Source organism: Cetorhinus maximus, unplaced genomic scaffold (assembly GCF_964194155.1).
Source record: "Cetorhinus maximus unplaced genomic scaffold, sCetMax3.hap1.1 HAP1_SCAFFOLD_442, whole genome shotgun sequence".
Taxonomy (NCBI): Eukaryota; Metazoa; Chordata; class Chondrichthyes; order Lamniformes; family Cetorhinidae; genus Cetorhinus; species Cetorhinus maximus.
Window position 1 is genome coordinate 250,229 of NW_027596386.1, and position 72,089 is coordinate 322,317.

Below are 72,089 nucleotides of genomic sequence, written 5' to 3' on the forward strand. Positions count from 1 at the left end.
TCATTACTCTGTGTTTATATTGTACTGTATCCGTTCATTACTCTGTGTTTATATTGTACTGTGTCAGTTCATTACTCTGTGTTTATATTGTACTGTGTCAGTTCATTTCTCTATGTTTATATTGTAGTGTGTCAGTTCATTACTCTGTGTTTATATTGTGCTGTGTCAGTTCATTACTCTGTGTTTATATTGTACTGTGTCAGTTCATTACCCTGTGTTTATATTGTCGTGTGTCAGTTCATTACTCTTTGTTTATATTGTACTGTGTCAGTTCATTACTCTGTGTTTATATTGTACTGTCCCAGTTCCTTACCCTGTGTTTATATTGTACTGTGTCAGTTCATTACTCTGTGTTTATATTGTACTGTGTCAGTTCATTACTCTGTGTTTATATTGTACTGTGTCAGTTCATTACCCTGTGTTTATATTGTAGTATTTCAGTTCAATTACTCTGTGTTTATATTGTAGTGTGTCAGTTCATTACTCTGTGATTATATTGTACTGTGTCAGTTCATTACCCTGTGTTTATATTGTAGTATGTCAATTCATTACTCTGTGTTTATATTGTACTGTGTCAGTTCATTACTCTATGTTTATATTGTACCGTGTCGGTTCATTACTCTGTGTTTATATTGTACCGTGTCAGTTCATTACTCTGTGTTTATATTGTACTGTTTGAGTTCATTTCTCTATGTTTATATTGTACTGTGTCAGTTCATTACTCTGTGTTTATATTGTACTGTGTCAGGACATTACTCTGTGTTTAATTGGTAGTGTGTCATTTCATTACTCTGTGTTTATATTGTAGTGTGTCAGTTCATTACTCTGTGTTTATATTGTGCTGTGTCAGTTGATTACTCTGTGTTTATATTGTAGTGTGTCAGTTCATTACTCTGTGTTTATATTGTACCGTGTCAGTTCATTGCACTGTGTTTATATTGTAGTGTGTCAGTTCATTACTCTGTGTTTATATTGTACTGTGTCAGTTCATTACTCTGTGTTTACATTGTAGTGTGTCAGTTCATTACTCTGTGTTTATATAGTAGTGTGTCAGTTCATTACTCTGTGTTTATATTGTACTGTGTCCGTTCATTACTGTGTGTTTATATTGTACTGTGTCAGTTCGTTACTCTGTGTTTATATTGTACTGTGTCAGTTCATTACTCTGTTTTTATTTTGTACTGTGTCAGTTCATTACTCTGTATTTATATTGTAGTGTGTCAGTTCATTACTCTGTGTTTATATTGTACTGTGTCAGTTCATTACTCTGTGTTTATATTGTACTGTGTCAGTACATTACTCTATGTGTATATTGTAGTGTGTCAGTTCATTACTCTGTGTTTATATTGTACTGTGTCCGTTCATTACTCTGTGTTTATATTGTACTGTGTCAGTTCATTACTCTGTGTTTAAATTGTAGTGTGTCAGTTCATTACTCTGTATTTATATTGTACTGTGTCAGTTCATTACTCTGTGTTTATATTGCACTGTCAGTTCATTACTCTGTGTTTATATTGTAGTGTGTCAGTTCATTACTCGGTGTTTATATTTACTGTGTGAGTTCATTACTCTGTGTTTATATTGTACTGTGTCAGTTCATTACTCGGTGTTTATATTGTACTGTATCCGTTCATTACTCTGTGTTTATATTGTACTGTGTCAGTTCATTACTCTGTGTTTATATTGTAGTGTGTCAGTTCATTATTCTGTGTTTATGTTGTACTGTGTCAGTTCATTACTCTGTTTTTACATTGTAGTGTGTCAGTTCATTACTCTGTGTTTATATTGTACCGTGTCAGTTCATTACTCTGTGTTTACATTGTACTGTGTCCGTTCATTACTCTATGTTTATATTGTACTGTGTCAGTTCATTACTATGTGTTTATATTGTACTGTGTCAGTTCATTACTCTGTGTTTATATTATACTGTGCCAGTTCATTACCCTGTGTTTATAATGTACTGTGTCAGTTCATTAATCTGTGTTTATATTGTACTGTGTCAGTTCATTACTCTGTGTTTATATTGTACTGTGTCAGTTCATTACCCTGTGTTTATATTGTAGTGTGTCAGTTCATTATTCTGTGTTTATATTGTAGTGTGTCAGTTCATTACTCTGTGTTTATATTGTTCTGTGTCGTTTCATTACCCTGTGTTTATATTTTAGTATGTCAGTTCATTACTCTGTGTTTATATTGTACTGTGTCAGTTCATTACTCTGTGTTTATATTGTACTGTGTCAGTTCATTACCCTGTGTTTATATTGTAGTGTGTCAGTTCATTATTCTGTGTTTATATTGTAGTGTGTCAGTTCATTACTCTGTGTTTATATTGTTCTGTGTCGTTTCATTACCCTGTGTTTATATTTTAGTATGTCAGTTCATTACTCTGTGTTTATATTGTACTGTGCCCTTTCATTACTCTGTGTTTATATTGTACTGTGTCAGTTCATTGCTCTGTGTTTAAATTGTAGTGTGTCAGTTCATTACTCTGTGTTTATATTGTACTATGTCAGTTCATTACTCTGTGTTTATATTGCACTGTCAGTTCATTACTCTGTGTTTATATTGTAGTGTGTCAGTTCATTACTCTGTGTTTATATTTACTGTGTCAGTTCATTACTCTGTGTTTATATTGTACTGTGTCAGTTCATTACTCTGTGTTTATATTGTACTGTATCCGTTCATTACTCTGTGTTTATATTGTACTGTGTCAGTTCATTACTCTGTGTTTATATTGTACTGTGTCAGTTCATTTCTCTATGTTTATATTGTAGTGTGTCAGTTCATTACTCTGTGTTTATATTGTGCTGTGTCAGTTCATTACTCTGTGTTTATATTGTACTGTGTCAGTTCATTACCCTGTGTTTATATTGTCGTGTGTCAGTTCATTACTCTTTGTTTATATTGTACTGTGTCAGTTCATTACTCTGTGTTTATATTGTACTGTCCCAGTTCATTACCCTGTGTTTATATTGTACTGTGTCAGTTCATTACTCTGTGTTTATATTGTACTGTGTCAGTTCATTACTCTGTGTTTATATTGTACTGTGTCAGTTCATTACCCTGTGTTTATATTGTAGTATTTCAGTTCAATTACTCTGTGTTTATATTGTAGTGTGTCAGTTCATTACTCTGTGATTATATTGTACTGTGTCAGTTCATTACCCTGTGTTTATATTGTAGTATGTCAGTTCATTACTCTGTGTTTATATTGTACTTTGTCAGTTCATTACTCTATGTTTATATTGTACCGTGTCGGTTCATTACTCTGTGTTTATATTGTACCGTGTCAGTTCATTACTCTGTGTTTATATTGTACTGTTTGAGCTCATTACTCTATGTTTATATTGTACTGTGTCAGTTCATTACTCTGTGTTTATATTGTACTGTGTCAGGTCATTACTCTGTGTTTATTTGGTAGTGTGTCATTTCATTACTCTGTGTTTATATTGTAGTGTGTCAGTTCATTACTCTGTGTTTATATTGTGCTGTGTCAGTTGATTACTCTGTGTTTATATTGTAGTGTGTCAGTTCATTACTCTGTGTTTATATTGTACCGTGTCAGTTCATTGCACTGTGTTTATATTGTAGTGTGTCAGTTCATTACTCTGTGTTTATATTGTACTGTGTCAGTTCATTACTCTGTGTTTACATTGTAGTGTGTCAGTTCATTACTCTGTGTTTATATTGTACTGTTTCAGTTCATTACTCTGTGTTTATACTGCACTGTGTCAGTTCATTACTCTGCGTTTATATAGTAGTGTGTCAGTTCATTACTCTGTGTTTATATTGTACTGTGTCCGTTCATTACTGTGTGTTTATATTGTACTGTGTCAGTTCGTTACTCTGTGTTTATATTGTACTGTGTCAGTTCATTACTCTGTTTTTATTTTGTACTGTGTCAGTTCATTACTCTGTATTTATATTGTAGTGTGTCAGTTCATTACTCTGTGTTTATATTGTACTGTGTCAGTTCATTACTCTGTGTTTATATTGTACTGTGTCAGTACATTACTCTATGTGTATATTGTAGTGTGTCAGTTCATTACTCTGTGTTTATATTGTACTGTGTCCGTTCATTACTCTGTGTTTATATTGTACTGTGTCAGTTCATTACTCTGTGTTTAAATTGTAGTGTGTCAGTTCATTACTCTGTATTTATATTGTACTGTGTCAGTTCATTACTCTGTGTTTATATTGCACTGTCAGTTCATTACTCTGTGTTTATATTGTAGTGTGTCAGTTCATTACTCGGTGTTTATATTTACTTTGTGAGTTCATTACTCTGTGTTTATATTGTACTGTGTCAGTTCATTACTCGGTGTTTATATTGTACTGTATACGTTCATTACTCTGTGTTTATATTGTACTGTGTCAGTTCATTACTCTGTGTTTATATTGTAGTGTGTCAGTTCATTATTCTGTGTTTATGTTGTACTGTGTCAGTTCATTACTCTGTGTTTACATTGTAGTGTGTCAGTTCATTACTCTGTGTTTATATTGTACCGTGTCAGTTCATTACTCTGTGTTTACATTGTACTGTGTCCGTTCATTACTCTATGTTTATATTGTACTGTGTCAGTTCATTACTATGTGTTTATATTGTACTGTGTCAGTTCATTACTCTGTGTGTATATTATACTGTGCCAGTTCATTACCCTGTGTTTATAATGTACTGTGTCAGTTCATTAATCTGTGTTTATATTGTACTGTGTCAGTTCATTACTCTCTGTTTATATTGTAATGTGTCAGTTCATTACCCTGTGTTTATATTGTAGTGTGTCAGTTCATTATTCTGTGTTTATATTGTAGTGTGTCAGTTCATTACTCTGTGTTTATATTGTTCTGTGTCGTTTCATTACCCTGTGTTTATATTTTAGTATGTCAGTTCATTACTCTGTGTTTATATTGTACTGTGTCCGTTCATTACTCTGTGTTTATATTGTACTGTGTCAGTTCATTGCTCTGTGTTTAAATTGTAGTGTGTCAGTTCATTACTCTGTGTTTATATTGTACTATGTCAGTTCATTACTCTGTGTTTATATTGCACTGTCAATTCATTACTCTGTGTTTATATTGTAGTGTGTCAGTTCATTACTCTGTGTTTATACTTACTGTGTCAGTTCATTACTCTGTGTTTATATTGTACTGTGTCAGTTCATTACTCTGTGTTTATATTGTACTGTATCCGTTCATTACTCTGTGTTTATATTGTACTGTGTCAGTTCATTACTCTGTGTTTATATTGTACTGTGTCAGTTCATTTCTCTATGTTTATATTGTAGTGTGTCAGTTCATTACTCTGTGTTTATATTGTGCTGTGTTAGTTCATTACTCTGTGTTTATATTGTACTGTGTCAGTTCATTACCCTGTGTTTATATTGTCGTGTGTCAGTTCATTACTCTTTGTTTATATTGTACTGTGTCAGTTCATTACTCTGTGTTTATATTGTACTGTCCCAGTTCATTACCCTGTGTTTATATTGTACTGTGTCAGTTCATTACTCTGTGTTTATATTGTACTGTGTCAGTTCATTACTCTGTGTTTATATTGTACTGTGTCAGTTCATTACCCTGTGTTTATATTGTAGTATTTCAGTTCAATTACTCTGTGTTTATATTGTAGTGTGTCAGTTCATTACTCTGTGATTATATTGTACTGTGTCAGTTCATTACCCTGTGTTTATATTGTAGTATGTCAGTTCATTACTCTGTGTTTATATTGTACTGTGTCAGTTCAATACTCTTTGTTTATATTGTACCGTGTCGGTTCATTACTCTGTGTTTATATTGTACCGTGTCAGTTCATTACTCTGTGTTTATATTGTACTGTGTCCGTTCATTACTCTGTGTTTATATTGCAATGTGTCAGTTCATTACTCTGTGTTTATATTGTACTGTGTCAGGTCATTACTCTGTGTTTATTTGGTAGTGTGTCATTTCATTACTCTGTGATTATATTGTAGTGTGTCAGTTCATTACTCTGTGTTTATATTGTGCTGTGTCAGTTGATTACTCTGTGTTTATATTGTAGTGTGTCAGTTCATTACTCTGTGTTTATATTGTACCGTGTCAGTTCATTGCACTGTGTTTATATTGTAGTGTGTCAGTGCATTACTCTGTGTTTATATTGTACTGTGTCAGTTCATTACTCTGTGTTTACATTGTAGTGTGTCAGTTCATTACTCTGTGTTTATATTGTACTGTGTCAGTTCATTACTCTGTGTTTATATTGCACTGTGTCAGTTCATTACTCTGCGTTTATATAGTAGTGTGTCAGTTCATTACTCTGTGTTTATATTGTACTGTGTCCGTTCATTACTGTGTGTTTATATTGTACTGTGTCAGTTCGTTACTCTGTGTTTATATTGTACTGTGTCAGTTCATTACTCTGTTTTTATTTTGTACTGTGTCAGTTCATTACTCTGTATTTATATTGTAGTGTGTCAGTTCATTACTCTGTGTTTATATTGTACTGTGTCAGTTCATTACTCTGTGTTTATATTGTACTGTGTCAGTACATTACTCTATGTGTATATTGTAGTGTGTCAGTTCATTACTCTGTGTTTATATTGTACTGTGTCCGTTCATTACTCTGTGTTTATATTGTACTGTGTCAGTTCATTACTCTGTGTTTAAATTGTAGTGTGTCAGTTCATTACTCTGTATTTATATTGTACTGTGTCAGTTCATTACTCTGTGTTTATATTGCACTGTCAGTTCATTACTCTGTGTTTATATTGTAGTGTGTCAGTTCATTACTCTGTGTTTATATTTACTGTGTGAGTTCATTACTCTGTGTTTATATTGTACTGTGTCAGTTCATTACTCGGTGTTTATATTGTACTGTATCCGTTCATTACTCTGTGTTTATATTGTACTGTGTCAGTTCATTACTCTGTGTTTATATTGTAGTGTGTCAGTTCATTATTCTGTGTTTATGTTGTACTGTGTCAGTTCATTACTCTGTGTTTATATTGTACTGTGTCAGTTCATTACTCCTTGTTTATATTGTAGTGTGTCAGTTCATTACTCTGTGTTTATATTGTACTGTGTCAGTTCATTACTCTTTTTTAATATTGTACTGTGTCAGTTCTTTACCCTGTGTTTATATTGTCGTGTGTCAGTTCATTACTCTTTGTTTATATTGTAGTGTGTCAGTTCATTACTCTGTGTTTATATTGTACTGTGCCAGTTCATTACTCTGTGTTTATATTGTACTGTGCCAGTTCATTACCCTGTGTTTATATTGTACTGTTTGAGTTCATTACTCTATGTTTATATTGTACTGTGTCAGTTCATTACTCTGTGATTATATTGTACTTTGTCAGCTCATTACTCTGTGTTTATATTGTAGTGTTTCAGCTCGTTACTCTGTGTTTACATTGTACTGTGTCAGTTCATTACCCTGTGTTTATATTGTACTGTGTCAGTTCATTACTCAGTGTTTATATTGTACTGTGTCAGTTCATTACTCTGTGATTATATTGTACTTTGTCAGTTCATTACTCTGTGTTTATATTGTAGTGTGTCAGTTCATTACTCTGTGTTTATATTGTAGTGTGTCAGTTCATTACTCTGTGTTTATATTGTACTGTGTCCGTTCATTTCTCCGTGTTTATATTGTACTGTGTCAGTTCATTACTCTATGTTTATATTGTACTGTGTCAGTTCATTACTCTGTGTTTATTTTGTACTGTGTCAGTTCATTACTCTGTGTTTATATTGTAGTGTGTCAGTTCATTACTCTGTGTTTATATTGTACTGTGTCAGTTCATTACTCTGTGTTTATATTGCACTGTGTCAGTTCATTACTCTATGTTTATATTGTAGTGTGTCAGTTCATTACTCTGTGATTATATTGTAGTGTGTCAGTTCATTACTCTGTGTTTATATCGTACTGTGTAAGTTCATTACTCAGTGTTTAAATTGTATTGTGTCAGTTCATTACTCTGTGTTTATATTGTACTATGTCAGTTCATTACTCTGTGTTTATATTGCACTGTCAGTTCATTACTCTGTGTTTATATTGTAGTGTGTCAGTTCAATACTCTGTGTTTATATTTACTGTGTCAGTTCATTACTCTGTGTTTAAATTGTACTGTGTCAGTTCATTACTCTGTGTTTATATTGTATTATATCCGTTCATTACTCTGTGTTTATATTGTACTGTGTCAGTTCCGTACTCTGTGTTTATATTGTACTGTGTCAGTTCATTACTCTGTATTTATATTGTAGTGTGTCAGTTCATTACTCTGTGTTTATGTTGTACTGTGTCAGTTCATTACTCTGTGTTTATATTGTACTGTGTCAGTTCATTACTCTATGTTTATATTGTAGTGTGTCAGTTCATTACCCTGTGTTTATATTGTACTGTGTCCGTTCATTACCCATTGTTTATATTGTACTGTGTCAGTTCATTACCCTGTGTTTATATTGTCGTGTGTCTGTTCATTACTCATTTTTTATATTGTACTGTGTCAGTTCATTACTCTGTGTTTATATTGTACTGTGCCAGTTCATTACCCTGTTTTTATATTGTAATGTGTCAGTTCATTACTCTGTGTTTATTATGTACTGTGTCAGTTCATTACTCTGTGTTTATATTGTACTGTGTCAGTTCATTACCCTGTGTTTATATTGTAGTATGTCAGTTCATTACTCTGTGTTTATATTGTAGTGTGTCAGTTTATTACTCTGTGTTTATATTGTACTGTGTCAGTTCATTACCCTGTGTTTATATTGTACCGTGTCAGTTCATTACTCTGTGTTTATATTGTACTGTGTCAGTTCATTACTCTGTGTTTATATTGTACTGTGTCCGTTCATTACTCTGTGTTTATATTGCAATGTGTCAGTTCATTACTCTGTGTTTATATTGTACTGTGTCAGTTCATTACTCTGTGTTTATTTGGTAGTGTGTCATTTCATTACTCTGTGTTTACATTGTAGTGTGTCAGTTCATTACTCTGTGTTTATATTGTACTGTGTCAGTTCATTACTCTGTGTTTATTTGGTAGTGTGTCAGTTCATTACTCTGTGTTTATATTGTACTGTGTCCGTTCATTACTCTGTGTTTATATTGTGATGTGTCAGTTCATTACTCTGTGTTTCTATTGTACTGTGTCAGTTCATTACTCTGTGTTTATATTGTCGTGTGTCAGTTCATTACTCTGTGTTTATATTGTACTGTGTCAGTTCATTACTCTGGTTTTATATTGTACTGTGTCAGTTCATTACTCTATGTTTATATTGTAGTGTGTCAGTTAATTACTCTGTGTTTATATTGTACTGTGTCCGTTCATTACTCTGTGTTTATATTGTACTGTGTCAGTTCATTACTCTGTGTTTAAATTGTAGTGTGTCAGTTCATTACCCTGTGTTTATATTGTACTGTGTCAGTTCATTACTCTGTATTTATATTGTACTGTGTCAGTTCATTACTCTGTGTTTATATTGTAATGTGTCAGTTCATTTCCCTGTGTTTATGTTGTACTGTGTCATTTCATGTCTCTGTGTTTATATTGTACTATGTCAGTTCATTACTCTATGTTTATATTGTTGTGTGTCAGTTCATTACTCTGTGTTTATATTGTACTGTGTCAGTTCATTACTCTGTGTTTATATTGTACTGTGTCAGTTCATTACCCTGTGTTTATATTGTCGTGTGTCAGTTCATTACTCTTTGTTTATATTGTACTGTGTCAGTTCATTACTCTGTGTTTATATTGTACTGTGCCAGTTCATTACCCTTTGTTTATATTGTACTGTGTCAGTTCATTACTCTGTGTTTATATTGTACTGTGTCAGTTCATTACTCTGTGTTTATATTGTACTGTGTCAGTTCATTACCCTGTGTTTATAATGTAGTATGTCAGTTCATTACTCTGTGTTTATATTGTAGTGTGTCAGTTCATTACTCTGTGTTTATATTGTACTGTGTCAGTTCATTACCCTGTGTTTATATTGCAGTATGTCAGTTCATTACTCTGTGTTTATATTGTACTGTGTCAGTTCATTACTCTGTGTTTATATTGTACCGTGTCGGTTCATTACTCTGTGTTTATATTGTACCGTGTCAGTTCATTACTCTGTGTTTATATTGTACTCTGTCCGTTCATTACTCTGTGTTTATATTGCAATGTGTCAGTTCATTTCTCTGTGTTTATATTGTACTGTGTCAGTTCATTACTCTGTGTTTATTTGGTAGTGTGTCATTTCATTACTCTGTGTTTATATTGTACTGTTTGAGTTCATTACTCTATGTTTATATTGTACTGTGTCAGTTCATTACTCTGTGTTTATATTGTACTCTGTCAGTTCATTACTCTGTGTTTATATTGTAGTGTTTCAGCTCGTTACTCTGTGTTTACATTGTACTGTGTCAGTTCATTACCCTGTGTTTATATTGTACTGTGTCAGTTCATTACTCAGTGTTTATATTGTACTGTGTCAGTTCATTACTCTGTGATTATATTGTACTGTGTCAGTTCATTACTCTGTGTTTATATTGTAGTGTGTCAGTTCATTACTCTGTGTTTATATTGTAGTGTGTCAGTTCATTACTCTGTGTTTATATTGTACTGTGTCCGTTCATTTCTCTGTGTTTATATTGTACTGTGTCAGTTCATTACTCTGTGTTTATATTGTACTGTGTCAGTTCATTACTCTGTGTTTATTTTGTACTGTGTCAGTTCATTACTCTGTGTTTATATTGTAGTGTGTCAGTTCATTACTCTGTGTTTATATTGTACTGTGTCAGTTCATTACTCTGTGTTTATATTGCACTGTGTCAGTTCATTACTCTATGTTTATATTGTAGTGTGTCAGTTCATTACTCTGTGTTTATATTGTAGTGTGTCAGTTCATTACTCTGTGTTTATATCGTACTGTGTAAGTTCATTAATCAGTGTTTAAATTGTAGTGTGTCAGTTCATTACTCTGTGTTTATATTGTAGTGTGTCAGTTCAATACTCTGTGTTTATATTTACTGTGTCAGTTCATTACTCTGTGTTTAAATTGTACTGTGTCAGTTCATTACTCTGTGTTTATATTGTATTATATCCGTTCATTACTTTGTGTTTATATTGTACTGTGTCAGTTCCGTACTCTGTGTTTATATTGTACTGTGTCAGTTCATTACTCTGTATTTATATTGTAGTGTGTCAGTTCATTACTCTGTGTTTATGTTGTACTGTGTCAGTTCATTACTCTGTGTTTATATTGTACTGTGTCAGTTCATTACTCTATGTTTATATTGTAGTGTGTCAGTTCATTACCCTGTGTTTATATTGTACTGTGTCCGTTCATTACTCTCTGTTTATATTGTACTGTGTCAGTTCATTACCCTGTGTTTATATTGTCGTGTGTCAGTTCATTACTCATTTTTTATATTGTACTGTGTCAGTTCATTACTCTGTGTTTATATTGTACTGTGCCAGTTCATTACCCTGTTTTTATACTGTAATGTGTCAGTTCATTACTCTGTGTTTATATTGTACTGTGTCAGTTCATTACTCTGTGTTTAAATTGTACTGTGTCAGTTCATTACCCTGTGTTTATATTGTAGTATGTCAGTTCATTACTCTGTGTTTATATTGTAGTGTGTCAGTTTATTACTCTGTGTTTATATTGTACTGTGTCAGTTCATTACCCTGTGTTTATATTGTAGTATGTCAGTTCATTACTCTGGGTTTATATTGTACTGTGTCAGTTCATTACTCTGTGTTTATGTTGTACTGTGTCAGTTCATTACTCTGTGTTTATATTGTACTGTGTCAGTTCATTACTCTATGTTTATATTGTAGTGTGTCAGTTCATTACCCTGTGTTTATATTGTACTGTGTCCGTTCATTACCCACTGTTTATATTGTACTGTGTCAGTTCATTACCCTGTGTTTATATTGTCGTGTGTCAGTTCATTACTCATTTTTTATATTGTACTGTGTCAGTTCATTACTCTGTGTTTATATTGTACTGTGCCAGTTCATTACCCTGTTTTTATATTGTAATGTGTCAGTTCATTACTCTGTGTTTATTATGTACTGTGTCAGTTCATTACTCTGTGTTTATATTGTACTGTGTCAGTTCATTACCCTGTGTTTATATTGTAGTATGTCAGTTCATTACTCTGTGTTTATATTGTAGTGTGTCAGTTTATTACTCTGTGTTTATATTGTACTGTGTCAGTTCATTACCCTGTGTTTATATTGTACCGTGTCAGTTCATTACTCTGTGTTTATATTGTACTGTGTCAGTTCATTACTCTGTGTTTATATTGTACTGTGTCCGTTCATTACTCTGTGTTTATATTGCAATGTGTCAGTTCATTACTCTGTGTTTATATTGTACTGTGTCAGTTCATTACTCTGTGTTTATTTGGTAGTGTGTCATTTCATTACTCTGTGTTTACATTGTAGTGTGTCAGTTCATTACTCTGTGTTTATATTGTACTGTGTCAGTTCATTACTCTGTGTTTATTTGGTAGTGTGTCAGTTCATTACTCTGTGTTTATATTGTACTGTGTCCGTTCATTACTCTGTGTTTATATTGTGATGTGTCAGTTCATTACTCTGTGTTTCTATTGTACTGTGTCAGTTCATTACTCTGTGTTTATATTGTCGTGTGTCAGTTCATTACTCTGTGTTTATATTGTACTGTGTCAGTTCATTACTCTGGTTTTATATTGTACTGTGTCAGTTCATTACTCTATGTTTATATTGTAGTGTGTCAGTTAATTACTCTGTGTTTATATTGTACTGTGTCCGTTCATTACTCTGTGTTTATATTGTACTGTGTCAGTTCATTACTCTGTGTTTAAATTGTAGTGTGTCAGTTCATTACCCTGTGTTTATATTGTACTGTGTCAGTTCATTACTCTGTATTTATATTGTACTGTGTCAGTTCATTACTCTGTGTTTATATTGTAATGTGTCAGTTCATTTCCCTGTGTTTATGTTGTACTGTGTCATTTCATGTCTCTGTGTTTATATTGTACTGTGTCATTTCATTACTCTATGTTTATATTGTTGTGTGTCAGTTCATTACTCTGTGTTTATATTGTACTGTGTCAGTTCATTACTCTGTGTTTATATTGTACTGTGTCAGTTCATTACCCTGTGTTTATATTGTCGTGTGTCAGTTCATTACTCTTTGTTTATATTGTACTGTGTCAGTTCATTACTCTGTGTTTATATTGTACTTTGCCAGTTCATTACCCTTTGATTATATTGTACTGTGTCAGTTCATTACTCTGTGTTTATATTGTACTGTGTCAGTTCATTACTCTGTGTTTATATTGTACTGTGTCAGTTCATTACCCTGTGTTTATATTGTAGTATGTCAGTTCATTACTCTGTGTTTATATTGTAGTGTGTCAGTTCATTACTCTGTGTTTATATTGTACTGTGTCAGTTCATTACCCTGTGTTTATATTGCAGTATGTCAGTTCATTACTCTGTGTTTATATTGTACTGTGTCAGTTCATTACTCTGTGTTTATATTGTACCGTGTCGGTTCATTACTCTGTGTTTATATTGTACCGTGTCAGTTCATTACTCTGTGTTTAAATTGTACTCTGTCCGTTCATTACTCTGTGTTTATATTGCAATGTGTCAGTTCATTTCTCTGTGTTTATATTGTACTGTGTCAGTTCATTACTCTGTGTTTATTTGGTAGTGTGTCATTTCATTACTCTGTGTTTATATTGTACTGTTTGAGTTCATTACTCTATGTTTATATTGTACTGTGTCAGTTCATTACTCTGTGTTTATATTGTACTCTGTCAGTTCATTACTCTGTGTTTATATTGTAGTGTTTCAGCTCGTTACTCTGTGTTTACATTGTACTGTGTCAGTTCATTACCCTGTGTTTATATTGTACTGTGTCAGTTCATTACTCAGTGTTTATATTGTACTGTGTCAGTTCATTACTCTGTGATTATATTGTACTGTGTCAGTTCATTACTCTGTGTTTATATTGTAGTGTGTCAGTTCATTACTCTGTGTTTATATTGTAGTGTGTCAGTTCATTACTCTGTGTTTATATTGTACTGTGTCCGTTCATTTCTCTGTGTTTATATTGTACTGTGTCAGTTCATTACTCTGTGTTTATATTGTACTGTGTCAGTTCATTACTATGTGTTTATATTGTATTGTGTCAGTTCATTACTCTGTGTTTATATTGTAATGTGTCAGTTCAGTACTCTGTGTTTATATTGTAGTGTTTCAGTTCATGACTTTGTGTTTACATTGTACTGTGTCAGTTCATTACCCTGTGTTTATATTGTACTGTGTCAGTTCATTACTCTGTGTTTATATTGTACTGTGTCAGTTCCTTACTCTGTATTTATATTGTACTGTGTCAGTTCATTACTCTGTGTTTACATTGTACTGTGTCAGTTCATTACTCTGTGTTTATATTGTACTGTATCAGTTCATTACTCTGTGTTAATATTGTACTGTGTCAGTTCATTACTCTGTGTTTACATTATACTGTGTCAGTTCATTACCCTGTGTTTATATTGTAGTGTGTCAGTTCATTACTCTGTGTTTATATTGTACTGTGTCAGTTCATTGCCCTGTGTTTACATTGTAGTGTGTCAGTTCATTACTCCGTGTTTATATTGTACTGTGTCAGTTCAAAACTATGTGTTTATATTGTACTGTGTCAGTTCTTTACCCTGTGTTTACATTGTACTGTATCAGTTCATTACTCTGTGTTTATATTGTACTGTGTCAATTCATTACTCTGTGTTTATATTGTATTGTGTCCGTTCATACCTCTGTGTTTATATCGCACTGTGTCAGTTCATTACTCTGTGTTTATATTGTACTGTGTCAGTTCATTACTCTGTGTTTATTTGGTAGTGTGTCATTTCAATACTCTGTGTTTATATTGTAGTGTGTCAGTTCATTACTCTGTGTTTATATTGTACTGTGTCAGTTCATTACTCTGTGTTTATATTGTAGTGTGTCAGTTCATTACTCTGTGTTTATATTGTACCGTGTCAGTTCATTGCACTGTGTTTATATTGTAGTGTGTCAGTTCATTATTCTGTGTTTATATTGTACTGTGTCAGTTCATTACTCTGTGATTACATTGTAGTGTGTCAGTTCATTACTCTGTGTTTATATTGTAGTGTGTCAGTTCAATACTCTGTGTTTATATTGTACTATGTCAGTTCATTACTCTGTGTTTATATTGCACTGTCAGTTCATTACTCTGTGTTTATATTGTAGTGTGTCAGTTCAATACTCTGTGTTTATATTTACTGTGTCAGTTCATTACTCTGTGTTACAATTTTACTGTGTCAGTTCATTACTCTGTGTTTATATTGTATTGTATCCGTTCATTACTCTGTGTTTATATTGTACTGTGTCAGTTCATTACTCTGTGTTTATATTGTAGTGTGTCAGTTCATTACTCTGTGTTTATGTTGTACTGTGTCAGTTCATTACTCCGTGTTTATATTGTACTGTGTCAGTTCATTACTCTATGTTTATATTGTAGTGTGTCAGTTCATTACCCTGTGTTTATATTGTACTTTGTCCGTTCATTACTCTCTGTTTATATTGTACTGTGACAGTTCATTACCCTGTGTTTATATTGTCGTGTGTCAGTTCATTAATCATTTTTTATATTGTACTGTGTCAGATCATTACTCTGTGTTTATATTGTACTGTGCCAGTTCATTACCCTGTTTTTATATTGTAATGTGTCAGTTCATTACTCTGTGTTTATATTGTACCGTGTCAGTTCATTACTCTGTGTTTATATTGTACCGTGTCAGTTCATTACTCTGTGTTTATATTGTACTGTGTCAGTTCATTGCCCTGTGTTTACATTGTAGTGTGTCAGTTCATTACTCCGTGTTTATATTGTACTGTGTCAGTTCAAAACTATGTGTTTATATTGTACTGTGTCAGTTCTTTACCCTCTGTTTACATTGTACTGTATCAGTTCATTACTCTGTGTTTATATTGTACTGTGTCAATTCATTACTCTGTGTTTATATTGTATTGTGTCCGTTCATATCTCTGTGTTTATATCGCACTGTGTCAGTTCATTAGTCTGTGTTTATATTGTACTGTGTCAGTTCATTACTCTGTGTTTATTTGGTAGTGTGTCATTTCAATACTCTGTGTTTATATTGTAGTGTGTCAGTTCATTACTCTGTGTTTATATTGTACTGTGTCAGTTCATTACTCTGTGTTTATATTGTAGTGTGTCAGTTCATTACTCTGTGTTTATATTGTACCGTGTCAGTTCATTGCACTGTGTTTATATTGTAGTCTGTCAGTTCATTATTCTGTGTTTATATTGTACTGTGTCAGTTCATTACTCTGTGTTTACATTGTAGTGTGTCAGTTCATTACTCTGTGTTTATATTGTACTGTGTCAGTTCATTACTCTGTGTTTACATTGTGCTGTGTCCGTTCATTACTCTATGTTTATATTGTACTGTGTCAGTTCATCACTATGTGTTTATATTTTACTGTGTCAGTTCATTACTCTGTTTTTATATTATACTGTGCCAGTTCATTACCCTGTGTTTATATTGTACTGTGTCAGTTCATTAATCTGTGTTTATATTGTACTGTGTCAGTTCATTACTCTGTGTTTATATTGTACTGTGTCATTTCATTACCCTGTCCTTATATTTTAGTATGTCAGTTCATTACTCTGTGTTTATATTGTACTGTGTCAGTTCATTACTCTGTGTTTATATTGTACTGTGTCAGATCATTACTCTGTGTTTACATTGTAGTGTGTCAGGTCATTACTCTGTGTTTATTTTGTACTGTGTCAGTTCATTACTCTGTGTTTATATTGCACTGTGTCAGTTCATTACTCTGTATTTATATTGTAGTGTGTCATTTCATTACTCTGTGTTTATATTGTACTGTGTGAGTTCATTACTCTATGTTTATATTGTAGTGTGTCAGTTCAATACTCTGTGTTTATATTGTACTGTGTCCGTTCATTACTCTGTGTTTATATTGTACTGTGTCAGTTCATTGCTCTGTGTTTATATTGTAGTGTGTCAGTTCATTACTCTGTGTTTATATTTACTGTGTCAGTTCATTACTCTGTTTTTATATTGTACTGTGTCAGTTCATTACTCTGTGTTTATATTGTACTGTATCCGTTCATTACTCTGTGTCTATATTGTACTGTGTCAGTTCATTACTCTGTGTTTATATTGTACTGTGTCAGTTCATTACTCTCTGTTTATATTGTAGTGTGTCAGTTCATTACTCTGTGTTTATATTGTACTGTGTCAGTTCATTTCTCTATGTTTATATTGTAGTGTGTCAGTTCATTACTCTGTGTTTATATTGTAATCTGTCAGTTCATTACTCTGTGTTTATATTGTACTGTGTCAGTTCATTACCCTGTGTTTATATTGTCGTGTGTCAGTTCATTACACTTTGTTTATATTGTACTGTGTCAGTTCATTACTCTGTGTTTATATTGTACTGTCCCAGTTCATTACCCTGTGTTTATATTGTACTGTGTCAGTTCATTACTCTGTGTTTATATTGTACTGTGTCAGTTCATTACTCTTTGTTTATATTGTACTGTGTAAGTTCATTACCCTGTGTTTATATTGTAGTATTTCAGTTCAATTACTCTGTGTTTATATTGTAGTGTGTCAGTTCATTACTCTGTGATTATATTGTGCTGTGTCAGTTCATTACCCTGTGTTTATATTGTAGTATGTCAGTTCATTACTCTGTTTTTATATTGTACTGTGTCAGTTCATTACTCTATGTTTATATTGTACCGTGTCGGTTCATTACTCTGTGTTTATATTGTAGTGTGTCAGTTCATTACTCTGTGTTTATATTGTACTGTGTCCGTTCATTACTCTGTGTTTATATTGCAATGTGTCAGTTCATTACTCTGTGTTTATATTGTACTGTGTCAGTTCATTACTCTGTTTATTTGGTAGTGTGTCATTTCATTACTCTGTGTTTATATTGTAGTGTGTCAGTTCATTACTCTGTGTTTATATTGTACTGTGTCAGTTGATTACTCTGTGTTTATATTGTAGTGTGTCAGTTTATTACTCTGTGTTTATATTGTACCGTGTCAGTTCATTGCACTGTGTTTATATTGTAGTGTGTCAGTTCATTACTCTGTGTTTATATTCTACTGTGTCAGTTCATTACTCAGTGTTTACATTGTAGTGTGTCAGTTCATTACTCTGTGTTTATATTGTACTGTGTCAGTTCATTACTCTGTGTTTATATTGCACTGTGTCAGTTCATTACTCTGCGTTTATATAGTAGTGTGTCAGTTCATTACTCTGTGTTTATATTGTACTGTGTCCGTTCATTACTGTGTGTTTATATTGTACTGTGTCAGTTCGTTACTCTGTGTTTATATTGTACTGTGTCAGTTCATTACTCTGTTTTTATTTTGTACTGTGTCAGTTCATTACTCTGTGTTTATATTGTAGTGTGTCAGTTCATTACTCTGTGTTTATATTGTACTGTGTCAGTTCATTACTCTGTGTTTATAATGCACTGTGTCAGTTCATTACTCTATGTTTATATTGTAGTGTGTCAGTTCATTACTCTGTGTTTATATTGTAGTGTGTCAGTTCATTACTCTGTGTTTATAGCGTACTGTGTAAGTTCATTACTCAGTGTTTAAATTGTAGTGTGTCAGTTCATTACTCTGTGTTTATATTGTACTATGTCAGTTCATTACTCTGTGTTTATATTGCACTGTCAGTTCATTACTCTGTGTTTATATTGTAGTGTGTCAGTTCAAAACTCTGTGTTTATATTTACTGTGTCAGTTCATTACTCTGTGTTTAAATTGTACTGTGTCATTTCATTACTCTGTGTTTATATTGTATTGTATCCGTTCTTTACTCTGTGTTTATATTGTACTGTGTCAGTTCATTACTCTGTGTTTATATTGTAGTGTGTCAGTTCATTACTCTGTGTTTATGTTGTACTGTGTCAGTTCATTACTCCGTGTTTATATTGTACTGTGTCAGTTCATTACTCTATGTTTATATTATAGTGTGTCAGTTCATTACCCTGTGTTTATATTGTACTGTGTCCGTTCATTACTCTCTGTTTATATTGTACTGTGTCAGTTCATTACCCTGTGTTTATATTGTCGTGTGTCAGTTCATTAATCATTTTTTATATTGTACTGTGTCAGTTCATTACTCTGTGTTTATATTGTACTGTGCCAGTTCATTACCCTGTTTTTATATTGTAATGTGTCAGTTCATTACTCTGTGTTTATATTGTACTGTGTCAGTTCATTACTCTGTGTTTATATTGTACTGTGTCAGTTCATTACCCTGTGTTTATATTGTAGTATGTCAGTTCATTACTCTGTGTTTATATTGTAGTGTGTCAGTTTTTTACTCTGTGTTTATATTGTACTGTGTCAGTTCATTACCCTGTGTTTATATTGTAGTATGTCAGTTCATTACTCTGTGTTTATATTGTACTGTGTCAGTTCATTACTCTGTGTTTATATTGTACCGTGTCAGTTCATTACTCTGTGTTTATATTGTACCGTGTCAGTTCATTACTCTGTGTTTATATTGTACTGTGTCCGTTCATTACTCTGTGTTTATATTGCAATGTATCAGTTCAATACTCTGTGTTTATATTGTACTGTGTCAGTTCATTACTCTGTGTTTTTATTGTACTGTGTCAGTTCATTACTCTATGTTTATATTGTAGTGTGTCAGTTAATTTCTCTGTGTTTATATTGTACTGTGTCCATTCATTACTCTGTGTTTATATTGTACTGTGACAGTTCATTACTCTGTGTTTAAATTGTAGTGTGTCAGTTCATTACCCTGTGTTTATATTGTACTGTGTCAGTTCATTACTCTGTGTTTATATTGTACTGTGTCAGTTCATTACTCTGTGTTTATGTTGTACTGTGTCATTTCATGTCTCTGTGTTTATATTGTACTGTGTCAGTTCATTACTCTATGTTTATATTGTTGTGTGTCAGTTCATTACTCTGTGTTTATATTGTACTGTGTCAGTTCATTACTCTGTGTTTATATTGTACTGTGTCAGTTCATTACCCTGTGTTTCTATTGTCGTGTGTCAGTTCATTACTCTTTGTTTATATTGTACTGTGTCAGTTCATTACTCTGTGTTTATATTGTACTGTGCCAGTTCATTACCCTTTGTTTATATTGTACTGTGTCAGTTCATTACTCTGTGTTTATATTGTACTGTGTCAGTTCATTACTCTGTGTTTATATTGTACTGTGTCAGTTCATTACCCTGTGTTTATATTGTAGTATGTCAGTTCATTACTCTGTGTTTATATTGTACTGTTTCAGTTCATTACTCTGTGTTTATATTGTACTGTGTCAGTTCATTACCCTGTGTTTATATTGTAGTATGTCAGTTCATTACTCTGTGTTTATATTGTACTGTGTCAGTTCATTACTCTGTGTTTATATTGTACCGTGTCGGTTCATTACTCTGTGTTTATATTGTACCGTGTCAGTTCATTACTCTGTGTTTATATTGTACTGTGTCCGTTCATTACTCTGTGTTTATATTGCAATGTGTCAGTTCATTACTCTGTGTTTATATTGTACTGTGTCAGTTCATTACTCTGTGTTTATTTGGTAGTGTGTCATTTCATTACTCTGTGTTTATATTGTAGTGTGTCATTTCATTACTCTGTGTTTATATTGTAGTGTGTCAGTTCATTACTCTGTGTTTATATTGTAGTGTGTCAGTTCATTACTCTGTGTTTATATTGTACCGTGTCAGTTCATTGCACTGTCTTTATATTGTAGTGTGTCAGTTCATTACTCTGTGTTTATATTGCACTGTGTCAGTTCATTACTCTATGTTTATATTGTAGTGTGTCAGTTCATTACTCTGTGTTTATATTGTACTGTGTCCGTTCATTACTCTGTGTTTATATTGTACTGTGTAAGTTCATTACTCAGTGTTTAAATTGTAGTGCGTCAGTTCATTACTCTGTGTTTATATTGTACTATGTCAGTTCATTACTCTGTGTTTATATTGCACTGTCAGTTCATTACTCTGTGTTTATATTGTAGTGTGACAGTTCAATACTCTGTGTTTATATTTACTGTGTCAGTTCATTACTCTGTGTTTAAATTGTACTGTGTCATTTCATTACTCTGTGTTTATATTGTATTGTATCCGTTCATTACTCTGTGTTTATATTGTACTGTGTCAGTTCATTACTCTGTGTTTATATTGTACTGTGTCAGTTCATTACTCTGTGTTTATATTGTAGTGTGTCAGTTCATTACTCTGTGTTTATGTTGTACTGTGTCAGTTCATTACTCTGTGTTTATATTGTACTGTGTCAGTAATTACTCTATGTTTATATTGTAGTGTGTCAGTTCATTACCCTGTGTTTATAATGTACTGTGTCCGTTCATTACTCTCTGTTTATATTGTACTGTGTCAGTTCATTACCCTGTGTTTATATTGTCGTGTGTCAGTTCATTACTCATTGTTTATATTGTACTGTGTCAGTTCATTACTCTGTGTTTATATTGTACTGTGCCAGTTCATTACCCTGTGTTTATATTGTAATGTGTCAGTTCATTACTCTGTGTTTATATTGTACTGTGTCAGTTCATTACTCTGCGTTTATATTGTACTGTGTCAGTTCATTACCCTGTGTTTATATTGTCTTATGTCAGTTCATTACTCTGTGTTTATATTGTAGTGTGTCAGTTTATTACTCTGTGTTTATATTGTACTGTGTCAGTTCATTACCCTGTGTTTATATTGTAGTATGTCAGTTCATTACTCTGTGTTTATATTGTACTGTGTCAGTTCATTACTCTGTGTTTATATTGCACTGTCAGTTCATTACTCTGTGTTTATATTGTAGTGTGTCAGTTCAATACTCTGTGTTTATATTTACTGTGTCAGTTCATTACTCTGTGTTTAAATTGTACTGTGTCAGTTCATTACTCTGTGTTTATATTGTACTGTGTCAGTTCAATACTCTGTGTTTATATTGTACTGTGTCAGTTCATTACTCTGTGTTTATTTGGTAGTGTGTCATTTCATTACTCTGTGTTTATATTGTAGTGTGTCAGTTCATTACTCTGTGTTTATATTGTACTGTGTCAGTTGATTACTCTGTGTTTATATTGTAGTGTGTCAGTTCATTACTCTGTGTTTATATTGTACCGTGTCAGTTCATTGCACTGTGTTTATATTGTAGTGTGTCATTTCATTACTCTGTGTTTATATTGTACTGTGTCAGTTCATTACTCTGTGTTTACATTGTAGTGTGTCAGTTCATTACTCTGTGTTTATATTGTACTGTGTCAGTTCATTACTCTGTGTTTATATTGCACTGTCTCAGTTCATTACTCTGTGTTTATATTGTAGTGTGTCAGTTCATTTCTCTGTGTTTATATTGTACTGTGTCCGTTGATTACTCTGTGTTTATATTGTACTGTGTCAGTTCATTTCTCTGTGTTTATATTGTACTGTGTCAGTTCATTACTCTGTGTTTATTTTGTACTGTGTCAGTTCATTACTCTGTGTTTATATTGTAGTGTGTCAGTTCATTACTCTGTGTTTATATTGTACTGTGTCAGTTCATTACTCTGTGTTTATATTGTACTGTGTCAGTTCATTACTCTATGTTTATATTGTAGTGTGTCAGTTCATTACTCTGTGTTTATATTGTACTGTGTCCGTTCATTACTCTGTGTTTATATTGTACTGTGTCAGTTAATTACTCTGTGTTTAAATTGTAGTGTGTCAGTTCATTACTCTGTGTTTATATTGCACTGTCAGTTCATTACTCTGTGTTTATATTGTAGTGTGTCAGTTCATTACTCTATGTTTATATTTACTGTGTCAGTTCATTACTCTGTGTTTATATTGTACTGTGTCAATTCATTACTCTGTGTTTATATTGTACTGTGTCCGTTCATTACTCTGTGTTTATATTGTACTGTGTCAGTTCATTACTCTGTGTTTATATTGTACTGTATCAGTTCATTACTCTGTGTTTATATTGTACTGTGTCAGTTCATTACTCTGTGTTTACATTGTACTGTGCCAGTTCATTACCCTGTGTTTATATTGTACTGTGTCAGTTCATTACTCTGTGTTTATATTGTACCGTGTCAGTTCATTACTCTGTGTTTATATTGTACCGTGTCAGTTCATTACTCTGTGTTTATATTGTACTGTGTCAGTTCATTTCTCTGTGTTTATATTGTACTGTGTCAGTTCATTACTCTGTGTTTATATTGTAGTGTGTCAGTTCATTACTCTGTGTTTATATTGTAGTGTGTCAGTTCATTACCCTGTGTTTATATTGTACTGAGTCAGTTAATTACTCTTTGTTTATATTGTACTGTGTCAGTTCATTACTCTGTGTTTATAATGTACTGTTTCAGTTCATTACTCTGTGTTTATATTTTTTTCTGTCAGTTCATTACTCTGTGTTTATATTGTACCGTGTCAGTTCATTACTCTGTGTTTATATTGTAGCGTGTCAGTTCATTACTCTGTGTTTATATTGTACTGTGTCAGTTCATTACTCTGTGTTTATATTGTATTGTGTCAGTTCATTACTCTGTGTTTATATTGTACTGTGTCAGTTCATTTCTCTGTGTTTATATTGTACTGTGTCAGTTCATTACCCTGTGTTTATATTGTAGTATGTCAGTTCATTACTCTGTGTTTATATTGTAGTGTGTCAGTTCATTACTCTGTGTTTATATTGTACCGTGTCAGTTCATTACTCTGTGTTTATATTGTACCGTGTCAGTTCATTACTCTGTGTTTATATTGTACTGTGTCCGTTCATTACTCTGTGTTTATATTGCACTGTGTCAGTTCATTACTCTGTGTTTATATTGTACTGTGTCAGTTCATTACTCTGTTTTTATTTGGTAGTGTGTCATTTCATTACTCTGTGTTTATATTGTAGTGTTTCAGTTCATTACTCTGTGTTTATATTGTACTGTGTCAGTTCATTACTCTGTGTTTATATTGTAGTGTGTCAGTTCATTACTCTGTGTTTATATTGTACCATGTCAGTTCATTGCACTGTGTTTATATTGTAGTGTGTCAGTTCATTACTCTGTGTTTATATTGTACTGTGTCAGTTCATTACTCTGTGTTTACATTGTAGTGTGTCAGTTCATTACTCTGTGTTTATATTGTACTGTGTCAGTTCATTACTCTGTGTTTATATTGCACTGTGTCAGTTCATTACTCTGTGTTTATATTGTAGTGTGTCAGTTCATTACTCTGTGTTTATATTGTAGTGTGTCAGTTCATTACTCTGTGTTTATATTGTACTGTGTCAGTTCATTACTCTGTGTTTATATTGTACTGTGTCAGTTCATTACTCTGTGTTTATTTTGTACTGTGTCAGTTCATTACTCTGTGTTTATATTGTACTGTGTCAGTTCATTACTCTGTGTTTATATTGTACTGTGTCAGTTCATTACTCTGTGTTTATATTGTACTGTGTCAGTTCATTACTCTATGTTTATATTTACTGTGTCAGTTCATTACTCTGTGTTTATATTGTACTGTGTCAATTCATTACTCTGTGTTTATATTGTACTGTATCCGTTCATTACTCTGTGTTTATATTGTACTGTGTCAGTTCATTACTCTGTGTTTATATTGTACTGTATCAGTTCATTACTCTGTGTTTATATTGTACTGTGTCAGTTCATTACTCTGTGTTTACATTGTACTGTGCCAGTTCATTACCCTGTGTTTATATTGTACTGTGTCAGTTCATTACTCTGTGTTTATATTGTACCGTGTCAGTTCATTACTCTGTGCTTATATTGTACTGTGTCAGTTCATTTCTCTGTGTTTATATTGTACTGTGTCAGTTCATTACTCTGTGTTTATATTGTAGTGTGTCAGTTGATTACTCTGTGTTTATATTGTAGTGTGTCAGTTCATTACCCTGTGTTTATATTGTACTGTGTCAGTTAATTACTCTTTGTTTATATTGTACTGTGTCAGTTCATTACTCTGTGTTTATATTGTACTGTTTCAGTTCATTACTCTGTGTTTATATTTTTTTCTGTCAGTTCATTACTCTGTGTTTATATTGTACCGTGTCAGTTCATTACTCTGTGTTTATATTGTAGCGTGTCAGTTCATTACTCTGTGTTTATATTGTACTGTGTCAGTTCATTACTCTGTGTTTATATTGTAGTGTGTCAGTTCATTACTCTGTGTTTATATTGTACTGTGTCAGTTCATTTCTCTGTGTTTATATTGTACTGTGTCAGTTCATTACCCTGTGTTTATATTGTAGTATGTCAGTTCATTACTCTGTTTTTTTTTTTGTAGTGTGTCAGTTCATTTCTCTGTGTTTATATTGTACCGTGTCAGTTCATTACTCTGTGTTTATATTGTACCGTGTCAGTTCATTACTCTGTGTTTATATTGTACTGGTTCCGTTCATTACTCTGTGTTTATATTGCACTGTGTCAGTTCATTACTCTGTGTTTATATTGTACTGTGTCAGTTCATTACTCTGTTTTTATTTGGTAGTGTGTCATTTCATTACTCTGTGTTTATATTGTAGTGTTTCAGTTCATTACTCTGTGTTTATATTGTACTGTGTCAGTTCATTACTCTGTGTTTATATTGTAGTGTGTCAGTTCATTACTCTGTGTTTATATTGTACCGTGTCAGTTCATTGCACTGTGTTTATATTGTAGTGTGTCAGTTCATTACTCTGTGTTTATATTGTACTGTGTCAGTTCATTACTCTGTGTTTACATTGTAGTGTGTCAGTTCATTACTCTGTGTTTATATTGTACTGTGTCAGTTTATTACTCTGTGTTTATATTGCAATGTGTCAGTTCATTACTCTGTGTTTATATTGTAGTGTGTCAGTTCATTACTCTGTGTTTATATTGTAGTGTGTCAGTTCATTACTCTGTGTTTATATTGTACTGTGTCAGTTCATTACTCTGTGTTTATATTGTACTGTGTCAGTTCATTACTCTGTGTTTATTTTGTACTGTGTCAGTTCATTACTCTGTGTTTATATTGTACTGTGTCAGTTCATTACTCTGTGTTTATATTGTACTGTGTCAGTTCATTACTCTGTGTTTATATTGTACTGTGTCAGTTCATTACTCTATGTTTATATTGTAGTGTGTCAGTACATTGCTCTGTGTTTATATTGTAATCTCAGTTCATTACTCTGTGTTTATATTGTACTGTGTCAGTTCATTACCCTGTGTTTATATTGTACTGTGTCAGTTCATTACTCTTTGTTTATATTGTACTGTGTCAGTTCATTACTCTGTGTTTTTATTGTACTGTGTCAGTTCAATACCCTGTGTTTATATTGTACTGTGTCAGTTCATTACTCTGTTTTTATATTGTACTGTGTCAGTTCATTACCCTGTGTTTATATTGTACTGTGTCAGTATATTACTCTGTGTTTATATTGTACTGTGTCAGTTCATTACTCTGTGTTGATATTGGGGTGTTTCAGTTCATTACTCTGTGTTTACATTGAACTGTGTCAGTTCATTACCCTGTGTTTATATTGTAGTGTGTCAGTTCATTACTCTGTGTTTATATTGTAGTGTGTCAGTTCATTACTCTGTGTTTATATTGTAGTGTGTCAGTTCATTACTCTGTGTTTACATTGTACTGTGTCAGTTCATTACTCTGTGTTTATATTGTACTGTATCAGTTCATTACTCTGTGTTTATATTGTACCGTGTCAGTTCATTACTCTGTGTTTATATTGTAGTGTGTCAGTTCATTACTCTGTGTTTATATTGTACTGTGTCAGTTCGTTACTCTGTGTTTATATTGTACTGTGTCAGTTCATTACCCTGTGTTTACATTGTACTGTGTCAGTTCATTAGTCTGTGTTTATATTGTACTGTGTAAGTTCATTACTCTTTGTTTATATTGTACTGTGTCTGTTCATTACTCTGTGTTTACATTGTACTGTGTCAGTTCATTACTCTGTGTTTATATTGTAGTGTGTCAGTTCATTACTCTGTGTTTATATTGTAGTGTGTCAGTTCATTACCCTGTGTTTATATTGTACTGTGTCAGTTAATTACTCTTTGTTTATATTGTACTGTGTCAGTTCATTACTCTGTGTTTATATTGTACTGTTTCAGTTCATTACTCTGTGTTTATATTTTTTTCTGTCAGTTCATTACTCTGTGTTTATATTGTACCGTGTCAGTTCATTACTCTGTGTTTATATTGTAGCGTGTCAGTTCATTACTCTGTGTTTATATTGTACTGTGTCAGTTCATTACTCTGTGTTTATATTGTAGTGTGTCAGTTCATTACTCGGTGTTTATATTGTACTGTGTCAGTTCATTTCTCTGTGTTTATATTGTACTGTGTCAGTTCATTACCCTGTGTTTATATTGTAGTATGTCAGTTCATTACTCTGTGTTTATATTGTAGTGTGTCAGTTCATTACTCTGTGTTTATATTGTACCGTGTCAGTTCATTACTCTGTGTTTATATTGTACCGTGTCAGTTCATTACTCTGTGTTTATATTGTACTGTGTCCGTTCATTACTCTGTGTTTATATTGCACTGTGTCAGTTCATTACTCTGTGTTTATATTGTACTGTGTCAGTTCATTACTCTGTTTTTATTTGGTAGTGTGTCATTTCATTACTCTGTGTTTATATTGTAGTGTTTCAGTTCATTACTCTGTGTTTATATTGTACTGTGTCAGTTCATTACTCTGTGTTTATATTGTAGTGTGTCAGTTCATTACTCTGTGTTTATATTGTACCATGTCAGTTCATTGCACTGTGTTTATATTGTAGTGTGTCAGTTCATTACTCTGTGTTTATATTGTACTGTGTCAGTTCATTACTCTGTGTTTACATTGTACTGTGCCAGTTCATTACCCTGTGTTTATATTGTACTGTGTCAGTTCATTACTCTGTGTTTATATTGTACCGTGTCAGTTCATTACTCTGTGTTTATATTGTACTGTGTCAGTTCATTTCTCTGTGTTTATATTGTACTGTGTCAGTTCATTACTCTGTGTTTATATTGTAGTGTGTCAGTTCATTACTCTGTGTTTATATTGTAGTGTGTCAGTTCATTACCCTGTGTTTATATTGTACTGTGTCAGTTAATTACTCTTTGTTTATATTGTACTGTGTCAGTTCATTACTCTGTGTTTATATTGTACTGTTTCAGTTCATTACTCTGTGTTTATATTTTTTTCTGTCAGTTCATTACTCTGTGTTTATATTGTACCGTGTCAGTTCATTACTCTGTGTTTATATTGTAGCGTGTCAGTTCATTACTCTGTGTTTATATTGTACTGTGTCAGTTCATTACTCTGTGTTTATATTGTAGTGTGTCAGTTCATTACTCTGTGTTTATATTGTACTGTGTCAGTTCATTTCTCTGTGTTTATATTGTACTGTGTCAGTTCATTACCCTGTGTTTATATTGTAGTATGTCAGTTCATTACTCTGTTTTTTTTTGTAGTGTGTCAGTTCATTTCTCTGTGTTTATATTGTACCGTGTCAGTTCATTACTCTGTGTTTATATTGTACCGTGTCAGTTCATTACTCTGTGTTTATATTGTACTGGTTCCGTTCATTACTCTGTGTTTATATTGCACTGTGTCAGTTCATTACTCTGTGTTTATATTGTACTGTGTCAGTTCATTACTCTGTTTTTATTTGGTAGTGTGTCATTTCATTACTCTGTGTTTATATTGTAGTGTTTCAGTTCATTACTCTGTGTTTATATTGTACTGTGTCAGTTCATTACTCTGTGTTTATATTGTAGTGTGTCAGTTCATTACTCTGTGTTTATATTGTACCGTGTCAGTTCATTGCACTGTGTTTATATTGTAGTGTGTCAGTTCATTACTCTGTGTTTATATTGTACTGTGTCAGTTCATTACTCTGTGTTTACATTGTAGTGTGTCAGTTCATTACTCTGTGTTTATATTGTACTGTGTCAGTTTATTACTCTGTGTTTATATTGCAATGTGTCAGTTCATTACTCTGTGTTTATATTGTAGTGTGTCAGTTCATTACTCTGTGTTTATATTGTAGTGTGTCAGTTCATTACTCTGTGTTTATATTGTACTGTGTCAGTTCATTACTCTGTGTTTATATTGTACTGTGTCAGTTCATTACTCTGTGTTTATTTTGTACTGTGTCAGTTCATTACTCTGTGTTTATATTGTACTGTGTCAGTTCATTACTCTGTGTTTATATTGTACTGTGTCAGTTCATTACTCTGTGTTTATATTGTACTGTGTCAGTTCATTACTCTATGTTTATATTGTAGTGTGTCAGTACATTGCTCTGTGTTTATATTGTAATCTCAGTTCATTACTCTGTGTTTATATTGTACTGTGTCAGTTCATTACCCTGTGTTTATATTGTACTGTGTCAGTTCATTACTCTTTGTTTATATTGTACTGTGTCAGTTCATTACTCTGTGTTTTTATTGTACTGTGTCAGTTCAATACCCTGTGTTTATATTGTACTGTGTCAGTTCATTACTCTGTGTTTATATTGTACTGTGTCAGTTCATTACCCTGTGTTTATATTGTACTGTGTCAGTATATTACTCTGTGTTTATATTGTACTGTGTCAGTTCATTACTCTGTGTTGATATTGGGGTGTTTCAGTTCATTACTCTGTGTTTACATTGAACTGTGTCAGTTCATTACCCTGTGTTTATATTGTAGTGTGTCAGTTCATTACTCTGTGTTTATATTGTACTGTGTCAGTTCATTACCCTGTGTTTATATTGTACTGTGTCAGTTCATTACTCTTTGTTTATATTGTACTGTGTCAGTTCATTACTCTGTGTTTTTATTGTACTGTGTCAGTTCAATACCCTGTGTTTATATTGTACTGTGTCAGTTCATTACTCTGTGTTTATATTGTACTGTGTCAGTTCATTACCCTGTGTTTATATTGTACTGTGTCAGTATATTACTCTGTGTTTATATTGTACTGTGTCAGTTCATTACTCTGTGTTGATATTGGGGTGTTTCAGTTCATTACTCTGTGTTTACATTGTACTGTGTCAGTTCATTACTCTGTGTTTATATTGTACTGTATCAGTTCATTACTCTGTGTTTATATTGTACCGTGTCAGTTCATTACTCTGTGTTTATATTGTAGTGTGTCAGTTCATTACTCTGTGTTTATATTGTACTGTGTCAGTTCGTTACTCTGTGTTTATATTGTACTGTGTCAGTTCATTACCCTGTGTTTACATTGTACTGTGTCAGTTCATTAGTCTGTGTTTATATTGTACTGTGTAAGTTCATTACTCTTTGTTTATATTGTACTGTGTCAGTTCATTACTCTGTGTTTACATTGTACTGTGTCAGTTCATTACTCTGTGTTTATATTGTACTGTGTCAGTTCATTACTCTGTGTTTATATTGTACTGTGTCAGTTCATTACTCTGTGTTTATATTGTAGTGTGTCAGTTCATTACTCTGTGTTTATATTGTACTGTGTCAGTTCATTACTCTGTGTTTATATTGTAGTGTGTCAGTTCATTACTCTGTGTTTATATTGTACTGTGTCAGTTCATTTCTCTGTGTTTATATTGTACTGTGTCAGTTCATTACCCTGTGTTTATATTGTAGTATGTCAGTTCATTACTCTGTGTTTATATTGTAGTGTGTCAGTTCATTACTCTGTGTTTATATTGTACCGTGTCAGTTCATTACTCTGTGTTTATATTGTACCGTGTCAGTTCATTACTCTGTGTTTATATTGTACTGTGTCCGTTCATTACTCTGTGTTTATATTGCACTGTGTCAGTTCATTACTCTGTGTTTATATTGTACTGTGTCAGTTCATTACTCTGTTTTTATTTGGTAGTGTGTCATTTCATTACTCTGTGTTTATATTGTAGTGTTTCAGTTCATTACTCTGTGTTTATATTGTACTGTGTCAGTTCATTACTCTGTGTTTATATTGTACTGTGTCAGTTCATTACTCTGTGTTTATATTGTACCATGTCAGTTCATTGCACTGTGTTTATATTGTAGTGTGTCAGTTCATTACTCTGTGTTTATATTGTACTGTGTCAGTTCATTACTCTGTGTTTACATTGTACTGTGCCAGTTCATTACCCTGTGTTTATATTGTACTGTGTCAGTTCATTACTCTGTGTTTATATTGTAGTGTGTCAGTTCATTACTCTGTGTTTATATTGTACTGTGTCAGTTCATTTCTCTGTGTTTATATTGTACTGTGTCAGTTCATTACTCTGTGTTTATATTGTAGTGTGTCAGTTCATTACTCTGTGTTTATATTGTAGTGTGTCAGTTCATTACCCTGTGTTTATATTGTACTGTGTCAGTTAATTACTCTTTGTTTATATTGTACTGTGTCAGTTCATTACTCTGTGTTTATATTGTACTGTTTCAGTTCATTACTCTGTGTTTATATTTTTTTCTGTCAGTTCATTACTCTGTGTTTATATTGTACCGTGTCAGTTCATTACTCTGTGTTTATATTGTAGCGTGTCAGTTCATTACTCTGTGTTTATATTGTACTGTGTCAGTTCATTACTCTGTGTTTATATTGTAGTGTGTCAGTTCATTACTCTGTGTTTATATTGTACTGTGTCAGTTCATTTCTCTGTGTTTATATTGTACTGTGTCAGTTCATTACCCTGTGTTTATATTGTAGTATGTCAGTTCATTACTCTGTTTTTTTTTGTAGTGTGTCAGTTCATTTCTCTGTGTTTATATTGTACCGTGTCAGTTCATTACTCTGTGTTTATATTGTACCGTGTCAGTTCATTACTCTGTGTTTATATTGTACTGGTTCCGTTCATTACTCTGTGTTTATATTGCACTGTGTCAGTTCATTACTCTGTGTTTATATTGTACTGTGTCAGTTCATTACTCTGTTTTTATTTGGTAGTGTGTCATTTCATTACTCTGTGTTTATATTGTAGTGTTTCAGTTCATTACTCTGTGTTTATATTGTACTGTGTCAGTTCATTACTCTGTGTTTATATTGTAGTGTGTCAGTTCATTACTCTGTGTTTATATTGTACCGTGTCAGTTCATTGCACTGTGTTTATATTGTAGTGTGTCAGTTCATTACTCTGTGTTTATATTGTACTGTGTCAGTTCATTACTCTGTGTTTACATTGTAGTGTGTCAGTTCATTACTCTGTGTTTATATTGTACTGTGTCAGTTTATTACTCTGTGTTTATATTGCAATGTGTCAGTTCATTACTCTGTGTTTATATTGTAGTGTGTCAGTTCATTACTCTGTGTTTATATTGTAGTGTGTCAGTTCATTACTCTGTGTTTATATTGTACTGTGTCAGTTCATTACTCTGTGTTTATATTGTACTGTGTCAGTTCATTACTCTGTGTTTATTTTGTACTGTGTCAGTTCATTACTCTGTGTTTATATTGTACTGTGTCAGTTCATTACTCTGTGTTTATATTGTACTGTGTCAGTTCATTACTCTGTGTTTATATTGTACTGTGTCAGTTCATTACTCTATGTTTATATTGTAGTGTGTCAGTACATTGCTCTGTGTTTATATTGTAATCTCAGTTCATTACTCTGTGTTTATATTGTACTGTGTCAGTTCATTACCCTGTGTTCATATTGTACTGTGTCAGTTCATTACTCTTTGTTTATATTGTACTGTGTCAGTTCATTACTCTGTGTTTTTATTGTACTGTGTCAGTTCAATACCCTGTGTTTATATTGTACTGTGTCAGTTCATTACTCTGTGTTTATATTGTACTGTGTCAGTTCATTACCCTGTGTTTATATTGTACTGTGTCAGTATATTACTCTGTGTTTATATTGTACTGTGTCAGTTCATTACTCTGTGTTGATATTGGGGTGTTTCAGTTCATTACTCTGTGTTTACATTGAACTGTGTCAGTTCATTACCCTGTGTTTATATTGTAGTGTGTCAGTTCATTACTCTGTGTTTATATTGTAGTGTGTCAGTTCATTACTCTGTGTTTATATTGTAGTGTGTCAGTTCATTACTCTGTGTTTACATTGTACTGTGTCAGTTCATTACTCTGTGTTTATATTGTACTGTATCAGTTCATTACTCTGTGTTTATATTGTACCGTGTCAGTTCATTACTCTGTGTTTATATTGTAGTGTGTCAGTTCATTACTCTGTGTTTATATTGTACTGTGTCAGTTCGTTACTCTGTGTTTATATTGTACTGTGTCAGTTCATTACCCTGTGTTTACATTGTACTGTGTCAGTTCATTAGTCTGTGTTTATATTGTACTGTGTAAGTTCATTACTCTTTGTTTATATTGTACTGTGTCAGTTCATTACTCTGTGTTTACATTGTACTGTGTCAGTTCATTACTCTGTGTTTATATTGTACTGTGTCAGTTCATTACTCTGTGTTTATATTGTACTGTGTCAGTTCATTACTCTGTGTTTATATTGTAGTGTGTCAGTTCATTACTCTGTGTTTATATTGTACTGTGTCAGTTCATTACTCTGTGTTTATATTGTACTGTGTCAGTTCATTACTCTGTGTTTATATTGTACTGTGTCAGTTCATTACTCTGTGTTTATATTGTAGTGTGTCAGTTCATTACCCTGTTTTTATATTGTACTGTGTCAGTTCACCGGGCTCCGCGGCTCCACCCTACACCATCGGTGAAAGTGACACTGTGGCTCTACCATACACTGCCAATAACAGTGGCACCGTGGCTCCACCCTACACCCTACACAATACACCACCACTTTACCCTGAAAGGCCATACGTGTTGTCCCCCACATGACCACCCCCCCCCCACCCCTCCCCAGTTCACCATGAATGGTAGTCATTAATAAGGACAGATATCTGTTGCAGAGTCTCAGCAATATTGTTCATGAGCAAGGACATCTCCTGACCCTACTCATTAACCAAATCCTTACCATTAAATCAGACTCCTATTTATCCACAGTGTGGATGCATGCTGGCATTACAGCTGAGTTCTGACTGCTTGGGCCCTCTGCCAGCCAGGAATCTCATGGCAATAATGACATTATTTTAGAACATGGCTGCAAGAATCTTTAAGGAGTTCTTTCGTGAAGACGGAGTAGTGGGTGGAGATTCTGCATTACAGAACTCAGCCACACCTTGCATTGACCTGGTTTTCTGACACCGACTCCTTGATGAACCCAGCAGAGTTCCCCAAAGGTAGGCGACAATACTTGATAATCAGGGTTGCGGCTCTAGTCAGGAGTGTTTGATTGGCTGATTGGTCTCTTCTGGCTCTCCTCATTCCCTGATGTTCTGAACCACTCACCAACCTTGCCCCCTGAAACCAGTTAAGGCACAAGGGAGTTTGGCAAGGTTGGACGGTATTTATTTTAATGCAAGAAGTCTGACGAATAAAGCAGATAAATTGAGGGCACAAATTAACACGTGGAAGTATGATGTCATTGCCGTCACAGAGACATGGTTGAGAGAGGGGCAGGATTGGCAGCTCAATATTCCAGGATATAGGGTCTTCAGGTGAGGCAGGGAAGGAGGTAAAAGAGGAGGGGGTATCGCAATATTGATCAAGGAATCAATTACAGCAGTAAGGAGGGATGACACCTTAGAAGGCTCCTCAAATGAAGCCATATTGGTAGAACTGAAAAACAAAAAAGGAGCAATCACATTGCTGGGAGTGTACTATAGGCCCCCAAACAGTCAGAGAGAAATAGAAGAGCAGATATGTAGGCAAATTTCAGAGAAGTGTAAAAATAATAGGGTAGTAATAGTGGGGGATTTCAACTTCCCCAATATTAACTGGGTTAGTCATAATGTGATAGGTTTAGAGGGAGCGGAATTCTTAAAATGCACCCAGGAGAACTGTATAAAATGCTGGTTAGGCCACAGCTAGAGTATTGCGAGAAGTTCAGGAATCCGCATTATAGGAAGGATGTAATTGTGCTAGAGAGAGTGCAGAGGAGATTTACCAGGATGTTGCCTGGGCTGGAGAGTTTTAGTTATGAGGAGAGATTGGATAGACTGGGGTTATTTTCCCTGGAGCAGAGGAGATTGAGGGGGGACATGATTGAGGCGTATAAAATCCTCACCGCTCCCAACCTCACCGCTCTCCCAAGTTCACCTCTCCAAACCTAACCGCTCTCCCAACCTCACCGCTCTCCCGACATCACCACTCTCCCAAGTTCACCACTCCCAACCTCACCGCTCTCCCAACCTCACCTCTACCAACCTCAGCGCTCTCCCAACCTCACCGTTCCCAACCTCACTGCTCTCCCAACCTCGATTCTCCCAACCTCACCACTCTCCTAACCTCACAGCTCTCCCAACCTCACTGCTCTCCCAACCTCACCGCTCTCCCAACCTCACCGCTCTCCCAACCTCACCGCTCTCCCAACCTCACCGCTCTCCCAACCTCACCGCTCTCCCAAGTTCACCACTCCCAACCTCACCGCTCTCCCAACCTCACCGCTCCCAACCTCACTGCTCTCCTAACCTCAGAGCTCTCCCAACCTCACCGCTCTCCCAACCTCACCGCTCTCCCAACCTCACCGCTCCCAACCTCACTGCTCTCCTAACCTCACAGCTCTCCAACCTCACCGCTCTCCCAACCTCACCGCTCTCCCAACCTCACCGCTCTCCCAACCTCACCGCTCTCCCAAGTTCACCACTCCCAACCTCACCGCTCTCCTAACCTCACAGCTCTCCCAACCTCACCGCTCTCCCAACCTCACCGCTCTCCCAACCTCACCGCTCTCCCAACCTCACCGCTCTCCCAACCTCACCGCTCTCCCAACCTCACCGCTCTCCCAACCTCACCGCTCTCCCAACCTCACCGCTCTCCCAACCTCACCGCTCTCCCAACCTCACCGCTCTCCCAACCTCACCGCTCTCCCAACCTCTCCGCTCTCCCAACCTCACCGCTCTCCCAACCTCACCGCTCTCCCAACCTCACCGCTCTCCCAACCTCACCGCTCTCCCAACCTCTCCGCTCTCCAAACCTCTCCGCTCTCCAAACCTCACCTCTCTCCCAACCTCACTGTTCTGCCAACCTCACTGCTCTCCCAACCTCACCGCTCTCCCAACCTCACCTCTCGCAACCTCACCTCTCGCAACCTCACCTCTCGCAACCTCACCTCTCCCAACCTCACCTCTCCCAACCTCACTGCTCTCCCAACCTCACTGCTCTCCCAAGCTCACCGCTCTCCCAAGTTCACCACTCCCAACCTCACCGCTCTCCCAACCTCACCGCTCCCAACCTCAGAGCTCTCCCAACCTCACCGCTCTCCCAACCTCACCGCTCTCCCAACCTCACCGCTCCCAACCTCACTGCTCTCCTAACCTCACCGCTCTCCCAACCTCACCGCTCTCCCAACCTCACTGCTCTCCCAACCTCACCGCTCTCCCAAGTTCACCACTCCCAACCTCACCGCTCTCCTAACCTCACAGCTCTCCCAACCTCACCGCTCTCCCAACCTCACCGCTCTCCCAACCTCACCGCTCTCCCAACCTCACCGCTCTCCCAACCTCACCGCTCTCCCAACCTCACCGCTCTCCCAACCCCACCGCTCTCCCAACCTCACCGCTCTCCCAACCTCTCCGCTCTCCAAACCTCTCCGCTCTCCAAACCTCTCCGCTCTCCAAACCTCACCTCTCTCCCAACCTCACCCCTCTCCCAACCTCACTGTTCTGCCAACCTCACTGCTCTCCCAACCTCACCGCTCTACCAACCTCACCGCTCTCCCAACCTCACCGCTCTCCCAACCTCACCGCTCTCCCAACCTCACCTCTCGCAACCTCACCTCTCGCAACCTCACCTCTCGCAACCTCACCTCTCCCAACCTCACCTCTCCCAACCTCACTGCTCTCCCAACCTCACCGCTCTCCCAACCTCACCGCTCCCCCAACTTCACCGCTGTCCCAACTTCACTGCTCTCCCAGCCTCACCTCTCCCAACCTCACCGCTCCCAACCTCACCTCTCGCAACCTCACCTCTCGCAACCTCACCGCTCTCCAACCTCACCGCTCCCAACCTCACCGCTCTCCCAACCTCACCGCTCTCCCAACCTCACCGCTCTCCCAACCTCACAGCTCCCAACCTCACCGCTCACCCAACCTCACCGCTCTCCCAACCTCACCGCTCTCCCAACCTCACCGCTCCCAACCTCACCTCTCGCAACCTCACCTCTCGCAACCTCACCTCTCGCAACCTCACCTCTCGCAACCTCACCTCTCGCAACCTCACCTCTCACAACCTCACCTCTCCCAACCTCACCTCTCTCTCAACCTCACCGCTCTCCTAACCTCACTGCTCTCCCAGCCTCACCTCTCCCAACCTCACCGCTCCCAACCTCACCGCTCTCCCAACCTCACCGCTCTCCCAACCTCACCGCTCTCCCAACCTCACCGCTCTCCTAACCTCTCCGCTCTCCCAACCTCACCGCTCTCCTAACCTCACTGCTCTCCCAGCCTCACCTCTCCCAACCTCACCGCTCTCCCAACCTCACCGCTCTCCCAACCTCACCGCTCTCCCAACCTCACCGCTCCCAACCTCACTGCTCTACTAACCTCAGAGCTCTCCCAACCTCACCGCTCTCCCAACCTCACCGCTCCCAACCTCACTGCTCTCCTAACCTCAGAGCTCTCCCAACCTCACCGCTCTCCCAACCTCACCGCTCTCCCAACCTCACCGCTCCCAACCTCACCGCTCTCCCAACCTCACCGCTCTCCCAACCTCACCGCTCTCCCAACCTCACCGCTCTCCCAACCTCACCGCTCTCCTAACCTCTCCGCTCTCCCAACCTCACCGCTCTCCTAACCTCACTGCTCTCCCAGCCTCACCTCTCCCAACCTCACCGCTCTCCCAACCTCACCGCTCTCCCAACCTCACCGCTCCCAACCTCACCGCTCTCCCAACCTCACCGCTCTCCCAACCTCACCTCTCCCAACCTCACCGCTCTCCCAACCTCACCGCTCTCCCAACCTCACCGCTCTCCCAACCTCACCGCTCTCCCAACCTCACCGCTCTCCCAACCTCACCGCTCTCCCAAGGTTACTCTCTCCATGTCCACTCACCAACCTTGCCCCGTGAAGCAGCAACACTACACAACACACCGAAGCTGCCTGTGCATTGGGCACCTCTACATGGTGATTTCTAGAATTCCCCTCTGATGATGTCAGAGGTTGGGAAATACAAGGAAATGACATCAGAGTGTGCAATATTTGGTGAAAGATGATGGAGGACGTGATACCAATTGGACCTGATCCGACCAACGTTTTCATTTTGCACCAATATCCATCGCCTTTATTACACTGACTCTCCACACTGTGCAGTGTCTTACATCACACATTTATGAGAAGCCTACCATCAGCATGTTAACAGTTATCTGATGGTGAGGGAGGAATAGGTATTGTAGATGCCTGGGTTATAGTCTCCCAATATCATAGCTCCCCATGTCTCCGCAGGGCACAGCTCCCATTGTCCCAGCTCCCACTGTCATGTTACTCTGGTCACATGCCTGTGCAATCCTTACAGGGACAGACTCTGCTGGTCAGGGTGCCACATGTCATGCTGTCCTGGTTATGCTCCCTTTGCCTAAAATCTCAATGTCATGTCTGTCCATCTCAAGCAACCTCATCTCATGCACCAAATGTCAAACATTCCCCCGACACACACTCCCCAACATCACACACTCTCCAACATCACACACTCTCCAACGTCACACACTCTCCAATGTCACACACTCCCCAATGTCACACACTCCCCAATGTCACACACTCCCCAATGTCACACACTCCCCCAACACACACTCCCTGAACAACACACACTCCCTGAACAACACACACTCCCCCAACATCACACACTCCCCAACGTCACACACTCCCCAACGTCACACACTCCCCAACGACACACACTCCCCAACGTCACACACTCCCCAACGTCACACACTCCCCAATGTCACACACTCCCCAATGTCACACACTCCCAACATCACACACTCCCCAACGTCACACACTCCCCAATGTCACACACTCCCCAATGTCACACACTCCCAACATCACACACTCCCCAACGTCACACACTCCCCAATGTCACACACTCCCCAATGTCACACACTCCCCAACATCACACACGCCCCAACATCACACACGCCCCAACGTCACACACTCCCCAACAACACACACACTCCAACGTCACACACTCCCCAACGTCACACACTCCCCCAACAACACACTCCCCAACATCACACACTCCCCAACATCACACACGCCCCAACGTCACACACTCCCCAACACACACTCCCCAATGTCACACACTCCCCAACATCACACACTCCCCCAACAACACACACTCCCCAACGTCACACACTCCCCAATGTCACACACTTCCCAACGTCATGCTCTCCAAATGTCACACTCCCCAATTCATCATGCTCCCCCATGTCATGGTCCCCCCAACGTCACACTCCCCCAAATGTCACACTCCCTCAAATGTCACACACTCCCCAACATCACACACACCCCAATGTCACACACACCCTGTCACAACACCCCAACGTCACACGCACCCCACCGTCACACACTCTCCAACGTCACACACTTCCCAACATCACACACACCCCGTCACACACACCCCAACGTCATACACTGCCCAACGTCACACACTCCCCAATGTCACACACTCCCCAACGTCACACACTCCCCAATGTCACACACTCCCCAACGTCACACACTCCCAATGTCACACACTCCCCCAACGTCACACACTCCCCCAACGTCATACAAACCCATACGTCACACACTCCCCAACAACACACACCCCCCAACATCACACACTCCCAATGTCACACACTCCCCAACGTCACACACTCCCCAACGTCACACACACCCCAACATCACACACTCCCCAATGTCACACACTCCCCGTCACACACTCCCCAACGTCACACACTCCCCAATGTCACACACTCCCCAATGTCACACACTCCCAACATCACACACTCCCCAACGTCACACACTCCCCAATGTCACACACTCCCCAATGTCACACACTCCCCAACATCACACACGCCCCAACAATACACACGCCCCAACGTCACACACTCCCCAACAACACACACACTCCAACGTCACACACTCCCCAACGTCACACACTCCCCCAACAACACACACTCCCCAACATCACACACTCCCCAACATCACACACGCCCCAACGTCACACACTCCCCAACACACACTCCCCAATGTCACACACTCCCCAATGTCACACACTCCCAACATCACACACTCCCCAACGTCACACACTCCCCAATGTCACACACTCCCCAATGTCACACACTCCCCAACATCACACACGCCCCAACAATACACACGCCCCAACGTCACACACTCCCCAACAACACACACACTCCAACGTCACACACTCCCCAACGTCACACACTCCCCCAACAACACACACTCCCCAACATCACACACTCCCCAACATCACACACGCCCCAACGTCACACACTCCCCAACACACACTCCCCAATGTCACACACTCCCCCAACGTCACACACTCCCCAACGTCACACACTCCTCAATGTCACACACTTCCAACGTCATGCTCTCCAAATGTCACACTCCCCAATTCATCATGCTCCCCCATGTCATGGTCCCCCCAACGTCACACTCCCCCAAATGTCACACTCCCTCAAATGTCACACACTCCCCAACATCACACACACCCCAATGTCACACACACCCTGTCACAACACCCCAACGTCACACGCACCCCACCGTCACACACTCTCCAACGTCACACACTTCCCAACATCACACACACCCCGTCACACACACCCCAACGTCATACACTGCCCAACGTCACACACTCCCCAATGTCACACACTCCCCAACGTCACACACTCCCAATGTCACACACTCCCCTAACGTCACACACTCCCCCAACGTCATACAAACCCATACGTCACACACTCCCCAACAACACACACCCCCCAACATCACACACTCCCAATGTCACACACTCCCCAACGTCACACACTCCCCAACGTCACACACTCCCCAATGTCACACACTCGCCCAACAACACTCCCCAACGTCACACACTCCCCAACATCACACACGCCCCAACGTCACACACTCCCCCAACGTCACACACACCCCAACGTCACACACTCCCCAACAACACACACTCCCCAACGTCACAAAGTCCCCAACATCACACACTCCCCAATGTCACACACTCCCCAATGTCACACGCTTCCCAATGTCATGCTCTCCAAATGTCACACTTCCCAATTCATCACACTCCCCCAATGTCACGTTCCCCCAACATCACACTCCCCCCAACATCACACTCCCCCAACGTCACGTTCCCCTAACGTCACACTCCCCCCAATGTCACACTCCCCTAAATGTCACACACTCCCCAACATCACACACTCCCCAATGTCACACACACCCCGTCACACACACCCCAATGTCACACATTCACCAATGTCACACACTCCCCAACATCACACACTCCCCAATGTCACACACTCCCCAATGTCACACACTCCCCCAACACGCTCCCCAACATCACCCACTCCCCAACATCACACACTCCCCAACGTCACACACTCCCCAACATCCCACACTCCCCAACATCCCACACTCCCCAACGTCACACACTCCCCAAAGTCACACACACCCCAACGTCACACACTCCCCAATGTCACACACTCCCCAACGTCACACACTCCCCAAAGTCACACACTCCCCAACGTCACACACTCCCCAATGTCACACACTCCCGAAAGTCACACACTCCCCAACGTCACACACTCCCCAATGTCACACACTCCCCAACGTCACACACTTCCCAACGTCACACACACGCCGTTACGCACACCCCACCGTCACACACTCCCCAACGTCACACACTCCCCAATGTCACACAACCCCATACGTCACACACTCCCCAACGTCACACACCCTCCCAACGTCACACACTCCCCAACGTCACACACCCTCCCAACGTCACACACTCCCCAAAGTCACACACTCCCCAACGTCACACACTCCCCAACGTCACACACCCCCCAACGTCACACACTCCCTAACGTCACGCTCCCTCAGCTTAACACACTCCCCAACGACACACACTCCCCAACGTCACACACTCCCCAACGTCACACACACCCCAACGTCACACACTCCCCAACATCACATACTCCCCAACGTCACACTCCCCTCAACGTCACACACTCCCCAACGTCACACTCTCCCCAACGTCACACAATCCCCAATGTCACACACACCCCAACGTCACACACTCCCCAATCTCACACACACCTCAGCGTCACACATTCCCAAATGTCACACACACCCCAACGTCACACACCCCCCAACATCATGCTCTCCAAATCTCACACTCCCCAATTCATCACGCTCCCGCATGTCATGGTCCCCCCCAATGTCACACACTCCCCAACGTCACACACACCCCAACGTCACACACTCCCCAACGTCACACACACCACAACGTCACACACTCCCCAACGTCACACACTTCCCAACGTCACACACACGCCGTTACGCACACCCCACCGTCACACACTCCCCAACGTCACACACTCCCCAATGTCACACAACCCCATACGTCACACACTCCCCAACGTCACACACCCTCCCAACGTCACACACTCCCCAACGTCACACACCCTCCCAACGTCACACACTCCCCAAAGTCACACACTCCCCAACGTCACACACTCCCCAACATCACACACTCCCCAACGTCACACACCCCCCAACGTCACACACTCCCTAACGTCACGCTCCCTCAGCTTAACACACTCCCCAACGACACACACTCCCCAACGTCACACACTCCCCAACGTCACACACACCCCAACGTCACACACTCCCCAACATCACATACTCCCCAACGTCACACTCCCCTCAACGTCACACACTCCCCAACGTCACACTCTCCCCAACGTCACACAATCCCCAATGTCACACACACCCCAACGTCACACACTCCCCAATCTCACACACACCTCAGCGTCACACATTCCCAAATGTCACACACACCCCAACGTCACACACCCCCCAACATCATGCTCTCCAAATCTCACACTCCCCAATTCATCACGCTCCCGCATGTCATGGTCCCCCCCAATGTCACACACTCCCCAACGTCACACACACCCCAACGTCACACACTCCCCAACGTCACACACACCACAACGTCACACACTCCCCAACGTCACACACTCCCCAACGTCACAATCCCCAACGTCACGCTCCCCAACGTCACGCTCCCCAACGTCACACTCTCCCGAACGTCACACTCTCCCCAACGTCACACACTCCCCAACGTCACACACTCCCCAACGTCACACACTCCCCAACGTCACACACTCCCCAAAGTCACACACCCTCCCAATGTCACACACCCCCCAACGTCACACACTCCCCCAACGTCACACACCCCCCAACGTCACACACTCCCCAACGTCACACACCCTCCCAACGTCACACACTCCCCAACGTCACGCTCTCCCCAACGTCACACACCCCCCAACGTCACACACCCTCCCAAAGTCACACACCCCCCAACGTCACACACTCCCCAACGTCACACACCCTCCCAACGTCACACACTCCGCAACGTCACGCTCTCCCCAACGTCACACACCCCCCAACGTCACACACCCTCCCAACGTCACGCTCTCCCCAACGTCACACACCCCCCAACGTCACACACCCTCCCAACGTCACACACTCCCCAACGTCACACTCCCCAACGTCACGCTCTCCCCAACGTCACACACTCCCCAACGTCACACACTCCCCAACGTCACACTCTCCCCAACGTCACGCTCTCCCCAACGTCACACACTCCCCAATGTCACACTCCCGACGTCACACACTTCCCAACATCCCACACTCCTCAACATCCCACACTCCCCAAAGTCACACACTCCCCAAAGTCACACACTTCCCAACGTCACACACTCCCCAACGTCACACACTCCCCAACATCCCACACCCCCCAACGTCACACACTCCCCAACGTCACACACTCCCCAACAACACACACGCCCCAACGTCACGGTCCCCAACGTCACACACTCCCCAACGTCACACACCCCCCAACCTCACACACTCCCCAACGTCACACACTCCCCAACGTCACACACTCCCCAACGTCACACACCCCCCAACCTCACACACTCCCCAACGTCACACACCCCCCAACGTCACACACTCCCCAACGTCACACACTCCCCAACATCACACACTCCCCAACAACACACACCCCCCAACGTCACACACTCCCCAAAGTCACACACCCCCCGACGTCACACACCCCCCGACGTCACACACCCCCCGACGTCACACTCTCCCCAACGTCACACACACCCCAACGTCACACACTCCCCAACGTCACACACTCCCCAACGTCACACTCTCCCCAACGTCACACACACCCCAACGTCACACACACCCCAACGTCACACACTCCCCAACGTCACACACTCCCCAACGACACACACCCCCCAACGTCACACCTCCCCAACAACACACACACCCCAACAACACACACAGCCCAACGTCACACACACCCCAACGTCACGGTCCCCAACATCACACACTCCCCAACGTCACAATCCCCAACGTCACGCTCCCCAACGTCACACTCTCCCCAACGTCACACACTCCCCAACGTCACACACTCCCCAACGTCACACACTCCCCAACGTCACACACCCCCCAACGTCACACACTCCCCAACGTCACACACTCCCCAACGTCACACACCCTCCCAACGTCACGCTCTCCCCAACGTCACACACTCCCCAACGTCACACTCCCCAACGTCACACTCCCCAACGTCACGCTCTCCCCAACGTCACACACTCCCCAACGTCACACACCCCCCAACGTCACGCTCCCCAACGTCACACTCCCCGACGTCACACACCGCCCGACGTCACACACCCCCCAACGTCACACACCCCCCAACGTCACACACCCTCCCAACGTCACACACTCCCCAACGTCACACACTCCCCAACGTCACGCTCTCCTCAACGTCACACACTCCCCAAAGTCACACACTCCCCAACGTCACACACCCCAACGTCACACACTCCCCAACGTCACACTCCCCAACGTCACACACTCCCCAACGTCACACGCTCCCCAACGTCACACTCCCCAACGTCGCACACTCCCCAACGTCACACTCCCCAACGTCACGCTCCCCAACGTCACACACTCCCCAACGTCACACTCCCCAACGTCACACACTCCCCAACAACACACACACCCCAACGTCACACTCCCCAACGTCACACTCCCCAACGTCACACACTCCCCAACAACACACACACCCCAACGTCACGGTCCCCAACATCACACACCCCCCAACGTCACACACCCCCCAACGTCACACACTCCCCAACGTCACACACTCCCCAACGTCACACACTCCCCAACGTCACACACCCCAACGTCACACACTCCCCAACGTCACACACTCCCCAACGTCACACACTCCCCAACGTCACACACCCCAACGTCACACTCTCCCCAACGTCACACACACCCCAACGTCACACACTCCCCAACGTCACACACTCCCCAACGTCACACACCCCCCGACGTCACACACCCCCCGACGTCACACTCTCCCCGACGTCACACACACCCCGACGTCAAACTCTCCCCGACGTCACACTCTCCCCGACGTCACACTCTCCCCGACGTCACACACCCCACAAAGTCACACACCCCCCAACGTCACACACCCCCCAACGTCACACACTCCCGAACGTCACACACCCCCCAACGTCACACACTCCCCAACGTCACACACTCCCCAACGTCTCACACTCCCCAACGTCACACACACCCCAACGTCACACACTCCCCTCAACGTCACACCCCCCAACGTCACACACCCCCCAACGTCACACACCCCCCAACGTCACACACTCCCCAACGTCACTCTCCCCAACGTCACACACTCCCCAACGTCACACACTCCCCAACATCACACACTCCCCAACGTCACACTCTCCCCAACGTCACACACACTCCAACGTCACACACTCCCCAACGTCACACACTCCCCAACGTCACACACTCCCCAACGTCACACACTCCCCAACGTCACGCTCTCCCCAAACGTCACACACTCCCCAACGTCACACTCCCCAAACGTCACCCTCCTCTCAATGTCACACTCTCCCCAACGTCACACTCTCCCCAAACGTCACCCTCCCCTCAATGTCACACTCTTCCCAACGTCACACTCTCCCCAAACGTCACTCTCCCCTCAATGTCACACTCTCCCCAACGTGACACACCCCTCAATGTCACACTCTCCCCAACGTCACACTCTCCCCAAACGTCACCCTCCCCTCAATGTCACACTCTCCCCAACGTCACACACCCCTCAATGTCACACACTCCCCAATGTCACACAACCCCATATGTCACACACTCCCCAACGTCACACACCCTCCCAACGTCACACACCCCGCAACGTCACACACTCCCCAACGTCACACACTCCCCAAGGTCACACACTCCCCAGCGTCACACACTCCCCAACGTCACACACTCCCCAACGTCACACACTCCCCAACAACACACACACCCCAACGTCACGGTCCCCAACATCACACACTCCCCAACGTCACACACTCCCCAACGTCACACACTCCCCAACATGACACACTTCCCAACGTCACTCTCCCCAACGTCACACACTCCCCAACGTCACACACTCGCCAACGTCACACACACCCCAACGTCACACACTCCCCAACGTCACACACTCCCCAACGTCACACACTCCCCAACGTCACACACTCCCCAACGTCACACACACTCCCAATGTCACACACTCCCCAACGTCACACACTCCCCAACGTCACGCTCTCCCCAACGTCACACACTCCCCGACGTCACACACTCCCCGACGTCACACTCTCCCCGACGTCACACACTCCCCGACGTCACACACCCCCCGACGTCACACACTCCCCGACGTCTCACACTCCCCGACGTCACACACTCCCCGACGTCACACACTCCCCGACGTCACACACACCCCAACACACACACCCCAACGTCACACACTCCCCAACGTCACACACTCCCCAACGTCACACACTTCCCACATTCCCCAAAGTCACACACTCCCCAACGTCACACACTCCCCAACATCCCACACCCCCAACGTCACACACTCCCCAACGTCACACATTCCCCAAAAACACACACCCCCCAACGTCACACACTCCCCAAAGTCACACACCCCCCGACGTCACACACCCCCCGACGTCACACTCTCCCCAACGTCACACACTCCCCAACGTCACACACTCCCCAACGTCACACACCCCCCAACGTCACACAACCCCCAACGTCACACACTCCCCAACGTCACACACTCCCCAACGTCACACTCTCCCCAACGTCACACACTCCCCAATGTCACACATTCCCCAACGTCACACACTCCCCAACGTCACACTCTCCCCAACGTCACACACTCCCCAACGTCACACACTCCCCAACGTCACACACTCCCCAACGTCACACACTCCCCAACGTCTCACACCCCCCAACGTCACACACTCCCCGACGTCACACACTCCCCAACGTCACACACACCCCAACGTCACACACTCCCCAATGTCACACACTCCCCCAACACGCTCCCCAACATCACCCACTCCCCAACATCACACACTCCCCAACGTCACACACTCCCCGAACATCACACATTCCCCAAAGTCACACACTCCCCAATGTCACACACTCCCCCAACACGCTCCCCAACATCACCCACTCCCCAACATCACACACTCCCCAACGTCACACACTCCCCAACGTCACACACTCCCCAACATCCCACACTCCCCAACATCCCACACTCCCCAACGTCACACACTCCCCAAAGTCACACACACCCCAACGTCACACACTCCCCAACGTCACACACTCCCCAACGTCACACACTCCCCAAAGTCACACACTCCCCAACGTCACACACTCCCCAATGTCACACACTCCCGAAAGTCACACACTCCCCAATGTCACACACTCCCCAATGTCACACACTCCCCAACGTCACACACTTCCCAACGTCACACACACGCCGTTACGCACACCCCACCGTCACACACTCCCCAACATCACACACTCCCCAACGTCACACACCCTCCCAACGTCACACACTCCCCAACGTCACACACCCTCCCAAAGTCACACACTCCCCAACGTCACACACTCCCCAACGTCACACACTTCCCAACGTCACACACTCCCCAACGTCACACACTCCCCAACATCACACACTCCCTAACGTCACGCTCCCTCAGCTTAACACACTCCCCAACGTCACACACTCCCCAACGTCACACACTCCCCAACGTCACACACTCCCCAACGTCACACACTCCCCAACGTCACACACTCCCCAACGTCACATACTCCCCAACGTCACACTCCCCTCAACGTCACACACTCCCCAACGTCACACTCTCCCCAACGTCACACACTCCCCAATGTCACACACACCCCAACGTCACACACTCCCCAATCTCACACACACCTCAACGTCACACATTCCCAAATGTCACACACACCCCAACGTCACAAACCCCCCAACATCATGCTCTCCAAATCTCACACTCCCCAATTCATCACGCTCCCGCATGTCATGGTCCCCCCCAATGTCACACTCCCCCCAACGTCACACACTCCCCAACGTCACACACACCCCAACGTCACACACTCCCCAACGTCACACACACCCCAACGTCACACACTCCCCAATGTCACACACACCCCAACCTCACACACTCCCCAATCTCACACACACCCCAACGTCACACACTCCCCAGCGTCACACACTCCCCAACGTCACACACACAACGTCACACACTCCCCAACGTCACACACTCCCCAACGTCACACACCCCCCGACGTCACACACCCCCCGACGTCACACACCCCCCGACGTCACACACCCCCCGACGTCACACACCCCCCGACGTCACACTCTCCCCGACATCACACACTCCCCGACGTCACACACTCCCCGACGTCACACACTCCCCAAAGTCACACACCCCCCAACGTCACACACTCCCCAACAACACACACACCCCGACGTCACACACTCCCCAACATCACACACTCCCCAACGTCACACACTCCCCAACGTCACACACTCCCCAAAGTCACACACCCCCCGACGTCACACACCCCCCGACGTCACACACACCCCGACGTCACACACTCCCCGACGTCACACACTCCCCAACGTCACACACTCCCCAACGTCACACACTCCCCAACGTCACACTCTCCCCAACGTCACACACACCCCAACGTCACACACTCCCCAACGTCACACACTCCCCAACGTCACACACCCCCCAACGTCACACACTCCCCAACAACACACACACCCCAACAACACACACACCCCAACAACACACACACCCCAACAACACACACACCCCAACGTCACGGTCCCCAACGTCACACACTCCCCAACGTCACAATCCCCAACGTCACGCTCCCCAACGTCACACACTCCCCAACGTCACACACACCCCAACGTCACACACTCCCCAACGTCACAATCCCCAACGTCACTCTCCCCAACGTCACACACTCCCCAACGTCACACACTCCCCAACGTCACACACCCCCCAACGTCACACACTCCCCAACGTCACACACCCTCCCAACGTCACGCTCTCCCCAACGTCACACACTCCCCAACGTCACACTCCCCAACGTCACACACTCCCCAACGTCACACACCCTCCCAACGTCACGCTCTCCCCAACGTCACACTCCCCAACGTCACGCTCCCCAACGTCACACTCTCCCCAACGTCACACTCTCCCCAACGTCACACTCTCCCCAACGTCACACACTCCCCAACGTCACACACTCCCCAACATGCCACACTCCCCAACATCCCACACTCCCCAACGTCACACACTCCCCAAAGTCACACACACCCCAACGTCACACACTCCCCAACGTCACACACTCCCCAACGTCACACACTCCCCAAAGTCACACACTCCCCAACGTCACACACTCCCCAATGTCACACACTCCCGAAAGTCACACACTCCCCAACGTCACACACTCCCCAATGTCACACACTCCCCAACGTCACACACTTCCCAACATCACACACACGCCGTTACGCACACCCCACCGTCACGCACTCCCCAACGTCACACACTTCCCAACGTCACACACCCTCCCAACGTCACACACTCCCCAACGTCACACACCCTCCCAACGTCACACACTCCCCAACGTCACACACTCCCCAACGTCACACACTTCCCAACGTCACACACTCCCCAACGTCACACACTCCCCAACGTCACACACCCTCCCAACGTCACACACTCCCCAACGTCACACACTCCCCAACGTCACACACTCCCCAACGTCACACACCCCCCAACATCACACACTCCCTAACGTCACGCTCCCTCAGCTTAACACACTCCCCAACGTCACACACTCCCCAACGTCACACACTCCCCAACGTCACACACTCCCCAACGTCACACACACCCCAACGTCACACACTCCCCAACGTCACACACTCCCCAACGTCACACACTCCCCAACATCACATACTCCCCAACGTCACACTCCCCTCAACGTCACACACTCCCCAACGTCACACTCTCCCCAACGTCACACACTCCCCAATGTCACACACACCCCAACGTCACACACTCCCCAATCTCACACACACCTCAACGTCACACATTCCCAAATGTCACACACACCCCAACGTCACACACCCCCCAACATCATGCTCTCCAAATCTCACACTCCCCAATTCATCACGCTCCCGCATGTCATGGTCCCCCCCAATGTCACACTCCCCCCAACGTCACACACTCCCCAACGTCACACACACCCCAACGTCACACACTCCCCAACGTCACACACACCCCAACGTCACACACTCCCCAATGTCACACACACCCCAACCTCACACACTCCCAAATCTCACACACACCCCAACGTCACACACTCCCCAGCGTCACACACTCCCCAACGTCACACACACCACAACGTCACACACTCCCCAACGTCACACACCCCCCGACGTCACACACCCCCCGACATCACACACCCCCCGACGTCACACACTCCCCGACGTCACACTCTCCCCGACGTCACACTCTCCCCGACGTCACACACTCCCCAACGTCACACACTCCCCAACGTCACACACTCCCCAAAGTCACACACCCCCCAACGTCACACACTCCCCAACAACACACACCCCCCAACGTCACACACCCCCCAACGACACACACCCCCCAACGTCACACACTCCCCAACAACACACACACACCAACAACACACACACCCCAACGTCACGGTCCCCAACATCACACACTCCCCAACGTCACAAACTCCCCAACGTCACAATCCCCAACGTCACGCTCCCCAACGTCACACACTCCCCAACGTCACACACTCCCCAACATCACAATCCCCAACGTCACTCTCCCCAACGTCACACACTCCCCAACGTCACACACTCCCCAACGTCACACACCCCCCAACGTCACACACTCCCCAACGTCACACACTCCCCAACGTCACACACCCTCCCAACGTCACGGTCTCCCCAACGTCACACACTCCCCAACGTCACACTCCCCAACGTCACACACCCTCCCAACGTCACGCTCTCCCCAACGTCACGCTCTCCCCAACGTCACACACTCCCCAACGTCACGCTCCCCAATGTCACGCTCCCCAACGTCACACTCCCCAACGTCACACACTCCCCAACGTCACGCTCTCCTCAACGTCACACACTCCCCAACGTCACACACTCACCAACGTCACACACTCCCCAACGTCACACACTCCCCAACCTCACACTCCCCAACGTCACACACTCCCCAACGTCACGGTCCCCAACATCACACACTCCCCAACGTCACACACTCCCCAACGTCACACACTCCCCAACGTCACACTCTCCCCAAACGTCACCCTCCCCTCAATGTCACACTCTCCCCAACGTCACACTCTCCCCAACGTCACACTCTCCCCAAACGTCACCCTCCCCTCAATGTCACACTCTCCCCAACGTCACACACTCCCCAATGTCACACACTCCCCAACGTCACACACTTCCCAACGTCACACACACGCCGTTACGCACACCCCACCGTCACACACTCCCCAACGTCACACACTCCCCAACGTCACACACCCTCCCAACGTCACACACTCCCCAACGTCACACACCCTCCCAACGTCACACACTCCCCAACGTCACACACTCCCCAACGTCACACACTTCCCAACGTCACACACTCCCCAACGTCACACACTCCCCAACGTCACACACCCTCCCAACGTCACACACTCCCCAACGTCACACACTCCCCAACGTCACACACTCCCCAACGTCACACACCCCCCAACATCACACACTCCCTAACGTCACGCTCCCTCAGCTTAACACACTCCCCAACGTCACACACTCCCCAACGTCACACACTCCCCAACGTCACACACACCCCAACGTCACACACTCCCGACGTCACACACTCCCCAACATCACATACTCCCCAACGTCACACTCCCCTCAACGTCACACACTCCCCAACGTCACACTCTCCCCAACGTCACACACTCCCCAATGTCACACACACCCCAACATCACACATTCCCCAATCTCACACACACCTCAACGTCACACATTCCCAAATGTCACACACACCCCAACGTCACACACCCCCCAACATCATGCTCTCCAAATCTCACACTCCTAAATTCATCACGCTCCCGCATGTCATGGTCCCCCCCAATGTCACACTCCCCCCAACGTCACACACTCCCCAACGTCACACACACCCCAACGTCACACACTCCCCAACGTCACACACACCCCAACGTCACACACTCCCCAATGTCACACACACCCCAACCTCACACACTCCCCAATCTCACACACACCCCAACGTCACACACCCCTCAATGTCACACACTCCCCAACGTCACACACTCCCCAACGTCACACACTCCCCAGCGTCACACACTCCCCAGCGTCACACACTCCCCAACGTCACACACTACCCAACGTCACACACTCCCCAACAACACACACACCCCAACGTCACGGTCCCCAACATCACACACTCCCCAACGCCACACACTCCCCAACGTCACACACCCCCCAACAACACACACCTCCCAACGTCACACACTCCCCGACGTCACACACCCCCCGACGTCACACACTCCCCAACGTCACACTCTCCCCGACGTCACACACACCCCAACGTTACACTCTCCCCAACGTCACACTCTCCCCAACGTCACACTCTCCCCAACGTCACACACACCCCAACGTCACACACTCCCCAACTTCACACACCCCCCAACGTCACACACTCCCCAACATGACACACTTCCCAACGTCACTCTCCCCAACGTCACACAGTCCCCAACGTCACACTCTCCCCAACGTCACACACACCCCAACGTCACACACACCCCAACGTCACACACTCCCCAACGTCACACGGTCCCCGACGTCACACGCTCCCCGACGTCACACACTCCCCGACGTCACACACTCCCCGACGTCACAAACCCCCCAACGTCACACACCCCCCAACAACACACACACCCCAACGTCACACACTCCCCAACGTCACACACTCCCCAACGTCACACACTCCCCAACGTCACACACTCCCCAACGTCCCACACTCCCCAAAGTCACACACTCCCCAACGTCACACACTCCCCAACGTCACACACCCCCCAACGTCACACACCCCCCAACGTCACACACCCCCCAACGTCACACACTCCCCAACAACACACACCCCCCGACGTCACACACCCCCCGACATCACACACCCCCCGACGTCACACACTCCCCGACGTCACACTCTCCCCGACGTCACACTCTCCCCGACGTCACACACTCCCCAACGTCACACACTCCCCAACGTCACACACTCCCCAAAGTCACACACCCCCCAACGTCACACACTCCCCAACAACACACACCCCCCAACGTCACACACCCCCCAACGACACACACCCCCCAACGTCACACACTCCCCAACAACACACACACACCAACAACACACACACCCCAACGTCACGGTCCCCAACATCACACACTCCCCAACGTCACAAACTCCCCAACGTCACAATCCCCAACGTCACGCTCCCCAACGTCACACACTCCCCAACGTCACACACTCCCCAACATCACAATCCCCAACGTCACTCTCCCCAACGTCACACACTCCCCAACGTCACACACTCCCCAACGTCACACACCCCCCAACGTCACACACTCCCCAACGTCACACACTCCCCAACGTCACACACCCTCCCAACGTCACGGTCTCCCCAACGTCACACACTCCCCAACGTCACACTCCCCAACGTCACACACCCTCCCAACGTCACGCTCTCCCCAACGTCACGCTCTCCCCAACGTCACACACTCCCCAACGTCACGCTCCCCAATGTCACGCTCCCCAACGTCACACTCCCCAACGTCACACACTCCCCAACGTCACGCTCTCCTCAACGTCACACACTCCCCAACGTCACACACTCACCAACGTCACACACTCCCCAACGTCACACACTCCCCAACCTCACACTCCCCAACGTCACACACTCCCCAACGTCACGGTCCCCAACATCACACACTCCCCAACGTCACACACTCCCCAACGTCACACACTCCCCAACGTCACACACTCCCCAACGTCACACTCTCCCCAAACGTCACCCTCCCCTCAATGTCACACTCTCCCCAACGTCACACTCTCCCCAACGTCACACTCTCCCCAAACGTCACCCTCCCCTCAATGTCACACTCTCCCCAACGTCACACACTCCCCAATGTCACACACTCCCCAACGTCACACACTTCCCAACGTCACACACACGCCGTTACGCACACCCCACCGTCACACACTCCCCAACGTCACACACTCCCCAACGTCACACACCCTCCCAACGTCACACACTCCCCAACGTCACACACCCTCCCAACGTCACACACTCCCCAACGTCACACACTCCCCAACGTCACACACTTCCCAACGTCACACACTCCCCAACGTCACACACTCCCCAACGTCACACACCCTCCCAACGTCACACACTCCCCAACGTCACACACTCCCCAACGTCACACACTCCCCAACGTCACACACCCCCCAACATCACACACTCCCTAACGTCACGCTCCCTCAGCTTAACACACTCCCCAACGTCACACACTCCCCAACGTCACACACTCCCCAACGTCACACACACCCCAACGTCACACACTCCCGACGTCACACACTCCCCAACATCACATACTCCCCAACGTCACACTCCCCTCAACGTCACACACTCCCCAACGTCACACTCTCCCCAACGTCACACACTCCCCAATGTCACACACACCCCAACATCACACATTCCCCAATCTCACACACACCTCAACGTCACACATTCCCAAATGTCACACACACCCCAACGTCACACACCCCCCAACATCATGCTCTCCAAATCTCACACTCCTAAATTCATCACGCTCCCGCATGTCATGGTCCCCCCCAATGTCACACTCCCCCCAACGTCACACACTCCCCAACGTCACACACACCCCAACGTCACACACTCCCCAACGTCACACACACCCCAACGTCACACACTCCCCAATGTCACACACACCCCAACCTCACACACTCCCCAATCTCACACACACCCCAACGTCACACACCCCTCAATGTCACACACTCCCCAACGTCACACACTCCCCAACGTCACACACTCCCCAGCGTCACACACTCCCCAGCGTCACACACTCCCCAACGTCACACACTACCCAACGTCACACACTCCCCAACAACACACACACCCCAACGTCACGGTCCCCAACATCACACACTCCCCAACGCCACACACTCCCCAACGTCACACACCCCCCAACAACACACACCTCCCAACGTCACACACTCCCCGACGTCACACACCCCCCGACGTCACACACTCCCCAACGTCACACTCTCCCCGACGTCACACACACCCCAACGTTACACTCTCCCCAACGTCACACTCTCCCCAACGTCACACTCTCCCCAACGTCACACACACCCCAACGTCACACACTCCCCAACTTCACACACCCCCCAACGTCACACACTCCCCAACATGACACACTTCCCAACGTCACTCTCCCCAACGTCACACAGTCCCCAACGTCACACTCTCCCCAACGTCACACACACCCCAACGTCACACACACCCCAACGTCACACACTCCCCAACGTCACACGGTCCCCGACGTCACACGCTCCCCGACGTCACACACTCCCCGACGTCACACACTCCCCGACGTCACAAACCCCCCAACGTCACACACCCCCCAACAACACACACACCCCAACGTCACACACTCCCCAACGTCACACACTCCCCAACGTCACACACTCCCCAACGTCACACACTCCCCAACGTCCCACACTCCCCAAAGTCACACACTCCCCAACGTCACACACTCCCCAACGTCACACACCCCCCAACGTCACACACCCCCCAACGTCACACACCCCCCAACGTCACACACTCCCCAACAACACACACACCCCAACGTCACGTTCCCCAACATCACACACTCCCCAACGTCACACACTCCCCAACGTCACACACCCCCCAACGTCACACACCCCACAATGTCACACACTCCCCAACGTCACTCTCCCCAACGTCACACACTCCCCAACGTCACACACCCCCCAACGTCACACACTCCCCAACGTCACACACCCCCCAACGTCACACACTCCCCAACGTCACACACCCCCCGACGTCACACACACCCCGACGTCAAACTCTCCCCGACGTCACACTCTCCCCGACGTCACACTTTCCCCGACGTCACACACCCCCCAACGTCACACACCCCCTAACGTCACACACCCCCCAACGTCACACACTCCCGAACGTCACACACTCCCGAACGTCACACACCCCCCAACGTCTCACACCCCCCAACGTCACACACACCCCAACGTCACACACTCCCCAACGTCTCACACTCCCCAACGTCACACACACCCCAACGTCACACACACCCCAACGTCACACACTCCCCAACGTCACACACTCCCCAACGTCACACACACCCCAACGTCATACACCCTCCCAACGTCACACACTCCCCAACGTCACACACTCCCCAACGTCACACACACCCCAACGTCACACACCCCCCAACGTCACACACACCCCAACGTCACACACCCCCCAACGTCACACACTCCCCAACGTCACACACTCCCCAACGTCACACACTCCCCAACGTCACACACACCCCAACGTCACACACTCCCCAACGTCACACACACCCCAACGTCACACACCCCCCAACGTCACACACTCCCCAACGTCACACACTCCCCTCAACGTCACACCCCCCAACGTCACACACTCCCCAATGTTACACACTCCCCAACATCACACACTCCCCAACGTCAGACACACCCCAACGTCACTCTCCCCAACGTCACACACTCCCCAACGTCACACACTCCCCAATGTCACACTCCCGACGTCACACACTTCCCAACATCCCACACTCCTCAACATCCCACACTCCCCAAAGTCACACACTCCCCAACGTCACACACTCCCCAACGTCACACACTCCCCAACATCCCACACCCCCCAACGTCACACACTCCCCAACGTCACACACTCCCCAACAACACACACGCCCCAACGTCACGGTCCCCAACGTCACACACTCCCCAACGTCACACACCCCCCAACCTCACACACTCCCCAACGTCACACACTCCCCAACGTCACACACTCCCCAACGTCACACACCCCAACGTCACACACTCCCCAACGTCACACACCCCCCAACCTCACACACTCCCCAACGTCACACACCCCCCAACCTCACACACTCCCCAACGTCACACACCCCCCAAAGTTACACACTCCCCAACGTCACACACCCCCCAACGTCACACACTCCCCAACGTCACTCTCCCCAACGTCACACACTCCCCAACGTCACACACTCCCCAACTTCACACACTCCCCAACGTCACACTCTCCCCAACGTCACACACACCCCAACGTCACACACTCCCCAACGTCACACACTCCCCAACGTCACACACTCCCCAACGTCACACACCCCCCAACGTCACGCACTCCCCAACGTCACGCACTCCCCAACGTCACACACCCCCCAACGTCACACACTCCCCAACGTCACACACTCCCCGACGTCACACTCTCCCCGACGTCACACAACCCCCGACGTCACACACCCCCCGTCACACACCCCCCAACGTCACACACTCCCGAACGTCACACACCCCCCAACGTCACACACTCCCCAACGTCACACACTCCCCAACGTCTCACACTCCCCAACGTCACACACACCCCAACGTCACACACTCCCCAACGTCACACACTCCCCAACGTCACGCTCTCCCCAAACGTCACACACTCCCCAACGTCACATCCCCAAACGTCACCCTCCTCTCAATGTCACACTCTCCCCAACGTCACACTCTCCCCAAACGTCACCCTCCCCTCAATGTCACACTCTCCCCAACGTCACACTCTCCCCAAACGTCACTCTCCCCTCAATGTCACACTCTCCCCAACGTGACACACCCCTCAATGTCACACTCTCCCCAACGTCACACTCTCCCCAAACGTCACCCTCCCCTCAATGTCACACTCTCCCCAACGTCACACACCCCTCAATGTCACACACTCCCCAATGTCACACAACCCCATACGTCACACACTCCCCAACGTCACACACCCTCCCAACGTCACACACCCCGCAACGTCACACACTCCCCAACGTCACACACTCCCCAAGGTCACACACTCCCCAGCGTCACACACTCCCCAACGTCACACACTCCCCAACGTCACACACTCCCCAACGTCACACACTCCCCAACAACACACACACCCCAACGTCACGGTCCCCAACATCACACACTCCCCAACGTCACACACTCCCCAACGTCACACACCCCCCAACAACACACACCTCCCAACGTCACACACTCCCCGACGTCACACACCCCCCGACGTCACACACTCCCCGACGTCACACTCTCCCCGACGTCACACACACCCCAACGTTACACTCTCCCCAACGTCACACTCTCCCCAACGTCACACACACCCCAACGTCACACACTCCCCAACGTCACACACCCCCCAACGTCACACACTCCTCGACGTCACACACTCCCCAACATGACACACTTCCCAACGTCACTCTCCCCAACGTCACACACTCCCCAACGTCACACACTCCCCAACGTCACACTCTCCCCAACGTCACACACACCCCAACGTCACACACTCCCCAACGTCACACACTCCCCGACGTCACACACTCCCTGACGTCACACACTCCCCGACGTCACACACTCCCCGACGTCACACACCCTCCCAATGTCACACACTCCCCAACGTCACACTCCCCAACGTCATGCTCTCCCCAACGTCACACACTCCCCAACGTCACACACCCCCCAACGTCACGCTCCCCAACGTCACGCTCCCCAACGTCACACTCCCCAACGTAACACCCTCCCCAACGTCACACACACCCCAACGTCACACACCCCCCAACGTCACACACTCCCCCAACGTCACACACCCCCCAACGTCACACACCCTCCCAACATCACACACTCCCTAACATCACACACTCCCTAACGTCACACACTCCCCAACGTCACACACTCCCCAACGTCACACACTCCCCAACGTCACGCTCTCCCCAACGTCACACACTCCCCAATGTCACACTCCCGACGTCACACACTCCCCGACGTCACACACTCCCAAACGTCACACACTCCCCAACATCACACTCCCCAACGTCACACACTCCCCAACGTCACACTCTCCCCAACGTCACGCTCTCCCCAACGTCACACACTCCCCAATGTCACACTCCCGACGTCACACACTCCCCGACGTCACACACTCCCCGACGTTACACACTCCCCGACGTTACACACTCCCCGACGTCACACACTCCCCGACGTCACACACTCCCGACGTCACACACTCCCAACGTCACACACTCCCAACGTCACACACTCCCCAACGTCACACACTCCCCAACGTCACACACTCCCAACGTCACACACTCCCAACGTCACACACCCCCCAACGTCACACACTCCCAACGTCACACACCCCCCAACGTCACACACTCCCCAACGTCACACACTCCCAACGTCACACACTCCCAACGTCACACACTCCCCAACGTCACACACTCCCCAACAACACACACGCCCCGACGTCACACACTCCCCGACGTCACACACTCCCCGACGTCACACACTCCCCGACGTCACACACTCCCCGACGTCACACACCCCCCGACGTCACACACTCCCCAACGTCACACACTCCCCAACGTCACACACTCCCCAACGTCACACACTCCCCAACATCCCACACTCCCCAACATCCCACACTCCCCAAAGTCACACACTCCCCAACGTCACACACTCCCCAACATCCCACACCCCCCAACATCACACACTCCCCAACGTCACACACTCCCCAACGTCACAATCCCCAACGTCACGCTCCCCAACGTCACACACTCCCCAACGTCACACACTCCCCAACGTCACAATCCCCAACGTCACTCTCCCCAACGTCACACACTCCCCAACGTCACACACCCCCCAACGTCACACACTCCCCAACGTCACACACTCCCCAACGTCACACTCTCCAACGTCACACACTCCCCAACGTCACACACCCCCCAACGTCACACACCCCCCAACGTCACACACTCCCCAACGTCACACACCCCAACACACACACCCCAACGTCACACACTCCCCAACGTCACACACTCCCCAACGTCACACACTCCCCAACTTCACACACTCCCCAACGTCACACACTTCCCAACATCCCACACTCCCCAACATCCCACACTCCCCAAAGTCACACACTCCCCAAAGTCACACACTCCCCAACGTCACACACTCCCCAACGTCACACACTCCCCAATGACACACACACCCCAACGTCACGGTCCCCAACCTCACACACTCCCCAACGTCACACACCCCCCAACGTCACACACCCCCCAACGTCACACACTCCCCAACATCACACACTCCCCAACCTCACACACTCCCCAACCTCACACACTCCCCAACGTCACACACCCCCCAACGTCACACACTCCCCAACGTCACACACTCCCCAACGTCACACACTCCCCAACAACACACACCCCCCGACGTCACACACCCCCCGACGTCACACACCCCCCGACGTCACTCTCTCCCCGACGTCACACACACCCCAACGTCACACACTCCCCAACGTCACACACTCCCCAACGTCACACTCTCCCCAACGTCACACACACCCCAACGTCACACACTCCCCAACGTCACACACTCCCCAACGTCACACACTCCCCAACGTCACACACTCCCCAATGTCACACACTCCCCAACGTCACACACTCCCCAACGACACACACCCCCCAACGTCACACACTCCCCAACAACACACACACCCCAACAACACACACTCCCCAACGTCACACACTCCCCAACGTCACAATCCCCAACGTCACGCTCCCCAACGTCACATACTCCCCAACGTCACACACTCCCCAACGTCACAATCCCCAACGTCACTCTCCCCAACGTCACACACTCCCCAACGTCACACAATCCCCAACGTCACACACCCCCCAACGTCACACACTCCCCAACGTCACACACTCCCCAACGTCACACTCCCCAACGTCACACTCCCCAACGTCACACACTCCCCAACCTCACACTCCCCAACGTCACACACTCCCCAACGTCACGGTCCCCAACATCACACACTCCCCAACGTCACACACTCCCCAACGTCACACACCCCCCAACGTCACACACTCCCCAACGTCACACACTCCCCAACGTCACACTCTCCCCAACGTCACACACTCCCCAACGTCACACACTCCCCAACGTCAAACTCTCCCCAACGTCACACACACCCCAACGTCACACACTCCCCAACGTCACACACGCCCCAACGTCACACACCCCCCGACGTCACACACCCCCCGACGTCACACACCCCCCGACGTCACACACTCCCCGACGTCACACTCTCCCCGACGTCACACACACCCCGACGTCAAACTCTCCCCGACGTCACACTCTCCCCGACGTCACACTCTCCCCAACGTCACACACCCCCCGACGTCACACACCCCCCGACGTCACACACTCCCCGACGTCACACACCCCCCGACGTCACACACTCACCAACGTCACACACCCCCCAACGTCACACACCCCCCAACGTCACACACCCCCCAACGTCACACACCCCCCAACGTCACACACTCCCCAACGTCACACACTCCCCAACGTCACACTCTCCCCAACGTCACACTCTCCCCAACGTCACACACACCCCAACGTCACACTCTCCCCGACGTCACACACTCCCCGACGTCACACACTCCCCGACGTCACACACTCCCCGACGTCACACTCTCCCCGACGTCACACTCTCCCCGACGTCACACTCTCCCCGACGTCACACTCTCCCCGACGTCACACACCCCCCGACGTCACACACTCCCGAACGTCACACACCCCCCAACGTCACACACTCCCCAACGTCACACACACCCCAACGTCACACACTCCCTAACGTCTCACACTCCCAACGTCACACACACCCCAACGTCACACCCCCCCCTCAACGTCACACTCCCCAACGTCACACACTCCCCAACGTCACACACTCCCCAACGTCACACACTCCCCAACGTCACACACCCCCCAACGTCACACACTCCCCAACGTCACACCCCCCAACGTCACACACTCCCCAACGTCACACACTCCCCGTCACACACACCCCAACGTCACACACACCCCAACGTCACACACTCCCCAACGTCACGCTCTCCCCAAACGTCACACACTCCCCAACGTCACACTCCCCAAACGTCACCCTCCCCTCAATGTCACACTCTCCCCAACGTCACACTCTCCCCAAACGTCACCCTCCCCTCAATGTCACACTCTCCCCAACGTCACACACTCCCCAACGTCACACACTTCCCAACGTCACACACACGCCGTTACGCACACCCCACCGTCACACACTCCCCAACGTCACACACTCCCCAACGTCACACACCCTCCCAACGTCACACACTCCCCAACGTCACACACCCTCCCAACGTCACACACTCCCCAACGTCACACACTCCCCAACGTCACACACTCCCCAACGTCACACACACCCCAACGTCACACACTCCCCAACGTCACACACTCCCCAACGTCACACACTCCCCAACATCACATACTCCCCAACGTCACACTCCCCTCAACGTCACACACTCCCCAACGTCACACTCTCCCCAACGTCACACACTCCCCAATGTCACACACACCCCAACGTCACACACTCCCCAATCTCACACACACCTCAACGTCTCACATTCCCAAATGTCACACACACCCCAACGTCACACACCCCCCAACATCATGCTCTCCAAATCTCACACTCCCCAATTCATCACGCTCCCGCATGTCATGGTCCCCCCCAATGTCACACTCCCCCCAACGTCACACACTCCCCAACGTCACACACACCCCAACGTCACACACTCCCCAACGTCACACACACCCCAACGTCACACACTCCCCAATGTCACACACACCCCAACCTCACACACTCCCCAATCTCTCACACACCCCAACGTCACACACCCCTCAATGTCACACACTCCCCAACGTCACACACTCCCCAACGTCACACACTCCCCAACGTCACACACTCCCCAACAACACACACTCCCCTCAACGTCACACCCCCCAACGTCACGGTCCCCAACATCACACACTCCCCAACGCCACACACTTCCCAACGTCACACACCCCCCAACAACACACACCTCCCAACGTCACACACTCCCCGACGTCACACACCCCCCGACGTCACACACTCCCCAACGTCACACTCTCCCCGACGTCACACACACCCCAACGTTACACTCTCCCCAACGTCACACTCTCCCCAACGTCACACTCTCCCCAACGTCACACACACCCCAACGTCACACACTCCCCAACTTCACACACCCCCCAACGTCACACACTCCCCAACATGACACACTTCCCAACGTCACTCTCCCCAACGTCACACACTCCCCAACGTCACACTCTCCCCAACGTCACACACACCCCAACGTCACACACACCCCAACATCACACACTCCCCAACGTCACACGCTCCCCGACGTCACACACTCCCCGACGTCACACACTCCCCGACGTCACACACCCTCCAACGTCACACACCCCCCAACAACACACACACCCCAACGTCACACACTCCCCAACGTCACACACTCCCCAACGTCACACACTCCCCAACGTCCCACACTCCCCAAAGTCACACACTCCCCAACGTCACACACTCCCCAACGTCACACACTCCCCAACGTCACACACCCCCCAACGTCACACAGCCCCCAACGTCACACACTCCCCAAGAACACACACACCCCAACGTCACGGTCCCCAACATCACACACTCCCCAACGTCACACACTCCCCAACGTCACACACCCCCCAACGTCACACACCCCACAACGTCACACACTCCCCAACGTCACACACTCCCCAACGTCACACACTCCCCAACGTCACACACCCCCCAACGTCACACTCTCCCCAACGTCACACACACCCCAACGTCACACACTCCCCAACGTCACACACTCCCCAACGTCACACACTCCCCAACGTCACACACCCCCCAATGTCACACACTCCCCAACGTCACACACCCCCCAACGTCACACACTCCCCAACGTCACACACCCCCCAACGTCACACACACCCCGACGTCAAACTCTCCCCGACGTCACACTCTCCCCGACGTCACACTCTCCCCGACGTCACACACCCCACAACGTCACACACCCCCTAACGTCACACACCCCCCAACGTCACACACTCCCGAACGTCACACACCCCCCAACGTCTCACACCCCCCAACGTCACACACACCCCAACGTCACACACTCCCCAACGTCTCACACTCCCCAACGTCACACACACCCCAACGTCACACACACCCCAACGTCACACACTCCCCAACGTCACACACCCCCCAACGTCACACACCCCACAACGTCACACACCCCCCAACGTCACACACTCCCCAACAACACACACAGCCCAACGTCACGGTCCCCAACATCACACACTCCCCAACGTCACACACTCCCCAACGTCACACACTCCCCAACGTCACACACCCCCCAACGTCACACACCCCACAACGTCACACACTCCCCAACGTCACTCTCCCCAACGTCACACACTCCACAACGTCACACACTCCCCAACGTCACACACCCCCCAACGTCACACACCCCCCAACGTCACACTCTCCCCGACGTCACACTCTCCCCGACGTCACACACCCCCCAACGTCACACACCCCCTAACGTCACACACCCCCCAACGTCACACACTCCCGAACGTCACACACCCCCCAACGTCTCACACCCCCCAACGTCACACACACCCCAACGTCACACACTCCCCAACGTCTCACACTCCCCAACGTCACACTCACCCCAACGTCACACACTGCCCAACGTCACACACACCCCAACGTCACACACTCCCCAACGTCACACACTCCCCAACGTCACACACACCCCAACGTCACACACTCTCCCAACATCACACACACCCCAACGTCACACACTCCCCTCAACGTCACACCCCCCAACGTCACACACTCCCCAACGTCACACACTCCCCAACGTCACACACACCCCAACGTCACACACCCCCCAACGTCACACACTCCCCAACGTCACACACTCCCCTCAACGTCACACCCCCCAACGTCACACACTCCCCAATGTTACACACTCCCCAACATCACACACTCCCCAACGTCACACACACCCCAACGTCACACACACCCCAACGTCACACACTCCCCAACGTCACACACTCCCCAACGTCACACACTCCCCAACGTCACGCTCTCCCCAAACGTCACACACTCCCCAACGTCACACTCCCCAAACGTCACCCTCCCCTCAATGTCACACTCTCCCCAACGTCACACTCTCCCCAAACGTCACCCTCCCCTCAGTGTCACACTCTCCCCAACGTCACACTCTCCCCAAACGTCACTCTCCCCTCAATGTCACACTCTCCCCAACGTCACACACCCCTCAATGTCACACTCTCCCCAACGTCACACTCTCCCCAAACGTCACCCTCCCCTCAATGTCACACTCTCCCCAACGTCACACTCTCCCCAAACGTCACCCTCCCCTCAATGTCACACTCCCCTCAATGTCACACTCTCCCCAACGTCACACTCTCCCCAAACGTCACCCTCCCCTCAATGTCACACTCTCCCCAACGTCACACTCTCCCCAAACGTCACCCTCCCCTCAATGTCACACTCTCCCCAACGTCACACACCCCTCAATGTCACACTCTCCCCAACGTCACACTCTCCCCAAACGTCATGCTCCCATCAATGTCACGCTCTGATTCATTGGCGGTGTTTCTGCCTGCTCCCTGCATGCTGAATAAATGTGAGCGGATTTCGAATGGACTGTGAATACTGGAAGACTGGAGTGGATGACCTGGTGTTGTCCAGGATGTTTCACATTCTCCAGGAATGATTATTGCTGACAGATGTCCTCAGCTGGACAATCTTCGTGTGAGGAATGTGCAAGTAGTAATACCGGTTGCTAAGCACCGATCTCTATGAATGAAGAATGCTGTCTTGGTTCTGACACCGCCCTCCCTTTCACTCTCTCTCCTCCCCGTTAACTCTCCCTATGAGAATCTGCTCCACTTCGGAGAGCTGGGCTGCAGGTGAAACATTAGACCTGCTTCCAGGTCAGCCTTCAACTATATCCCCTTCAGACAGACAGAACATATCCAGAGGCGTTTGTGCAGTAAAGGGAATAGGATATTTTTCTCACTCTCCAAATTAAATTAAATTGTTTGTATCAAGCAGTAGCTAAATTCATCCATCTCGATATATCGATGTCCACGTCAGCAGTCATGGCAACGGAGTTGAGGTTCGGATCGACAAGGCCAAAGTCACAGGCCTTCCTTACCACAAAGATGAGCTCACACGAGGCAAAAATCAGTCGCCTTTTTATACATAAAGAGGAAAAAGGACTTTGGTTGGATTTCAAGCTGTGTCTCCGAGAGCTGGAAGCAGTTTTTAATCTTACAGGTCCACCAGTTTTGTCCACCTATGGTTGAAGATTGTGGGGGACCAACTGCAGCTTCTCAATTCCCATGGGAGCTACACCATTTCCCAGCGCTGACTGAGGAGTCTTGTCTCACAGGGGTTGATCACCAGGATTTTCAGGCTGTCTTCTTCATCCCCTGACATCTCGCTGTCTAAACAGTACCGCGACACCTGGTGTTCAATACGTGAGCTGGCCCTCTGCCAGCGCTGGGTGGAACAGAGCAAGGCAAATATTAGACAGATTCTTTTACACATGCACACACTGTCCACACACACAAAGTACCACACACATCACACTCACACACTGTCCACACACACCACACTCACACACACACTGTCCACACACACACACACACTGTCCACACACACACACACTCAGACACTGTCCGCACACACTCACACTCACACACTGTCCACACACACTCACATGCACACACTGTCCACACACACTCACACGCACACACTGTCCACACACACAAAGTACCACACACATCACACTCACAGTGTCCACACACATCACACTCACACTCACACACTGTCCACACACAGCACACTCACACACTGTCCACACACAGCACACTCACACACACACTGTCCACACACATCACACTCACTGTCCACACACACACTCACACTGTCCACACACACCACACTCACACTCACACACACGCACTGTCCACACACATCATACTCACACATACACTCACTGTCCACACACACCACACTCACACTCACACACTGTCCACACACATCATACTCACACACACACTGTCCACACACATCACACTCATCACACTGTCCACACACACCACACTCACTGTCCACATACAGCACACTCACACACACACACTGTCCACACACATCACACACACACACACACACACTGTCTGCACACATCACACTCACACTCACACACACACACTGTCCACACACATCATACTCACACACACACTGTCCACACACATCACACTCACACACACACTGTCCACACACATCACACTCATCACACTGTCCACACACACCACACTCACTGTCCACATACAGCACACTCACACACACACACTGTCCACACACATCACACACACACACACACTGTCTGCACACACCACACTCACACTCACACACAAACACTGTCTGCACACACCACACACACTCACACACACACACACTGTCCACACACAGCACACACACACACACACACTGTCCACACATAGCACACTCACACACACTGTCCACACACATCACAGTCACACACATCACACTCACACCGTCCACACACATCACACTCACACACATCACACTCACACTGTCCACACACACCACACTAACACACATCACACTCACACTGTCCACACACACCACACTCACACTCACAAACACACACTGTCCACTCATAGCACACTCACACACACCACACTCACACTGTCCACACACATCACTCACACACACACACACTGTCCACACCCATCACACTCAGACACATCACACTCACACTGTCCACACACACCACACTCACACACATCACACACTCACTGTCCATACACATCACACACACACTGCCCACACACATCACACTCACACACACACACTGTCCGCACATATAATCACACACATCACATTCACACACACACTGTCCACACACATCACACTCACTGTCCACACACACACTCACACTGTCCACACACAGCACACTCACACACTGTCCACACACAGCACACTCACACACACACTGTCCACACACATCACACTCACTGTCCACACACACACTCACACTGTCCACACACACCACACTCACACTCACACACACGCACTGTCCACACACATCATACTCACACATACACTCACTGTCCACACACACCACACTCACACTCACACACTGTCCACACACATCATACTCACACACACACTGTCCACACACATCACACTCATCACACTGTCCACACACACCACACTCACTGTCCACATACAGCACACTCACACACACACACTGTCCACACACATCACACACACACACACACACACTGTCTGCACACATCACACTCACACTCACACACACACACTGTCCACACACATCATACTCACACACACACTGTCCACACACATCACACTCACACACACACTGTCCACACACATCACACTCATCACACTGTCCACACACACCACACTCACTGTCCACATACAGCACACTCACACACACACACTGTCCACACACATCACACACACACACACACTGTCTGCACACACCACACTCACACTCACACACAAACACTGTCTGCACACACCACACACACTCACACACACACACACTGTCCACACACAGCACACACACACACACACACTGTCCACACATAGCACACTCACACACACTGTCCACACACATCACAGTCACACACATCACACTCACACCGTCCACACACATCACACTCACACACATCACACTCACACTGTCCACACACACCACACTAACACACATCACACTCACACTGTCCACACACACCACACTCACACTCACAAACACACACTGTCCACTCATAGCACACTCACACACACCACACTCACACTGTCCACACACATCACTCACACACACACACACTGTCCACACCCATCACACTCAGACACATCACACTCACACTGTCCACACACACCACACTCACACACATCACACACTCACTGTCCATACACATCACACACACACTGCCCACACACATCACACTCACACACACACACTGTCCGCACATATAATCACACACATCACATTCACACACACACTGTCCACACACATCACACTCACACACACACACTGTCCGCACATATAATTACACACATCACATTCACACACACACTGCCCACACACAACACACACACACACACACTGTCCGCACATATCATAATCACACACATCACATTCACACACACACTGTCCACACACATCACACTCACACACAAACTTCCACACGCATCACACTCACACACACTGTCCACACATCACAATCACACACATCACACTCACACACACACTGTCCACACACATTACACACACACATCACACTCACACTGTCTACACACACCACACTCACTGTCCATACACATCACACACACACACACTGTCAACACACATCACAATCACATACATCACACTCACACACACTGTCCACACACATCACACTCACGCACAGACTTCCACACACATCACACACATACACACACACACTGTCCACACACATCACACATACACTGTCCACACACATCATACTCACACATCACACTGTCCACACATTCACACGTCACACCCACACACACTCACATTGTCCACACACATCACACTCACACTGTCCACACACACTCACACTCACACTGTCCACACACGTCACACTCACACACATTCACACATCACACTCACACACACACACTGTCCACACACATCACACTCACACACACACACACTGTCCACACACATCACACTCACACACTCACACTGTCCACACATGTCACACTCACACACACTCACACACACACACACATGCACACACACTGTCCACGCACATCCCACTCACATGCACTGATGCACATACATCACACTCACACTGTCCAGACACATCACACTCACACACATCACACTCTCACACATCACACTCACATACACATCACACACACACTGTCCACACACATCACATGCACACACTGTCCACACACATCACACACACTGTCCATGCACATCACACACACACATCACACTCATACACATGCACACACACTGTCCACACACATCACACTCACACACACACTGTGCACACACATCACAACTGGTTCCCTCCCCTCCCACTTCAAGTTCCTTTGCAGCCCTGAGGAATTGTCCTTAACCCTGGCACCGAGCAGGCAACACAGACTCTCTCCCTCACACACACACAGATATCTCTCTCTCTCACTCTCTGTCTCTCCCACACACACACACACATCACACACAGACATCACACACGGACACACAGATGCACACACAAATACATATATCACACATACACAAGCAAACATCGCACAGACACACACACATCACACACATACATCATACACACACATCTCACACGCACATACATACACCACTCACACACTGACATCACACACAGACATCACACACAGACACATCACACACAGACAGAGACATGACACACTCACATATGCAGACATGACACACATGCAGACATGACATACACAAAGACAGAGACATCACACACACACACATACTTCTCACACACACACATAGACCTCTCTCACACACACATCACACACTCACATGTCACACACGCTGACATCACACACAGACAAACACAGGCATCACACACACACAAACACACACACACAGACATCACACACACACACAGACATCACACACACACACAGACATCTCACACGCACACAGACGTCTCACACACACACAGACGTCTCACACACACAGAGGCATCACACACTCACACATGCAGACATGACACACACAAAGACACAGACATCACACAGGCACACACATAGACACACACATCACACACACACACAGACACATACAGACATCTCACACACAGACATCACACACACACATGGACATCGCACACACGGACATGCCATGCACACACCAACACACACACACA